Below are 72089 nucleotides of genomic sequence, written 5' to 3' on the forward strand. Positions count from 1 at the left end.
TCAAACAACAAAGCATCAAAAATGTGTAAAGCAAAAGCCTAAAAATGCTGGAAAGAGAAACAGCAAGGCACAGGAACAGACACATCGGTTACTACAGCTGTGAGTCCACCTACAGCACGAGACAGAACTAGACAGTCAGCAAGGTCAAAGAACCACCAACACCCTTATCCAAGAGGATGCGGGTGACGTGTAACTGAAGAACAACACGGTAACCATACCTGGTCCTAACCGCCCTCGGGAAGGCGGTTAACGGGAAGACGACAGGGAGATCCCCAGCTAGCTGGAACAACACACTTCTAAGTAATCCACAGTACAAAGAGGACCCTGCCAAGGACACCAAACATACATAGACCTAGGAGGCAACTAAGAGGAAGTCACAGCGTGCATTAGAATGCCTGATCTTCAGTCATAACTCCAAATCTTAAACTAGTAAAAACACAAACAAAACAAAAACAAACAAACAAAAACAAAAACAAAAAAACAAAAACCAGGAGAGGAACTGGAGATTAGTGTCCCCACTGTACTGATTTGACTGTCGGGTCTGAGGTTTCCATGGAGTTGTTAGCTTCTTCTCTGAAGACTCCATGGCCAAAGCCACATCTCACTACTCAACAGCTACTATTGTGTTGAGGCAGTCAACAGCATGTCAAGTCTCATGTCCATGGCTGGTCAGAAGACTATGCCCTTTGCAAATTCAGCTCTGGTACTTTTCTTGATGTGAACCCCAGTGGTCCCGGGGCACTAGCCACACAGCAGAACTTGTGCAGGAGGGTACTAAGTTCTGCACTGTTTCATAATTCTGTCACTGGGGGAAAGCCTGCCTACTCCATTATACTGAAGACACCTCTAGTGTCCCAGTCACTACTAGAGCTGGGTGGTCCTAGAGAAGACAGCTTTACAACTAACTAGGTGCCTTCCGTGCACACTTTGGAGCAGTGACTTCTAGGGAACTGGGTCTTCCCACCAGTGCAAGTCAAGCAGCCCAAATTCTGTTTGGAAGGAACAAGTGGGGATGAGTTAGGGGGTATGTGGAGAGCAGAGGTCAAGCTGAGCTTGCTTTCCCCACCTCACTTCTGCCACGGTCCCTCTGCTGCTGCCGGAGCTCCCAAAACTTCACAGCTCCATCCTTAGAACATGTGGTAAACCCCATGCTTCGAGGTCAGTACACACTGCAGATGGGCTAATACCAAATACCAAACTGCAGTGTAGAAGACCCTGAGTGCCCCAGAACACATGTATCTACCATGACCCCGTGCTCAGGCAGACCATGCTAAGACCCCATTTATAAATACAGCCTCCCAATACCCACGGCCCTGACCACCCAGCTAGCTCCATGAAAACAGGCTCAGCTCATCTGGCCAAGCCACCTAAGCATGTGCTGTCTCGTGTTCATTCCTGAGAGTGCTGACTCTAAGCACAGGGAGACTGGAGGTACCCTTTTCTGTTTTCTTCTTACAGGGCCCTGCTGAGTCAGGAAAAAACCCACAGCCTTTCATTTAAGTAGGCTCAACAGCTTACCTGGCTGAGGACATGCTTGTATCCAGTCAGCTCTCCACATTACTTTATCAACTGCTTTTTCCAGTGATTTGCAAAAGAGAATCTTAAGATGTGGAGAAAGCAAAGAACGAGCTAGTTCATTTCAAACTTCTCTGTGTGCCAAACAAGGTTTAATCCTTGTCTATTTCCTGACCATAAAGAGATCTTGGTTCTCTGGTTGGCCAAGCCAGCTGATCACCAGAACCAGCCAACCCACAGGGCTGTGATTATCACTGCAAATCACTCTAACTCTGTTGAGGTTAAAGCTTCATTATACTTCGTCGAGGTTAAGCTTGCTTCATTAAGTGGTAAGAGCAAACTAACTCTCTAAACTTCTGAAGCCAGTGCTGTACATGAAGAATGTAGACTGCAAATACCACGGTTCAGTATTTATTTGAATATCCTACTATGCTGCCCACGACATACAGAAGAGGAAGCACGCAGTGGGTCTCCTGGACATAAGCCCGCCTTATGTTAGGGTCATACCTAGCTGAATCCGAGGTGAGCAGCACAGAAGAAACTCTTGGAAATAACAGAAGATGGGTAATTAAAGGGAACTGTGTCATAGAAGCAGAAACAGAACGCCTAGATAGGCCCCGGTATACGTACATGCTGAGTGTGAGGGGACAGGCAGGTGGGAAGGGAGGCTCACAAACCTGGGGAAAGAACACCACTTAGACACACCAGAAGCTGGGTGTGGTGGTACACACTTACTTCCAGCACTCTGAAGGCAGATCTGAGTTCTAGGCCAACCCAGTGGTCTACATAGCTAGTTTCAGCAGGCCAATGATTCCTTGTCCCAACCCCAACCCCAACCCCAACCAAACCACCAAACCAAACCAAACAACCAAACCGACAACCAATCCAACCCCAACCCCAACCCAAACCACCAAACCAAACCAAGGCAACACAAGCAAACAGAAATGCTGGAGGGGGCTGGAGATGGCTCAGTGGTTAGGAGCACTTGTCGCTCTTTCAGAGGACACCTACGGGCTGCATACTTCAGTCATATCCTGTGGGTGGTCAGCTTAGGAGGGGCTGGATGACTTTAAAACCCAAACTGTATGCTGGGGGCTCCTGTGTACCTTCTTCATGTGCAGTGATGGGAAACAAACAGACCTTTAAAAAAATGCATTCTTGAAGAAAATTTTAATTTAAAAGAATCAAAAGAAAAATTGAACAGTGCCTAAATCTTTATTTTTCATAACCTACATTTTTTCAAATTAGACAGTTTTACACAAAAATGACACAAAAGGAAACTTAAATTACCAATAGTTTACATGTAAGCTTGATTCCAGTCTTAATGAAAAGTAGAACAGAAACAGAAACCCTCAGGCAAGCTTCCACGTTACACTCCCGTTCTGTGACTTGCAGCTGTTAGCGCTCCTGGAATCTTCGATTGTCTGTTGCTTTCCGTATAACAGGCTACAAAGCACACAAACCCACAACTACAGCTCACTGAAGGGGACACAAAGACAGGTATGCACCATCAGTCGCCTGCTGTGACACACTGGACCAGTTTTTCAATATCAACTGCAGAAACCCTAATACAGCAATAAGACTTTTTTTTCTTTTCTTTTTTTTGTCTTTTTTTTTTGTCTTTTTTTTTTTTTTTGCCACCCACTAGTGGCAACCAGTGATGCAATGACAGGAGGGATTCACAGAGACATCATGACACTGACTACAAGAGAGGAATCACTTGAAATTCATGTCTGGTGAAGTGGGGCCAGATTCCTAGTCTGTATTTCCATATGATAATTAGGCATCATCACACAATTTTACAAGTTAAAAATGTCATTTGTGACTGTGGTATCTCTGATTCTATACCTTGAGATACTGAAAGGAATGAGTAAACTTAAAAAGTAGATTATGAAAACCACATATCACACTTGCTGTATGTGACATAGCAAGAGTCTGCATGCACCCTCAACAGCTTCCTATTTTGATAACTTCCATTTTTTTCTGAGTGGAAAACCTCAAAGTGTTCAGGAAGTCTCTGTTCTGACATTTTACAGCTATTTGGCATATCACCTTTGCTTCCTGAAAATGAGTGCTATAAAAATCACATGTGAGCGAGGCTTTAGTTCCTGGTGCCAGGCTGTCACTGGCTAAGCGGTAATTACAGTGTCCCGACCTCGTGCGTCTGCACACCTGCCCTTGCGTGCGGCCACTGAGCTTTACACTTCCAGCCAGAGGCCAGCAACACCTACAGCTGCCTCTGCCACACAGGTTTCGTGCTGCAATGCTCAGCCTTGGGGAAAGGACTTCTCATTAAAAATCAAAGATCCTCTGTGAGAGCACCCTTGGGGATGAGGGATGCTGACCATAATCTGGCCCCTCTTCCAGCAGAGATGTGACGTGAAGGGCCTGAGGCCTCAGGCTCGCCTTTCCAGATAGACAGCATCTGCTAGTGTGGGTTCAAGAGGCCAGCTGTTTTCCTCCTCCTCTTCTTCTTTTTGTTTTTTTTTGTCAGTGATCTGACATCTATAAGGAAATTCGTCCTATGTTCCTCTCACAGGCGTCTGAAACATCAGCATTGTGTGTACTCCTATGTAACTGAATGACAGTTGCTCTGAAGGAAATGCTCACGGGCATCAGGCCATCTTTGCCTCTGGCAGGAAAAAAAATCACTTAACAGTATAATTTTAATTAGCACATTCTGGTTTTTTTTTGTTGTTGTTGTTTTGTTTTTTTTTACTTTCATTGGAAGATCCTGCCAGTCTCTGCTCTCTATACTTTCCTTCAAAACCCTCACACGTCACATATGATTAGTATGTACTTACATACTTTTTAAGAGTATGAAAACATCCAAAGGCTTTTAATAAGACTTTCCATTTCCCTTTTGCAGCAAAGAGGCAAAATCAGTTCAACACACCAGTATAAGGGGAAAAAGAAAAACCTTAACAAATTAAAATAATACTCAAACCACATTTAGTTTATCTACATCCAGCTCAACAGCAACATTTATAATATATCAATAATTTTTATCAGATTCTTCTCTGTAGGGTACCTTTCTCATATGTTCTGATTATTTACACTGTACAGGCAGAGCACACTCCCAAGTGCACAGATTTAACACAGTAGCGACTATTTGCATTTACAGGATTTTTCAACAATCTGAAAAAGATCAACTGTTGAAGATCTGTAGGTATGTTACAAAAACCACTGGAGTTCTTGTACAACAGTATGCGTTCTCAGCAAAACCAACACCAGGAGATCCGCATGGCAACTGAGTAACCGATCCACTCCCGCCAACCCAGGGGCAGGTCTCCGTGAGCTCTAAGCTGTCTTATACAAAAGTTAAGGCAAAGTCATTTTCAAGTTTAAATAAAATTCAAGTCTTTAAATATTGGATGGAAATCATTTTTTCTCTTAGAAAAAAAAAAAAAAGAAAAAAGAAACCAAAACAACCTTCAGTCTTGTTAAATAGCATTTTGTGGAATAAGCTGTATGGTTACATATAGCAGGAAATATTTTAATGTCTGCTGCTTAAAATACTTAAAGAAAAATTTTAGGCATTTTAAAACAAAATAATTTATCTGTAACTTTACTATGAACTTGCTAACTTGACTGCACTCTTGCTCTTCAGAAGTGCAGAGCTTCTAGAAACAATCAACAAGACCCTCGTCCTGGAGGTAAAAGAGCAAGGACTCTGTCCTCGCCAGGCAGAGGGGGACCACAGACAGCACTCTCTCATGGCTAGGTACTTTTAAATCCATGTGCCGATGCAGAGGTACAGGAAGACATCCACACAGAGCTGGCTAAGACAGGACTCTCCAGAGAGAGTGTGTGGGGGACACAGACAGAGCAGGCACTGGAGGATGGGAGCTAGGCAGCCCACTAACTCACAGGGACACACATCATGGTACAACTTCATGGTCTGATGTCAGTGGGCAGCAGTTTCTAATTTCATCTAGGTTCTATTCACAATGTGCTTTGAATTTATTTTACAGAGTAGCCACTTGGAACTGGAGTGAGAGGCTGGTTACTTGCTGGCAGGACATCAACTCAAAGGTTTCAGGTCTTTCTAGGGTGCTCTGTGCAGGTTCATTCTGCCCACTAGATCAAAAAAGATCCGCATGTACATCTGTATCTTGTTTTAAAGCTAGAGTTACCTGTTAGCTAAGGGTTTAGATGAACACACAGCTCCTATGCCAGTTTGTCAGTGCCCTGACACTGCCAGTCCCTTGCTCTGTGAGGCCCAGGCTGTTCCTGCAGTGCCATCAGCCCCCATCCGTCTGCTGGGACACCCTACCAATGTGTACTTGCAGACCAGCTTTTAAAAAAACAAAACAAAACAAAAAAAACAAACCGAAGTAGCAGAGTTCCCTTAATTTAGAAAAACTCATTATAGCTTTGCATTCAGAGCCACGTGGAGGCTTAATAAAAAATATCCATTTGTTCGGATAAATACATTTTCTATCCTGAAAAACATCAGACTTCTGTATCACCTCCAGTTAAGCACCAACCTAAAATAAGGTTTATATTATATAATTAAATCCTGAAAAATAGATTTTTTTTTCCAAGAGGGGGAAAATCCGACTCACAGAAGGAAGTAACTTGCAGGTATCCCACGGGCCCCACAGACACTGCAAGCTCCTAACCAGCGGCTCATTCCGTACTGAGTGGGAGAGCTTCGTTCGGTGAATACAGCTCTTCCAGACCCCTCCCAGGCATCCGGCTTTCACTGAGGAGACTTGGGAGGAGTGTTCTGTTCCTTGTTCAGGCGCTTGCCAGCAGCTGGAGGAGAGGGTCGGCGCCCAGGCTGCCTCCTCTGATCTTTGGGGACTCCAGGAGTGGACTTGAGGGCAGAGGGCTCTCTGTATCTCTCCACAGGCTCAGCAAGCTTCTTCTCCTCCTTCCCACAGGCGACAGTGTTTGGCTTTTGTTCTTTAGAGGGTTGCAATGGGGAGGAGGAAGCAGGCTCTTTACTCGTTCTCTGACAGATCTCTGCATAACTGGGCTTTCGCAATTCCTGGAAACATAGAATGTTGGATTATGCATACAAAATATCAGGGACGGACGCTCCTTCAGGGATGAAATTTATATAAGATAAAGCTTTTATTTTAAGTAAAATTTCATCTTCATGGGTATTTTTACTTTTAAGACATTCACAAAATTCAACAGCAACTTCCAGCATGTCCATGACAGTTAGTGATCAGCATCAAGGCTCCTGCCTCTGGAGCTTGTGGACACATGTGCAGCATCAAGAACTCACTCTGTGAGAAGATAGCTGTTGGTATACTTGTAGATCTGTGCTGGAATACGTCACAGAGTTTGGAATTACTTCAGAAGGAAGAAGAATTACTAAATAGGGATAATGTAACAATACTGCTTCCTGGAGGAGGCCTGAAGCACAAATGCATTTTCTTGATTTATGTTAGATTCTGGCTTTTTATTTGTTTGTTTAGATTCTATAAAGCAAAGTTTCTATTAAAATTAAATAATTTGAAAATACACATCCATTTTTTTCTAAGGTAACCATAGTTGTCTTGAAAAAATTAAGTTTTTTAAAGACTAAAAAAAATATAGATATCTTTGGTTTAAAAAAAATGTCACTGCTCCCTTTCCTTGCAGGACAGTTTCCCTCTGAAGACGGGAATACCTCTCTAGAACAGCTAACAGCCAAGAAGGCATAGCAATAAGATGGTGACCAAATTCTGACCAACACAAAGCCTTAAAGCATTCTTAAGAAACATACAGGACTACGAGGCTCAGGGGAAAAAAGACGCAACACCGCCCCCTCCTCATTTGATCTAAGTCAGGGGTAGCGCAGGTGCTGTGAGTACAGAGAGCAGGCGGGACAGTATGACACAGTGGTCAAGACATGAGCTGGCATCACTCCCATCCTCCTGCTTCCACATTCCTGAGTCTAACACGGAGCATTATTGCGTAGCCGTAGCTGGCCTGGAACTTACATAGACTTCTGGAATTCAATCTTCCCACTTCGGCCTCCCAAGTATAGAGATGCCAGATCACCAAGGACAGAAACTACTGCCTCACTGTGCATCCTTGGCTGGCTGAAACTTGCTATGTAGATTACAGGCCTCAAACTTGCAGTCATCTCTCTGCTCCATCTCCCAAGCATTGGAACTAAGGGCCTAAGCCGCCACAGCTGGCAGAGTCACTGGGATGTAAGCGGGGCCACAGGACACCGTGTTGTTCTTTTTAAGTCACTCAGCTTTATTCCATTCCTCGCCCTTTTTTCCTTTTATTCTTCTCTCATATATTACTTTCTGACCTCAATTTTCCCTCCCTCCACTCCTCCCAGTTCCCCCCTCCCAAAGGATGAAGCAGCTGTGGACCACCTATGCCCCTCCTCTAGAACCCAGTCTGTCTAAGCCTTTGAAGCAGACAGATTTTTGTTGTTGTTGTTGTTGTGTTTTTCTTGAGACAGGATTTCTCCATGTAGCCCTAGCTGTCCTCAAATTCACAAATCTACCTGCCTCTGCCCCCAGAGTACTTGGATTAAAGGTGTGTGGACCACCACTGCCCAGCTAATTCTTTTTCACATATACAGCACACACAATAAGTGCAAAAATTACCAAACTCTATATAGGACAGAGCTGGGACCTTGTTACTATCTGAAAGACCCCATACTGAAATAGAAGATCTCAGTGATCGGTATAGAGAAATTAAGGCACACACTAATGCAACCCCCCCCCCCCCCCCCCGTCAGAGGCAGGACACACACGGCATGCCTGAGTGCTATGGCGGGCGGGAAGACACTTACTGTTGCTGCTCCGTTCACCTGCACGGATTTACATGCAGTTGCAGTAGGAGTAGAAGGGAGTCTGTCCACACTGTGAGTTTCCCTCGGCTTTTCTGCCACCTTGGGGTCCCTGTGAAAATGCCATCTGGTTTAAGAATCATACTTAATATTACAGATCACTCATACTTGTACCAGGCAGAGGGGCTGGCAGAATACTGATACTCACTCGGGTAAATGGGCCGGGGAAGGGGAGCGTTCGAACGCTGTTGACGCAGCACAGGGCGCTGGCATGGAGGGCTCTCTGGGTCCCGCTACAGGAACAGTGTTTGTGCTTGCATCTGTGCTGAGGTTCTGAAAACAGTTAAGTAGTATTTAGCAGTTGTCAGATCTTTGCCCAAGAAGTTAAGGGTCTAACCACAGCAATCTCTAACCCATCTTTGGAGACTGCTTCCCAAGCCCTACTGATTGATTCTGAATGGTGTATCCTTCCTCCAAGCAAACAGAACAATGGCATGTTACCAACAACTGTCAAGTCACAGCACAAAGAAACAGAGACGCCTCCAGCAAACATAACTACATTGTGAGTCTGCTGCCCAGCACTCAGCTTCGTGCTCTCAGCAAATGCATTATAATTACCTGCAAGCTTGTCTTTTCAAGAAACAGCTCCCAAGCACACCTTACTCATCTGACATATCAGGGCTCCCCATAGCTGGGGTGGAGTTACCAAGTTATACTATGAGTCACACTTGTAACTAATATAAAACAAAGACTGACACAGCCACACCTATATAAATTTGAGTGCCCGGTGGTGGGATGTAGATACCCACAGGAGCTCTCACCTGAATCCACAAACCACCCTTGGAAGCAGGTGTACAAACTGCTTTACCCAATTTAGTAGGCAAGATCACTAAGCTAAGACCTAAGTGAATCAGACATTACCCCATCAACAACTTGCTCAGCACAGCCGTCGTAATTCATACAAGTGTACACATGGTATGTCATTAACCCAGTATGTGATTTTAGGACAAGCAACTGGCTACAAGTTTAAATACAAAAAGACGAAATTTACTAACTGCTTTTCTCTTCAAAGAAGGTAAAAGTTCAAAGGTAAAATAAAGTAGCTGGAATAAAGTCAATGGAACTGCAGCTTTGGGAGAATGGTACAATTTATACTTTGGCCTGGGGGCTGGGAGGAGGCTAAAGACACTGAGGCTATGCTGGCTTGAGAACCAGGTTTCTCAAGCAAAAGGAACCCAAACAGGGAAGCCTATGGCTTTCTATTTGCAAAAGCATGCTCACATCCTTCACCACGTGTTAAACACCAACTCTAACACAGATACATATGGCACTTTGCAAAGAGTCACAAATCCAGGCCAAGCATGAAGGTGCTAGGTGGCCTTATGTCCCAAGTCCTCTGTAGTTCCTGAAGATGTACTATCACTGGCAGCAGGTAGACTGTGTAACTTGGCCACAGAATCAAGAACAGCTTTTCAGAAAGCAGTAATTGTTTCTTTAAAAAAGCTTTTCACAGAAACTCAAGTACATTCAGAGCAGCAACTGTCTGTGAAGCTGGGAGGCCTGCTAGTACTCTTTTACTTATCACTAAGGGAGGAAGACATACTTGAACACAAGACTTCATGACTGTTGAAATGCATAATTTTCTGTTTTATAAGACAACTGGAAATTATTAGATGGATGTCAAGACATACAATGTCCAAGACATCCCAATTCTAACACGCAACCCTTACTAGAAAAGCAAATGTCCATGCTAAAAATAGTAGCAATTACCACTCCAATGAGACTCAACTTTTACCTGACCTTAGTCTCAAGTGACTGTAGCAAACTCATCTGCCCTAGTAACTACTAAAGCCACTACTGTGGCTCTAAACTCTGCAGTGGAGTGGTGTCTAAAGAAAAGACAGAGATGTGATCTGATGTACAGCCACAGTTTACCACACAGCAGAAGGGATGCCTGGAACCAGTTCCACTCTACAAGTCCCACATTGTGTGTCTGTCTGTCCACATGTGCCCCTAGCACTGAGCCATACTTTAGAAACTGGGCAAAAAGTAATTCCTCTACATGTCCCACAGTCTTCAAACACTGACCCTGGGCAGAGGGACAAATCCCATTTCCAACCTGCTAGCTAAGTGTCCTGCAGAAGTCGCTCTGGAAAGGAATCTCTAGTAGTGATGACGACTGCAGTCAAAGACCCCACTGTGACCCAGAGTTTACCTGGAGCCCAAGCTTCTTCCTACATGCACTATGTAGATTACAAGTCTTATTTCTGCTCTAACTCAGATTCCTGTGTCTCATTCTGTGTTTTGTGAAACAAAAAGGCTCTGAATGTCAACAACAAAGACGAATCTAGGCATCTGTAGAGCATAGACCTCCCCACCCCCACCCCCGCAACCTCAGCAGGCGGCAAGAAAAAGGATGGCTTGGCCTGGCTTCAACGACAAATGCCCATCACCGAAACCTCATACCTCTCCCTCCCAGTTATGCTTCCTCTCAATGTGTGTAAAGGACCTGGGTCAAGTCCTGGCACCAAATTAGTGCTTAGAAAACACCAGCAACTGTAACACTGAGCTTACTCTTTCTTTTGAAGATCCTATGATCAAGCTGGAAAGCCTGTTTTCAAATAAGTCCTCTGTCTTCAAATTGCCTGCAGCTCCAGGTAATGGGGGGAAGTTGGACAGCCCCAGTTCGAAGCTCGGTGATGGAGGCTTTGGTGGCGTTGGAGACTGCGTCTGACTGCTCTGCAACACAGCGACACCCCAAGGTCACACAAGTATGAAGTGACAAGGGTAGAAAGCAAGGAAAGAATCTTCTGACTTTCATATCCACCCAAAAATTTATAAATGTTGCACAAATAATTTCTAGGGTCCAAATAATTTGAAATTTAGGCCACCAGGATAAAATGTGAGCAGAATCTATAAAACAATGTCAGAGTTCAAATGTAAACAGTGGGCCAGTGAGAGGGCTCATGGGTCAACATGCCTGCTGCCAAGCCTGAGGACCTAGGTTTAATCCCTGGGACCCACACAGTAGAAAGAAAAAAAAAAACACTCATACGAGTTGTCCTCTGACCTTCATATATATATGTGAACTGTGTATATGCACATGTGCAAACACACAAACACACAATTACAAAACTTCAAAAGTAAGCAGTTAAAAGATATAATGCCTTGGGAGGCAGAGGCAGGCGGATTTCTGAGTTCGAGGCCAGCCTGGTCTACAGAGTGAGTTCCAGGACAGCCTGGGCTACAAAGAGAAACCATGTCTCAAAAAACAAAACAAAACAAACCAACCAAACAACAACAAAAAAAGATATAATGCATCTAAGGTGACAGAGGCTGTATTGGCAACCTTTTAGTTGAAGTCTGCCTGGGCTATGTGCCCTTACAATTGTTCTTTTAGTAGCCTTCTTGGCGAGCAGATCAAATGTGATCTCACAGAGCTTGTTTAAAAGTAACCCTTACCTCAAAGCAGTAACATTAGAATCCAGATAACATAAGAGAGAAGCCAGAAAATGTTTCCTGCTGAGAAAAAGGTGATGGTTCTCTACAAAAGGGAAGACATATACACATCCCCAGGTTGCTAAGATGTATGGTACAAACGAAGCCTCTGCTCGCAGTGCTGCAGAGGGAAGACAGGCTTGTGCTAGCTCAGCTGCTGCATCTAATATCCAAACAACTTGATGTTTCCTATTGGCCAAGGTTTCAGCATCCACTGAGTCTGTTCCCAGTGGTTAGCAGGGAAGCTCCTACTTAAAATCCCTTTATAGTTATCCACTGAGGACCTTTTCTGACAGCCACATATAGATTGAATTATTCACAAAAGTAAGCTCTTACCTGAACTGTTCATAGCACCTTTATTTACAAATTAAAGGAACGCACCATAAACCAGCTGGTCATCAGTATTCCTAAAAACTCCACAATCCTTTCTTAATTAGGCCAAAAACGCCAGTTTAAGGATATCACCTTAAAGTTCTTTGCAGTGTTCCTCCTCATCTTAGTCTTAATCCACTTAATTAATGCTCACGCTTGCTTACTATTAGATTTAAATATCTTATAATGATAAGCCTTTGGGGATAAGAGGTGGTTCTGTAAGGCTGCTTGCTCTGCAAACATGAGGACCCGAGTTTAAATCCATAGCACTCATGTAAAAAGATAAATGAAGCTGTATGTCTGGAAGCCCAGCATTGATGGGAAGAGACAGGATATCAAAGTAGCTCAGTGGCCAAACAGTCTACCTGCAATAGTGGTCTTCCAGTTCAATAAGAGACCGTCCAGAGACAATAAGGTTGAGAGTGATGGATACCTGAAGTCTCCTAGCTCTTATGTATTCGAGTGCATGGGTTCACACCTGTGTGTGACTGTGTGTGAGAGTACACACACATACACACAGACACCCACTTTATGTACTTACTGTAAACTTCTCTTCTCTTTTCTTCCGGTAGCCAAAGGAATTTTTCCTAGAAGAAAGCAGAAGACCTTTATTTTTCCCCTCACTTGAAAAGTTTGCCAAGCTTATGTTCTGTTCATGTACACAAAGCAACATGCATCAATTCAGTCCGTCTATAATATGCTTAATCTTTCAGGAATAAATTCGGATTCTAAATGTCAACTTTTAAAAGGACAGTCAGACCCAGGCATTGCAGCACATGCCTGAAGTTCTAGTACTGGGGTGGCTGAGACAGGAGGCTGACAAGCCTGTATCAAACAACAAGACGGTCACTGCCTTAAAATCCAATTGTTGAGAGGAAATCATTAAGTTAGATGTCCAGAAAGAAAACTATTCCTAGTAGCTACTTAGAATTTTTAAGATTTGAATGTTTAAATCCCTTCAGCTGGAATGACGATATAAACAAATATATATACATAAATTTATACACACATATATAAAATCTCACATTAAACTATATAGGAACTATATAGGTGAGCTATTTAAAACACGAGTAAAAAAAACTATGATTATCCCTTACTGCAAAAGCCACATAAGTACCCTTCAACCTTAAGAGGTCCCTAAAAACTAAGCTTGCCTTCCCATCAACAGCAGCCAGACCCTGGGCAGAAAGGCTGAAGTCTGCTCTGCAGCTCCACAGTCAGCCACTGCAGCAAGACTTATAGCATCCTACATGAGTTTGTGTGGCCTAACAAGCCATACACGACTCTCAATGTGTAATTTTACTTTTACTTGTTTATCTCTTCTATTATTTCAACTGAACAGACTCCCCAAAGGAGGTTTATTATATAAATGTAAAAGGATTTTTAATTTGATTATAGGAAAAATGGCATGCCTAAAGTATTTTTATTAGAATAATAATAAAACATTATTCTGTTCTATAGGCCCTCTGGCTACCCTTTAGGCTACAAACCTTTCTAACTCTGTAATGAAGCCAAGCTTTCTGCTGAGCTAGCCTAGTAGGAGCTAAACCCCTGAGGAGAGATGAGCTACTGTGCCATAAAAGTGAGCACAAGCGCCACCTGTAGGAATAGGTCCCTTGGTCCCACAGTGACTAGGCCTTTGGGCATGTGGGTCCACTGTGAGTACCTGTGTTATAGTTGCTGCCTCAAGATACCATAAAGGCTCATCACTGGGCTGGCTTCCCTCAGGTGCCTGTGTAGCAACACCAGTGTTGCCTGACACTTGTCTTACTGCCAGCATATGGCCTCCCACAAACTGTATTACTGCCTTCAGAGCACCTCAATAGCCTACTAGGAACCTACTGGTGCAGTAATCCTGTAACGGCAGGATATCCTGGACCACATTATCAGTGCCCATCCCTCACAAAGTGATTGCAGAGTGAAGACACAGGCACACGCTGCTGCCCACAGTGGATGGCTGTTGTAGCAGATACACAGGCAAGGAGACGGTCCCAAGCACCATTCAGTCTACAATGGGGATACTGGGAACTCACATGTTTTGGACCCCACAAGGGCAAGTTTCTGCTCTGTGAACTAAGAGAGCTTCTACTGACACAAAGTCAAGATCAGCACCTATCATTTGGAAACTATACTGACCTTGGCATGCACAAGGGTAGCAGATATATGACCGAAGCCTTGAAGATTCTATGGGAACCTCTTAGTGCCTCAGACCAAAAAAAAAAAAAAAGTTAATGGGAAACAAGCCCTCTGAAAAGCAGTAGAAGGAGATCTGTGAGCTCTGAGGAAGAGTAAGTCTTTCAGGAAGATGTAGATCACCCACCCCTCCTGCTTCTGAATACACTCTCTGGACAGGGGACATATGATGCAGTAAGAAGGAAACAACAGACTAGTCCTGGTTCCATCGGTCCACAGCTCAAGAACAAGGATTGAGAGCTACATCCATTCATGGTTCAACAGTGAACACGGTTCATGTTCACTGTGGTCAGCAAAGTGAACATATTAGTTTCTCTCAAGTTTAACTGGAAGTGTTAAATCCTTACTTAGGCACATAACTCTTTTGTTGAGAATATAGTAAGAGTCTCCATTATCTGTCTGGTAAAAGCATAAACCTGTTCCAGAAGCTACTTGGAAGTTCAAATACTGTTGGGAGACTAACAGTGACTAACAGTCGCAAAGGAAGTAGAGCATACTGGTTAATAAGATGTACTCCAGGCTCGGCCCTACCTCTATATTTCACTTTGTAAGATAGTGAGGATTCTGCAAACACTGCTTTTCCTCTGACAGAAGCTCTGCTAAGTTTTCATTAACAAGTGCTAGAAGAACATAGGAAATTTACCCTTCAGCTTACATCTTTTTACACTGTCCCTGTTGGATCCAGAAGCTCTGTTGACCAGGCTCCCTCCTCTAAAGAGTCTTGCCTTTAAGAACCCCCAAACATGACCCTTGGCTGCTACCTGATGTCACTAACTATGTTATTCAATGCTCCCCTCTTGATTTTTCAGTCTCCAATAACCCATTTGGTATAAAAAAAATAGCTGGTATAGCTTTTTTCCTTGATGGCTCACAGGCTATTGTTAGTTCTATTAAGTCATGGTGCCTGTGGCCTATCTCATAATAGCTTCAAGATGCTGCTACCATCACTCAAGACAGGAGTTGCTGCTTCCAAGTTCATCAAGGTAAACTCTCAAACTGCATTGAAAGCCAAGAGATAGTATCCTCCTGTTCCACGGTGTCCTTCATGGTTCTGAGCATTTACAGGTAGCAGCCCCAGCCACACGATACAACAATATTGAAACTAATTGTATAATGCCTTACAAGTATTTAAGTGAAAAGAGCCATATGTCTTTCTCTTTAAAATCTAGAAATGATTAAGCTGAGCGGAGCAGGCATGTCACAGCAGAGAGAAGCTGAACAGCTGTCTCACTATCAGTCAGCGAATACGTGAGCAACAGGAGAGCCAACTGGCCTTCTTGCTGATAAAGGACATTCCAGTGACCCAGACAAAAGACCAAACCAGCCACAACATTCCCTTTTTTTAATCCTCTGGGAGTTAAGAGAGGTAAGGAAGTTGTAGATGCTGACAGAGGCTGGCATGTGACACACAGGAAAGAAGTACCTCCTTTACACCAGAGCACAGGTGAAGTAGTAGGCTCTGAGGCAGAGGATGCAGAGAGGTAGCCAGAAGACCCAGCTACCATCCCACACAAGAGTGGTTCACCTAAGTCCAACAGTTTCCCATAGAAAGAAGATACAATCTAGGACACAGAAGCAACGGAAGTCAATGCCAAGCATTGAGGCCTCAATGGCCCAGCTGACTCTCCACCAGGGACTGATGTAGCTTGTGACTATGACAACATGGTTACTCAATGTTATAAGCAAGTACTGAAAATGTATTATAAAAAGTAAATGATTGCCGGGCAGTGGTGGCGCACGCCTTTAATCCCAGCACTTGGGAGGCAGAAGCAGGTGGATTTCTGAGTTCGAGGCCAGCCTGGTCTACCGAGTGAGTTCCAGTATAGCCAGGGCTACACAGAGAAACTCTGTCTTGAAAAACCAAAAAAAAAAAAAAAAAAAAAAACCCCAAAAAGTAAATGATTCCTTTCAGATTATTGTTTGTTGCCAATGCACCTGCTATCCAAAAGCTCTGATGGAAACACAGATTAATAACATGTTAAGAAAAAAAAAAAAAACCTTAACAACATGCATTCTGCAGTCATGGGTCAAAAAATAATTTTAACTTTTGGGCCTTAGTGTTCAACACACACACTTCATAGGAACTGGGTAGATGATGGTCAGTCAGAAAATGTTTGATGCCCAATCATCAAGACTTGAACTTGAGGGCTGGAGAGATGGCTCAGTGGTTAAGAGCACTGACTTAACCAAGTTCTTCCAGAGGTCCTGAGTTCAATTCCAAGCAACTCCATGGTGGCTCACAACCATCTGTAATGGGATCCAATGCCCTCTTCTGGTGTATGTGAAGGCAGCTACAGAGTACTCATATGAATAAATCTTTAAAAACAACAACAACAAAAACCTGAGTTTGAGCCACAGAACCCATATTTAAAAAAAACAAAAACAAAAAAATAAAAAGCCATGCAACGCGACTAGAGAAATGCTTTTAGTAAACTGCCTGTCATGCAAGCATGAGGACCCGAGTTTGAATCTCAGGACACATAAAAGCCAGATGCAATGGCTCTATCTATAACCCCAGTATACACAGGAACAACAGGCAGATCCCTGGAGCTCACTGGCCTGTAAAGTTTGCTAAACTGTCAGCTCCAGGTTTAGTCAGAGACAAAGGTGGAGAATGAGAGAAGATTATCTCTGGCCTCTACACGTATCACCCAAACAGGTATGTCTGTACACACATAAGAACATTAGAGACACCAGACTCTCCAAAATAAAAATGCCAAGTGGCTATGTTTACAATTCTGGTATTGGGGTATTTGAGACAAGGGAAACCCTGGTGTCAACCAGCCTGGCCAGTTAAATGAGAGAAATTGTCCCCAAAATGAAGGGACATAGAACTTAAGCAAGGTCCAAAGTTGATAAACATGATACACATGCAGCCTGCTTACTCCCCTCCCTGATACAGACACATAAAATAGGAAGCTACACTCAGACATAGCAATCCTCTGAAAGAGAAAGTCAACTGAACACCTTTGGAAAGGACCCAGCATCTCAGGTGCTGCTAAAACACCTGTGGTTGGTGAGAGGCGGTCAGAGGGCAACAGTGACAGGTGTGGGCTTCAGGGGAGGAAGTGACTTCAGAGCGCTGGAAACAGGGTGAAATCTGAGATCAGGGGACTTCAAGAGCCTCCTCCTAACTGTGACCTTATCCACCCTTCAATGGCTGAGGGAGCTGCTTCCTACAGATCAGCAAAAGTATGATTTCTTGAGATAGAGCTACTAATGACTCAGGTCTTCCAGTGGCATGGATGGACAACAAAAAGTTAAGACTATGACTGGGCGATGAGGCAGCAGCAGCAGGGGCGGAGATCTGTGAGTAAAATAAACATCAGCATGTGTTTTTAAAATAAAGAAAATAGACAGCACTGTCTAAGTCTTGGGCATCACACACCTATCCTAGCCTTCAGCACTCTGAATCACTCAGCACATTAAACAAAAACCCGTGTGGCTCACTTTGCCACGACACCTGCTACATTTCAGGTGTGCCTTTGGTCTGACTCTGTACCAAGAAAGAGGAATCAACAGTTTTGAGTTTCAATTGTCATTAATCATGCTGCATATTTATGTATGGGAAGCTTAAGACTTTTTTCCATTTAAACAGTTCAAAATAGGTAAAAAGAAAAAGCCTAGGTAGGCTGAGGTTTTTGCTCAGCACCTGTCAGAGGGAAATCCTGACAGGCTCTATCACATTAGCAACTGGCCTAGTTAACACCAGGTAAGGTGCAGACCCTGAGACCTACCTGTTTCTTTTCTAATCTCACGTCCTTAGAGGAAGTATAAACGGCAAGAGAAAAGACAGTGAGCAAGAAGGAAACTGCCTTAGAGGCTAAAGGGAGAAGGAAACAGAAGTAAAGTGTATGGAAAGCACCCTAGATAATGACAACAAACACTGAGACTCCAAGAACTACTTGCCCAAGAATGGAAATGATGTGGTAACAGGCACTGCTCTATGAGAGTAGCTTTTGTTTATAACTAAGTCTAGTAGAAATGGAATTTAAATGCTGGCGTGTGTGGGTACACAACTGACATCTGTCTACTGCACCTCAGTGGCAGCTCCACCCTAGCTTATTTAATTTTGTGGAGCACTAGGCATTGAACCCAGGACCTTGTTTATGCTAGGCATGCACTCTACAGCTGAGCTCCATGCCCAGCCCTCCTTACTACCAGCTGTAAAGAAAGCAAGGCCCAGAACCCACAGGACACACCTTGGACACATGCCCAAGTCTATCGAGGTCCGTGACCTAGAGGGCCGGGGCCAACTGCTAAGGTGAAACTGTACGCAGGAAGAGCAGGTTAGAAACTGTACAGCTCCTAAATACCAGCTTAGTTTTATGAAAGAAAATGTCATTCTTTTAAGAAAAAAAAAGAGAGTAAGCACTTAAGTCTATGCTCTAAAACTGACTATTCTGAGGAATTAAGGGAAACATTTTAGAGTTCTATTTGATTTTTCTGAAGTGTTTTACGATATTATTATAAAAATCTAAGTTGAAACTTAAAATATTAGTAGTTCATGATCGATATATGATACCTGTTTGACAAAATATGTGAGTGACTTACCTTCCTCTCCCTAAACCCGGAGAGGATTCAAGACTACTTGGCTCCACACGCCCCGTTCCAATCTCTCTCTTGGCATAAGCTGAAGGGTTTTGTATTCGTGTTCTAGTTTGCCCTGCTTGCCTCGTCTGTGGGCTCCGGACACCATTAATTAATCGATCTGCAGTGAAGTTAAATATTGAAGGACTTTCTAGCAGCCCCGGCCCTCTCTCTGTACTAGGAATCGCATGGCGCAGATGAGACTTACTAGGATTCCTGCAAATGAGATGTTTGTATATGCTGAGTTATAAAGCAATCAAGGAGTATAGAATGAACATGCTAATGTGAACTACGTATGTCAAGATCTGCTTCCTACTGAATAAACACACGGCAAATGCTGCCCCCAAAGCCTTCTCTGAAGAGAATCTCTTCCTTACTACTGGCATCCGTTTTAGGGTTTACTTTGGAATACAGTTTTACATTTCAGGTAGTCTCATCTCTAATGAGCATTACTAGTGGTTACACAGATCTCTCCAGACAACCTGGAGCACTGCAACATGAAGCTCATGAGCACTGAAAGCAACCTTAGAACTTGCCTGCTTCTAGGAGGGTATTGTCTGAGTGATGTCAGAGGAGACGTGGCAGGTTTGAAGGTCGGAGATGTAAACCCATTTATAAATCCAGTACTTGGAAAAGGAGTTACCTGGATTAACAAAACAAAAACAAACAAAAAACAAGCATGTAAAACCATGAGACATGAGACACTTCAACTGGATTTACACTGTTGTATCTTGCTTGGGTAAACATGCCAGAGGTGTTAATTCCATTTTATGCTTAAAAATAACTGCAGTGTAAGGGAAAACTTACATTATTACTAAAGGTAATGTCTATCAAGCATGCAAGCCATGACTATTGCTAAGAACTTTCTCCCTATCACATAATTAATCCTTATAATGACCAAATGAGAACAGCAAAAGGACACAACATGGAGTCCTGAATATAAGCACTGCCTGGTGACACCCAATTAAAATAAGTTACTACTTACTACTGCCAGCACAACTACCCCAATGTGGTAAGAGGTAGACAGATGACACTTTATTTTCAATAGCCTTAATAAAAAACTCAGCAAAGATCCCAACTTTAGGAATTCTCACATTCTTATTGCCCCTAACCATGTGTATGTCACCCCCACAGCTTTTAGCAAGGATATCTTCTCTCCAGCCCTGCCCCTTTTCACTTTTTACTTTCATGTAAAACTTGCTGTAAACAGCATCCTATATTTTAGACTATAAAATTTTTTCCAAATAATAATCTAAAGTGATACAGAACATATAAATACAATAATGTAGGTTAGGCCTTTAATCCTAGCACTTGGGAAGCAAAGGCAGGCAGATCTCTGAGTTCTGATTTCAAGCCCAGCCAAGTCTACAAAGAGAGTTCCAAACACCTAAGGCTACAGAGAAACCCCGTCTAAAATAAAATAAAATAAAATAAAATAAAATAAAATAAAATAAAATAAAATAAAACAAAAACAAAACAATTACAACAAATCAGAAGAAAATGACAACAGGCTATAATGGCTTTAAGATTTGAACTAAATGTACTTTTAAAAAGTATAAGAACTTAAATGCAGGATTTTAAGTACCACTCAACTGTTTTTTAAAATTGTGACAGATAAAATTAAGGTAAAACTCAATGTGAAGGGCTCAGTGGCTTCTGGACACAGGTTTCACCACTTCAGGTCAATCCTTGGATGCCAGAGGGATATCTTCTGAGAGTTATTCTTTGCCCTCTGACCCGTTCATGTATGTCCTAGCACGTGTCCAGCTATAGACAAAAAGACCCAAACACACACACACTTTTAAAAACAGTGTTGCCAGGCATGATACTGCATGCCTTTAATCCCAACACTTAGAAGGCAGAGGCAGAAAGCTCTCTCCATGGGTTCGAGGTGAGTTCAGCACTGTCTACACACACACACACACGCACACGCACACGCGCTTGAGTATACAAGCTGAAACCCATATACAAGATGGAAGGAAGCCGGGCGGTGGTGCACACCTTTAATCCCAGCACTTGGGAGGCAGAGGCAGGCAGATTTCTGAGTTCCAGGACAGCCTGGTCTACAGAGTAAGTTCCAGGACAGCCAGGGCTACACAGAGAAACCCTGTCTAGGGGAGAAAACAAAACAAAACAAAAAAACCAAGATGGAAGGAGAGAACCAACTTCACACTCATGCTGTGGAACATGGGCACAGAATCACCATAATCACCATCACCACCATCACCACCACCACCAAGAACAACAGATAGAAGGGCGAGGTCTCTAACTTTCTGCCTCTGGGGCATGCAATTTCAAATATTTTCCAAGTAAACACATTACTTTCCAAGGCACTTAGCTGCCTGGGGTCTTCCAGTTCCCACCTTGATTTTTCACTAAACTGAAAGTAATACTGGTCCCACACAGCTGAGAAAAGGAAGAGGAAAGGGAAGGAGAACCTAAGCAATTCTCTTCTGTGCAAACTGGAAACAGACACTCTGACTTAAAATAGCTATTAGAGCTAACATATCATTCCTTGGCTAAAAAATTACAGGGACAAAGAAAAACACTTAATACCTGTCAAGGAGGATCCACTACTTGACAAACTCCATAATCCATAAAAACTATACTGCTTAAAAAAGAAAAATCTCTCCCAGCTACACAAGAGATGGGGGATTAATATCTAGAATATTTGAAGAAATCTAAAATTAAACACCAAACCCTAAATCATCCGACTAATCAATGGGCCAATGAACTGGACACTACTCAGTTCTCAAGTAAAGCACAGACAGCCAAGTATATACTTGAAGAAGTCCTGAGCAGCCTCAGCATTCCCACCAGGGAAATGCAAAAACAGACTCTTTCTTAACCTGGGAGACAAAAGAAGACAAATGCTGGCGAAGGAAAAAGGAACTCTAATTAGCTGCTAGTATAGATGGTGTACCCAATTTACACTATGGAAACCAGTCTGAAAACCAGAACTACCACGTGACCCAGCTATATCACCCTTGGGTATTTACACGCCCATATTTATTGCTGCTTCCTTTGTAAGAGCCAGGAAACGGAACTATCCTATTATGTGACGCAAACCAAATTTAAAGCAGATAAATACTGTGTATTTATTTTCTTTAATATTTGGACCTAGACTTGAGAGGTGGTACGTAGATGCAGGAAAGAGACCATGAAACTAGGAGGAAGATCAAGAGAGGGGAGAGAGGGCTTTTAGAGAGAAAAGCAGAGGTAACACACTAACATTAAGCAGGGGAAACTCAGAGGAGAAAGTGGTAGTGGGGAGTAGGGGAGAAGAGAATTAATGGACACAAGTATAATAATACATATGTACCAAAATGCAATAATAAAACCCATTACACCTTGTTGGCTAACTTAAACATTAAGAAAAAAAAATTACATGCTACAAGAGCCACTTAACTCAGACCTAAGTTTTGGAGACTTTAAATATGGCAACACCACTCTGGTAGAGGTGACACACACCTTTAATTCCAGCAGAGGCAGGTAGATCTCTGAGTTCAAGGCCAGTATAGTCTATAGAGTGAGTTCCAGGACAGCCAAGGCTACAGAGAGAGACCCTGTCTCAAAAAAAAAAAAAAAAAAACCAAAATAAACAAGCAAACAAAATTGGTAAGACCAAAACATCAGTTTAAACTCATAATTTTACAAATATACACCTCAGAAAAGGGCCTAGATGAGAGGACCTGGATATAAAACAACAGAAAAGGCAACCAGATATGGAGTATGACGGAGTATGACAAGAGTATGCCACTGCAGGAAGAACTCAGAAAGGCATGCATGCCTCAGCACATGGTGAAGAGCACTACTGGGAAGAGGGTAAGGGACAGTTCCTCTACAGATCTCTTCTGATGCTTCTGGGAGATGCAACCACACAGCCAAGGGTCTGTCTGTGTTCACAGAAAGTGTGCTATTTTTAGCAGCATATTTCCTTCTCTTTAGAACTCACTCAAAAAGAGACGGTCTTTTGTCTCCCGTTGGCCTATATTATTTGTACAATATAAAGGGTTTCACTGTGCATTCTTCTCCACATATACAATGTACTCAATCACAGCCACCTTGCCATCCTAAACCTCTTCTTCCCCTCTCTACAAACTAGAATTTCTTCTATTTCCATACCTTTAAAGAAAGAAACAAACAAGCAAACCCAAACATCTTCGACCTTCATGTCCCATGTGTGAGAAAACCATGCAGCCCACTTGTCTGAGCCTAGCATTACTTTGCTTAATGTATTGATCCATCTTTTTTTTTCCTGCAAATGATGTAATGTAGTTCTTCTCTGTGATTGAATGTAAATATAATATATCTGCTTTTCCTTTCCCAGTCCTGCTCCTGGAACGATGACTATGAGGCTAATTAGTTATTAAATGCCTAGGCCATAAGCATTAGCTCATTTCCTGACTAGCTCTTACCTAACCATTTAACCATTCTGTCTACCCTTCTTTCCTCTTGTCTCTCCAGTGTCTCCCTCAACCCCTCTCCAAGTCCATCTACCTGATGGTCTGGCCCTCATCTCTCCCCAAGTCTCTCTTTTATCTCTTACCATTTCCCAGAATCTTCTCTTCTTGCCAGGGTCCCACCTCCTCTCTCCTGCTTCTTTACTGACAGGTGGCTTACACGAGATCCTCTTTACAGTTAGCACATGGTTCTCCTCTAGTCACTCACTGATAGGCACCTAAAGTGATTTCCAGATTCAGCCACTATGCATGTATAGCTCACAATGCAGATGAATGTGCAGATATCTCTATTGTCTGTGGATATTTATTCCACTGGATGTATGCCGTGGGTGGTAAAATTTTCATGGTGACTGAACTAATTTATATTCCCAGCAACAGTGTACAAGGAATCCCTTCCCCTGCACCCTCATCAGTGTGTCAGCATGCCATTTATCTTCTTGATGACAGATGGAATCTTTTCAGTTTTTAACTGTATTTACTTCATGGCTAAAAAAGTTGTACAACTTTTTCATTTATATATAAATTGGTCACATGTATTTATTTCTTCTTCAAGTTTTTATTATTGTGTGAGAGATATGGTTTACATGTTGGGGTATCATGCCACAGCACACATATGAAGGTCAGAGGAGATCATCACAAAATTTGTGCTGCCCAGCTTGTGCAAGTACTGAGACAGATCACTGGCCCATTGGCTCTGCTTTCAGAGCTGTCTGTCTGACCATCTTGCCATTTACTTATTTGTTCTTCTGATGTGTGATTTTTTTTTAGTTCGTTGTATATTTGGGTAGTAACCCTTTGTTGGATAAATCTGGTAACAGTTCCTTTCCAACACAGGCTGTCTCTACTAAGGCAATTGCTTCTTTGTTGGACAGAAACTTTTAAGCAGGACAGAATCCTGTTTGTCTATTGTTGCTGTCTTTACCTATGCCTATGTCTCCATGATTTTCCTCTGGTCATTTCAAAGTTTAGAGATAAGCATAAACATAAGTTTTCATTTTAGATATTGGTATATCAAACATTTTTTTACTGCAGTGTTCTAGAACTTGAGGGGAGTGTTATGAGCCTGAGAATCTCCTGTAGCTCCTGTCCTACACATGGCTAAAGAACTACCTTTAAAACATGGAATATGCTTTCATTTTTTTCTAAAAAACAGTATTTATTTATTTATTTATTTTTTAATGTGCATAGGTGTCAGGGTGCCAGATCCCCTAGAACTGAAGTTATAGACAGTTGTGAGCTGCCATGTGGTGGCTGAGAATTGAACTTGGGTCCTCTGAAAGACTTATTTCCAGCCCATTTTCATTTTTTAAGGAAATGAAGTGTTCTACATTACTTCCTACAAGATCCAGGTCAAAGTCCCTGTGTCTAAGCGCTCATGAAAGCAACTTACCACCACCCCTGTTCCAGGTGCCTGCTACACTCAGAATTAAAGCTGATCTTTAGCAACCTGGGTGCTTTTGTACACACAATCAATCCTCAGACTTTCCTTTCTTCGATCCTTCTCCAAAGTTCACATGAAACATGAACACCCGATTAAGGTACACAAAACGGCTCATCAATCCTTGCTGTAAGTTTAATGGTATTTTCTTTTTATATCTTCTTTTGCAGTATCAGCTCCTAGGCATACACATTTTTCTCATAGACATTTATCTTCATATTTCAGTATTTAACTGGACCTGCATTTTCAAGTCTGAACAACTCTGTCTCAAGTTCCCTCTTTCCTACATGTTCCCTGCTTGCCTGCCAACGAGTGGTACTGACTCTATGTGACAAGTGCCGGGCGGCACTGAGATACTTGTTCTCTGGTCTGGTCCACAGCCACACTCTGGATACTCTTCCAGAGTGAATAACTTCAATTCTGCTTTCTGACCACTTCCTCCTATGCATCCTACTCTTCACCTTTTATTGCATTTACATCAGTATCAACAAGACACAAACCTACAGACATAAATTCACCCACCTTTGCAACCTGGACTTCACTTTCAAGGATTTTAGCACACAAGGTTGATTTTCTCATCAAGGAACCTTTCTGCAATCTCACTACATCAATGAACCCATGTTTCCTACCATCTATGGCTCAAAGCTGCAGAAAAGTGACTATGCTCACTACAAACTTATAAATGAAAACCACGTATCTTAACAAAGGCCAAAAAAAGGAATCATGCTATCCAATCTACTATGGTGGGTATTCAAACTCTGCTGAGTTTTTTGTAAGACGTTCAGTATGTATCCTGTGAGGAATCTATTGAAATATGTCTTCCTCTATGACAGAACTCCTCATGTCAAGTCTCTCTCTGTTTAGGGCAGCAGCTGGAGCCTTTACTGCACTGTGTCTCATAGAAAAGAAATGCTAAGAGGGCAGGAGGCAAGGATCAGAGCCTCACAGGGCTTTGTTGCACAGGACTCCGTCTTATTGCCTAATTAAAATTTAAATCCACACCATAACACTGAGGTCTGGGTACTAGACAAGCTGTAGACACATAGTTCTCTGATTAGAAAAGGACTCAGGCTTTCAAAGTGTCTAGTGCAATACCTAAATATAAATCTGTTACGAAAATTTAAAACAGAAAGAAAAAGGCTTACCAAGGGTGGATCAAGATAACTATGTGTTGCTGACCATGTCTGGGGGGTGATCAGGCTGTACAGAGGGAACTGTTGCTGGGGGCTATACACTGGAGGTAAGTAAAATGATGTAGCATAACGCTGCTGTGTGTAAAGGTTCATGTCCAGAGGTCGAAATCCATTCTTTGGCAAAAATGTGTTTATCGCTATTGCCTTTGCTTTTATCCGCGCCTGTTTGGAGACATTCAAGATGTCAAATGTTCCAATCAGAACAGTTAAGAATACTAATCATATAATAAACAAGCCATAAGCAATGGTCTTACTTACCTTAATTGGCTTTCCTTGGAAAGTTCTGACTTCTTCTCGAAGGTATTTGTAAGCCTATGGGTAAAATTATCCAAAACACCATTCTGTTAATTTTGTAAGTTAACTTTACAGTTCAAAAATGACATATATAGTTGAATATAGTAGACAGGATCTAAAAAGAGTGATTTATGATCTTCTTTTGGTTACAGATAATTAAAAGTATCCTTATTACGGTACCTGTACCCCAAATTATTATAAAATATTTAAAGATAATTTTATAAGTATTAATAAATACCATAAGTGCTCTTGCTCTCTTGCACCTCCCTTCTCCTCTCCCCTTCTCCCCACCCTTTCCCCATTCCCTTCCGCCTCTCTCCACGTGCTCACTGCCAGCCTATACTTCTCTACACACTCTCTCTCTGTCTCTACTATGCTCTTAACTCCCCTCCCATGCCCTGAATAAACTCTATTCCATACTAAAATTAATTAATTAATTAACTAGATGCAAAAAGGAATTCTGCTTCCCTCCTATTAACCCCGATGAGAAACTGGGATTATGTAATGTAGGAAAGGAAGTGCTTGAAAGGAAAAACCAGGAGACTGGAATGTTTGTGCTGTTATCACTGTATAGGCCTATGTTCATCCGAACGTTAAATCTTTATCAAGCCCCACTTCATGCAGAAGCTCCTCGGTTTCACCTACGTTCACCAGGCAGGCCAAGGCCACGCAACACAGTGCCTCTGCCCTTCTGGCCTTGTAGGACTCTGTGCTTTTTCCTTCTGACCCTCTGTTTGTAGTGCTTAACATTTTATGCTTGGTATGTTTGTCCTAAATCAGACACCTCCTTTAGGAGCACAAAACTTCTCAATCTTTTGAAAGCACTCTGCCACACAATGGACACTCCCTCACCAGTCAGGGTTAGGTTCAAATTTCTCCACTTTGCAAACAAAAAATTTTCCCCAGATATGAGAGTAGATTTGATTTCCCATGACTGCTTACTCATGATACACTTAGAAGTAATGTGACCTTCTTTCAGTAGTGCTACAAAAACACACCTGTGGGCTCCTAGACCTCAGTTTTCTCTGGAATTAACATGGTGTTACTGTGTCCTAACTTCTGCTGTACATGGATAGAACATGATTGGCAGAAGGATACACTTACCTGCTGTGCATCAGCTTCTGTTTCAAAGGTAATAAACCAATTATCATTATAGGCAAATTCACAGTTTATAAATTTTGGTAAATTATCTCCTTTAAATAGTGCTTCTACTTCCTACAAAAAACAGAGAAGTTAGAAATTAGTCCTCGGTTACGCTGCTTTTTGTTCTCATCAAATTAGGAGGAAAATGTATCCTTTCATGCTCTGATGCAGCCTCTTTCAGAAATACTCAGGAAGCAGCCATAGACTCACATGCCACAGAGAAGGAAGTAATCACTGACAGCTTTCCCTACTCACAAGGAACTTGAACAAGGAACAATGAACAGTAGGGCCTACATGCCTTGCCTAGTGCATAAGAAACCCTATGTATGATCTCCCATACCACATAAACTGAGCATTGTGATACATGTTTGTAATCCCAGCACTCAAGCTAGGAGACCAAGGAAGCAAGTTGAAGGTTATCCTCAGCTATAAAGAGTCCTGTGCTACTCTTGGGTACATGATCCTTAAGAAAAGAGGATGGGGACATGGAGCGAGAGCGAAGGGGAGTGGAGAGAGAAGGAAGAGAAGGGGAAAGGAAGGAACCATTGTATTTTAACAGCAGGCTAATAAATACACAATTAAAGATATTAAAGATAGTTTGAAAATTAAAAATATTAGCTGAACTTTTGCTTCTGGCCAAGTTGAACTAGATTTATGGTGCCAAATGACATAAGTAACAAGATAAAACATGTGCTATATAAAGCTTTTTAGACACCCGTCATTAACAGGCTAGGAGAGCCTTCCCTAAGAGAACATACAGGGGCCAAGAGCACCCAAGCCTAGGGTTTCCAGGTCACAGGATGGGCAAGTCTCCAGAGCTGTGTGGAGGGTTCTTATTAGGTCATTTGCCAGAAACAAAACAACTAGAACGGTCAGGTAGAATAACCCTACAGCCAGCTTACTGGGCAACCAGAGTGGAAAATCCATCTTAACCCTGAGAATAGGAGGGCAAGCAAACAAGACTGTGCCCTGTATGAAGGCTGTTCTGAACCACTTTACAATGTGTCTCAGAATAGCCTTGAGCAGCCTTTCCTGCCTGAGTCTTGAGCAGTTGGGACTACATATACACACACCACCAAGGAACTTAGCTGAATCTCAAAATATTTATTAGAATTCAAAACTATCTGGAGTTTTTGGCACTCACTGAAGTAACAATCACATAAAGAAATAGAAAAGGCTGCCTATAATGAAAAGGATCAGTTAGATTAATCTTAAAACAATACAAATGACAGCAACACCAGAATAGTTATTGAATGTCCTTTTCAAATGCTCAGAAAGGAAAAGCCTGACAACAGTGAGAGGTCTGGAATAATAAATGTCAAATTGCTTAAACAAACGCAACAACTTTCCAAGAGTCAGAGAAAAACAGGCAGATTTTTTTCCCCAGCAGAAACAATGCAAACCAGAGGAGAACAGTGTGTTTAAAACACAGGAGTTGGGGTGTTAGAGGAAGAGCACTCACTACCAATCCTTCTACCTTACTAACTCCTCCCCCAAAACCAAACCAAACAAATAAAAAAGCCTTTAGTAAGCTCTAAATCAAGTTCTCTCAAACATACCAAAGATGAAAAAAATAGTTGTTTTTAGAACTAATGGATTTACACAAGATCTCTCAAAGGAATCAGGCAAAAGGAAAACACAGAACCTGACTGTGAAGAGCTAAATTCAGGCTTGTCCAATCATTAAGACATGCAACCAAGTGATTATCATCATCAAAGTTCATGCTTAAGAATCATGCAGTTGGCACTGGTTCCTTCCTGTCTGGGCCTGAGATAGTTAGCCTGTGAGTTGAGGGCATATAGCAAATTCATGACTCTGAATTTATTGTTAGTGTGTTTCCTATATTTTATTTAGAAATAGCTGAGAGGAGTTAACAGACAACAGTCCAGATTGCCTTACACGGATAGTTGGTTTTCAAAACATCAGAAGTCCACAGAATTGACGTTATAAACATTTCTGTATTAATGTTCATTTTGATTAGAGACCTGTCTGCTTCTGACAGCTTCCTGTCTTGGATTCTAAGAAGAAACTGAGCATCTTTGGAGTCACTCCAGTTGTGGTGAGACAGCCACTAGGCAAGAATTGCCTCTTTTCATCTACAGACAAATTACTGTATAGAAAAGGACACACTTGTGGAATAGTCGACTGATTATATCTGCCAAGACAGAGTAATCAGCCCTAATAATTCTGCATCACTAGGTCTGACAGACCTGGGCCAGAAGGCTAAAGATCGGATGCTCCAACGTTTTGTAGTATAGGGACTGACTGTCCAGGTGTTCATCGGTCTCTATAAATTGGCTAAGTTTTAGAAGCTATGCTTTGTGCTTCCCATAATTTCAGTTAATTCAGCCATTCTGGATTTCTGACGGGGTTAAAGACTTACAGTCTCATAGCCAATCCTGGCTATTTACTTTGAGAGAAAAGGTTTGAGAGGATGGTTTTCAGCTGACATTCATTCTAAAGCCAAGAAAAAAGCCAGGTTCAGAACTAAGTCTTTTAATTAGGAGAGATGACAGAGGTTCTTGTTAGTCAACAAAATGATGGACAGGGTATTAGGTCTATCTTGTACCTTACTGATACAAATTGGTATAGTTATGCTCTAATTGTACTTTGAGAGAAAAGTTTTATCTTAACAGGAAGGGTGATATCTAGGAGGAGCTAAGGGGGGAGGAGTAAGGAGAGGAGAAGAGGAGGAGCTAGGAGTGGGGGGGGAAACCATGGAGACAGATGTTCGCTTGTCTCTGCCAGTCAAAGACAGTTGGTATATCTAGGTTGAGTATTGGGTTACACTTCTGATTGTATGGGCATCTTGTTATTGAGCATTACCAAACTTATAAAGCCTTTGATTAACATTTTTTTTAAAAAAAAAAGGTTACTAATAAAAGAAAAAATTTATTTTGTAAAAAAAAATCCAATTGAACAATTTTATGCTTCTATCATGATGTCAGTAATCAGTAAATTCCTTTTTCTTCAGTTTCAAAAAAAAAAAGAATCATGCAGTTGACTTACAAAAGAAACATACACAAAAACTCATCATGTTTTAAGTAAGTTTACAGTTTTGTTTAGGATGGCATTCTTAGTTATCTCAGTCTGCACACAGCTGGGTGGGCTGCATGTGGAAATGTCTGAAAGCACTGAAACTGGTAAAGATTTGGGCCAGTCAGTGGTACATACCTACAGCACTAACATTCAGGAGCCTGAGGCAGGAGGCAGGAGTTAAAGGCCAGCCTGGACTATACATAGTGAGATCTTGCCTCTAGAAAAACAAAACTCAACCGACCAACAACCAAAAAAACCTTCTATCTAGTGAGGCAAAAACCAAAAATCCCCAAGCACAAACAAACCAGAAGAACAACAAACCAACAGATGCAAACAGAACAAGATGTAAAGTCATAAAGACCCACACCATGCAACCTCCCCACCCATTACATATCTAAACCTATTACATTTTTAATTTCAACTACTGAAATATACAAGCCCCATTATTTTTAAAAATTTAAATGTAAAAAGAAGTCTTGAGAACAAAAGATGTGATGGTTATTTCCTTCTACAAGTGAATCACATTGTATCTATCAGTGTGTATAGCCTGAGAAAAGGTGTTTCTAGATCTTTTCTTAAATAAGCCCTATCAAAAACAGATATATAAACAAATACCAACAACAACAACAAATCTCAGGAAAATGTCAAGTACCACAAGTCAAGGGACGACTTACTTCCACAGGGGTAGATTCCGATATTTCACGCAATATTACTATGCACCGGTTTTGATTTGGCCTTACTTTCTCTCCCTTCTCATCCACTTGGACTAAAGGTAAAGCTGTGGTGAAGGGGGAGGAAAAAAAATGGTAAAACACACATTACATGATTCTCCAATGGGATGTGAGCACTTGTTACCAAACATACCAGAGAAACTTGTACACATGATGAATTATTAAAATGTTCAAATCCAATCTGACATTTGTGACAGCTGTAGATCAAATAGATCAAATACTAAAAGCACTAGACATGGGGTTAATCATTTTCTCCTTTCTGCAGTGAAACTAACAACTTTAGTCAGTGGTATTGGGGGTAATACTTAAGAATAATTCCACAGGTTTAGTGTAGTATAGACAAATACAGCCAACTTGCTGATCTTTTAAACTAGATCCAACAGAACTAACTCAACTACTCCTCCCTGCCCCCCAGGTGTGTATTCTAAATGGCAATACTGAAAAGTAAACTACTGTCTTGGGAAATGTCATACAATCCTTCAAAGTCCTACCGATAATTATGTCTGCCAGTTCTTTAGCTTTTTGTAGGGACAGAAAAATGAGAAATCAATTAAGGGTGGCAAAATGGCTCAATCAGGTAAAGGTGCTAGCTGCTCAAGCCCAGTGACTCGAGTTCAATCCCTAAAACTCATAGAAAAAAAATCGAATTCCAGAAATTACCCTGACACCTCCATGTGCACACACTGTGGTACATACAACCACAAGTACCACACACACACACACACACGCACACACGCACGCACGCACGCACGCACGCACGCACGCACGCGCAAGCACAGACACACAAAAATAAATTTAAAAGTCTTTTAAATCCAATTAAGTTCTAAAGAAAGATAGAAATCTTTTAATATTACTACTAAGTGCACACAGAAGATTTTTGAAATGACTGTCTCATCAATGAATAGGGAGGGACAGGGCAACGTAGACACATATCTACAAAAACAGCTGGTTGGAAGAATTAAGACTTTATATTTCTCACACAGCAATATCTAATCACTCAAATGTTTGTAAGCAATGAGTGTGCTAGCATGTGTGGGGTAGAACATACCATGTTCTTTGTGAGAAAGTCACTACAGCTGGACTACACATATATCAGTCTCAAGGGAAGGAACAGGGAAAATTACTCACCTGAAATTTGTCGCTTGAGTACAAACAGTGAATTTTTATAATTTAAAAGGAAATGGAAACATCACAGCTAAGTATGTACAGAAAGCACCCACAAGGCCAGCAAAGCTCTGAGAGGAGCAGACGTATCATTAACCTCGTAGTTGTGATGTTTCTTCATCCATGTACCCATGTGTCAAAACTAACTTTAAATAATGGCATTCTACGTCAATCACATCTAAGATGAAGTTTTCTTTCTTTTAAGAAAATAAACTGGAAAAGGTAGTAAAGTCCCCCAAATCAAGCAGAATACAAATAAATCAGTTTTGACACAAAAGGTAACACTTTAAAGAGACTTGAATCTCCTGAAGTGCCTGTAGATTTAAACAGGATGTAGTATTTAAATATTCACTGTATGTGCTAAATTGTGGAGAAACAGCTTCATTCCCAGTATCTTTCTAAGGAAAAAGTGCAACTATTTCATCAAAGCTTATGCAACAAGTTGGAAAGAAATTCATTTAGTAGCTAAACCAATATATTTTACTTTATAAATGTTATTTTTGTTTTGGTTATCAATTTAACAGCTGTCTGTAAAGATCTTTGTGACCTTTCACTGTAGGTTCGGTCAGGGAGCCTGTGGAAGGAAAGGAGGCCAGAGAGTATCTAATTCCTCCCAAGTCCTACCTGAGAGCTGCTGGTGTAAAGGTTATAATAATGTAACAGATAATGCAAAGACAACCACCGTTCACTTTAGATCATTGTCTACTTACACCTTAGCACTTCCACAATCAAGTCCACGTCAGTACTGAGCTTCTTGATATGGTCAAGGTTAGCTACCGTTGTAATTGGCACATACTGATCACTGTCCATCTGGGATATAAGGTACATGTCACTAGCAAGATTCTCCCTGTTGAAAGAAAGCAAACTCTTTTAACTGACACTTCTTTAAAAGAACTTTCCCCTCTAATAATACCAGTTTTACAAGAGGCATGAGTGTGGTGTGGGATGGCTTTGAAGTGAGAGCTGAGTCTAAACTCCATTTGATATTTGCTCAATTGATACAATCAAAATTAGCCAAAAATGGATTAATTCTTTTAACACTTAGTTCTAGCCAGGTGTGGTGCACACACCTTTATCTCCCAGTTCTCAGGAAGGAGACACTGAGTTGGAGGCCAGCCTGGTCTACAGAGCAAGTTTCAGGATAGCCAAGACAGCACAGAGAGACCCTGTTTTAAAGAAAAACAAACAAACAAAAAAACCAGTTAACTCAAAACAAACCAAAAAGGGGTGCAGTTATAGTTCACCTTTTATTTTGGACAATGTTTGAGTAATTTATTAAAAAATGTACATAATTTTTTTTACAATAGGGAAATCTAGCTAAATGAATGAGAAAGCTATAAGAAATATGAAAGGCCAGGAGAAAGTCAGTCCCTAATTGTACCATAACATCTGGACACATGTTAAAGGTACTGCAAGTTTTGGCTTCCAGGCAACCAGAGTTATTAACAAGAAGGAAACAGGATTAGGCACCTTCAGCCAGGGAAGAAGGAAAACCATACACCAGCAAATAGGATACCATGTACTACTTCCTGACATGTGGGCCAAAGAAAATGTTTCCTGTGAATTCTCAGGGAAAAGACCATATGTGATACAACACACACAGTCTCAAAGACACCACAAAACAAAAACATAGTACTGGGTTTCACAGCCCTTCTTCAGTGAAGGCCACCTGAGGAGCCCTGCTCACCTGTCCCTCACCTCAGAAGTGACACTGGTAGCTATGGGAGAGCTACACCAAGGTTTGTAAATGGCAGGGGGTGGAGCTTCACAACCTCAACAAAAGTGTGTTTCATGTTTACACCATGCCATTGCTAAAACTCAGTATTTACTGTTATGATAAAAGGAAGAAGGGATGCCTGGATATTGTTTCTTTATCTTCAACAGGCCGTCTTGTCTTTGTGGGGACTTCATTCAGACATGGTGGTGTCCTCAGAGCTATAGGGAACTTCATTTGTTGCCAGTTACCTACCTTCACACTCAAACCCATCCATATATCTACTTTCATCACTAACTCGAAAGTTCAACACTTTCCAACAAGATGTCATTGAAGAAAAATTAAGACAAACATGTATCTAAATGTGAGCACAACATAAATAAAATAGCCCACTAAAGCAGTGTTTTGGCTATTCATCTGAAGGTCTATGGCATGTTGTGGATATGCAGAAATCCATAGTCAAACAACAGTCCAGAAAATCATCACCAAGGTGTATCTGAGGCAAACTCTGGGGGATCCCTGGCCTGAGAATCACCACTTCTCTACAGCACTTCTGATGAGTAGACAGGCATGTAATTAGGTATTTATAAACATATTACTATGAAAAATCACATTTGTAATAATAGTCAATGTGTAATCCAAGAGATATTAGGCATTAGAAAATATCACTAACAGCCTTACCTAGATAAGCAGAATTCCAATGTTTTTTTAAGTACTTCCCGAGGGTCTTCCTGGCTTTCTGGTTGAGACTCATTTCCTCCTACACAGAAGTAATAAACAACTCAGGAAAAAAATGGCTTAAAATTTACCAAGCAGGTAGGTAACTGAGTACAGCATTTCAGTGTTTTCACCTGCATATATGCACAATAATATGAAAAGTGCTATTTTACCTGCTAGAAAAAAGTAAACCATGAAAACACACTAGCTGAGAAGACAACGACGTTTCATTAGCCAAGTCTAGCAGTAACTGTCACCACCACAGTCGGCACACGCTTCCTTGGTATCTTGCCTTACTTCAGAAAAGATTTTCAGGTAACAAACAAGCACACTAACTCTAAATAAAAGTAATTACAAAAGAAAGAATCAAAACAAGGAAAAGATAAATACAAGCAAAATCAAACCACTCCAGATGGAAACATAAAGAAGAAAGCTGTAGATTGCTGATACATGGGCCATTTGTTCTTATAAGACTAGGTATGTTCTATAGGGGAGCTGTAAATTTACCTTCCCAGCTATCAAAGGGACAAATGAGAAACTATTTTATTAGAGTTCTCATCAGAAGACAATAAAGAAATCAGATTCTCAGGACATAAGAACTCCTTCTACACCTGAAGGGAACTTCAGGAACCTATGTTTGTGGGCACTGAAGGTTATTTATGTGTATATGGTCACAGACAGCAGCAGCAGGTGAGGCAATGGACTCTAGAAATGTGACATTTGGCTGAAAGACCCTGCCACCTGTACAGCTCAGGACATCTTTGGAACTAGTATTTAGTATCACTGATTTGAAGGCATTGAACACTAAAGAGTGTTTGTATATAAGTCAGCCAGGAGAACACAAAGGACACTTGTATTCTAAAAGTCAAGGTTAAAGACTATGAAAAAGCAGACAAGGTGGGGGAATTCAGAACAAATGTAGAGCGGACAGTTCATACCAAGCAGTCACTACCAAAAAGAAGCTGAATTGCAAAAATAACTAAGGAATAAAACACTCAAGACCATGAGACTTGAAAGTGAAATCAGGGCCTGTCAATCCCTGATCTGGAGACTATCCCAGGTTATCTCATTTAAAACTCACATTCCAATCTCCACATTGAAGAGACAATTACTTGATACTGGAATTGTGAATTCAGCCTAAAAGAAGCAAGGCCTCAGCTCTCAGGAGGCCAACATTCCACAATGACAGCTAAGGAAGCCATTGGCAGCATCCTGAGACTCAAGTGACTCAGAAGAAAACAGCCTGGGCACAGGGCCAAAGTAGCATGGTGCTGGCCCACATGGAGGGGCCGTCTGAACTGATGGGGGAAAGAGTGTTCATGAGGAGAGTACAGTGAAGTTCTAGACAGAGACCCTGAGAGGCAGTGTCAACAGACAGTCAAGAGGCTAGTACAACTGTGGAGTGAAGGAACTCAGTAAAAAAGGAAGTCACAGAACAAAGCATGTATGATTCAGATCAAGGAGGTTGTTCAGATTTTAATTTGAGTGTGACTGGTAACCAATTTGGGAGGGGGTGACATGGTACAGACAGACTGTGAAGTTGCAGCAGTATAATCAAGAGGCTAACACAATCATTAAGGGTAGACCATCATTCAAGACTCAAACCAGAGGGTGGCCAAAGCCAAGTAAGGAAGTAAGGAACTAAGGAAGATGAAGGCCTGCCATTTAGCTGAGGAGTGTGCCAATGCAGTAATAAAAAGCCAGTGGCCACAGAGATACATCTGGCCCATGAAGACTACCATGCAAGCATGAAAGTCTACCATGAAGTAGATGGGGATTGGGAGTGAGAGAAGAGAATAATTTAGTAGGATGAAGAAATCACAGAAGAAAAAAAAAGACACTGGGGACTGGGAGACAGCTCAGTTGGTATGTGCTTTTGTGCAGGCATGTGAGGACTTGAGTTCAACCTCCTGATCCATGTGAGCTGACTATGATGTTACAACATATTTGTAATCCCAACACTGGCTGGGAGTAGGGGTGGGGACAGAGACAGGGAGATCCTCGGAGCTGGCTAGCCAACTCCTCAGCCTAATCAATGAGGCCCAGATCCCACTGAGAGACCTGGTAGGTCTCATGAGGTATCCTAGAGTTTGGCTTCTAGCCACATGTATATTCATGTGTAAGACATATGCCCACACACAAACATGCCACAGAGAGGAAAAAACAAAACCCCAAAATCCTCATCCCCATAAACGGCCTGGCCAGAAAAGGGTCTTTAAAGAGCTGGATAAATGCAATTATCACACTTGTAAGAGCAACTTAAGGCTTAAACAAATTCAGGAGGGATGGTCAGGAGGCCAAAACATGGGCACAGTTAGTACAAAACAGTGTTCTGAAGGATCTTGATGGAAGAACATAGGTGTACAGAAGACACTGTGTAGGAATGATGGAGACTGGAGAGAAGGCTCAGTGGTTAAGGCGCTGGCTGCTCTTCCAGAGGTCCTGAATTCATTTCCCAGCAACCACATGGTGGCTCACAACCATCTATAATGAGATCTGATGCCCTCTTGTGGCATGCAGGTGTACATGCAGAGAGCTCACATACAAGTACTCATATACAAAAATAAATCTTAAAAAAAAAAGCAAAGCTCTTCTCCTTTCCTCCTCCTCTGCCATCATCTTCTCACAAGACTTTCAGAGTCAAGTGATTCCTGGCCAAGAAACAAAGGCAAAATGGTCCTATTCCTCAGCGGACTCGGATAAAAACTGGTAACAAAATCAGGTACAACTAGAAGACACTGGAGGAGAATAAAGCTGGGTCTGTAAGGATTCACACAGTGGCAAGACTGAGGGTTTATACTGAACTGTGCTCATCCATCAGTCCTAACAGATGGATTTCAACATTTTTAACCTGGAGACTTGCTCATGTCTAAATTAGGGTATTTGTTCAGTTATAAAATTTAGAACCTTTAGCTGGGCAGTGGTAACACACGCCTTTAATCCTAGCACTTGAGAGGCAGAGGCAGGTGGATTTCTGAGTTCAAGGCCAGCCTGGTAACAGAGTGAGTTCCAGGACAGCCAGGGCTACACAGAGAAACCCTGTCTCGAAAATAAAAATAAAGAAATAAAGAAATAAATGGAAGAAAGAAAGAAAGAAAGAAAGAAAGAAAGGAGAGAAAGAAGGAAAGAGAGAAAGAAAGAAGTAGAACCTTTATTTTAAAAAAAGCAGAATGATGGAAACTGATGTAGCAGTGCAGGAGGTTCGTGACCATGCAGATAGTCAGACAGGAAGTACAGCAGGGAAGCAAAGACTGCATGGTAAGACAGGAGAGCTCATGAGGACAGGTTATGGGACTGAGTGACACCAGTGAGACTCCATGTGACTTACCACCAGTAAGATGTAGATACAAAGACTGACGTTACTTTCTTTTTAAAAATAACAACATAAAAAAATAAGTAAGATAACTGAGCCAGTATTTTCCTAGGCATGAATGAGCACCACTCCTCAATCCTAACTAGAGAACTGCTAAGAAATCAATGGGACTTCAGCAGGCTGTCAAGGTCAGCAGCCGTCATGTTACGTTTCTTTGTCACCAAGTGTGCATTCCTGTCACATGATAAAAACGGCACTGTATCTTTGTGAATTTCTCTTTACTCCATAATATAAGCATAGTGATGGAAAATACATCAGAAGACTTCCAAACAGGAGTATCACAGAGCACATGGCTGTTCCTCCTCAAAACTGTTAAGATTATCAAAAACAAAGTTTAAACATTGTTAAGAGAGAGGACGATGACTAAGTATAAAGTGGTGTTCAAGACAGGGAAAAAGACATTTTGGTAGAACGTGTCAGTCCTCACTCAAGTTTGTGGTATATACATCACTGTGAGAAGAGAGCAGAAAAGGCTGGGTGTGAGAAGTGGGTCCTTCTGTGGGCAACTACTGCCAAGGTGAACAGCGTGCTCTGCAATTCTTAACAATGTGTCTTTCCCACTTCCTTCTTCCAGAAGCAAAAGAACTGTCTCTAATAGTCACTGTGAGGCCCTGAACAAGCCCTTGGAAGTAAAATTCAGTCACAGTGCCCAGTAGTTTCCAACTCTCCTGTCCACCTTGAACCTATAGAAAGTCCTCAGCTACACTTCTGGTTTCCTACTGTGGCTCTGGTTCTCTGCTGTGGGTGTCTATCCTCCTCTGTCTTACCCTGTGACCTTACTTTTCTGCCTAGAGTTGACAGTATTTCAGACCTGTTAGCTCCTCGCATGCTCAAGTGCCTACACAGACATATTCAGGGTTGCTCTGTCTTTAATGTGAATTTTAAAACACTCTTTAAGTGGGGTACCAGTATCACCACATCCAAGGCTCATGTAGCATAACAGGAGATGGAACGTGCTGCCAAACAGTGTCTTTGTTCGGCACATAACACAGCACTGTACTGACCTAACTGCAGCTGGGGTGACCTGTCCAACATCGAGTCTGTTATTGTTTCATTCATCATGAATGGCAGAAAGGCATAAAAGCCCACCCCTCGATGATACTAGGTGCTAGGGGAGGGGCTATATAAGCAACAGAGCACTGATAAGTTTAGAGCAAGCCAGTAACTAAGCCTCAATTTACATTTACAAAAGTGACCCTAATCCAACTCACTGGGTAAGACATTAGAGTCAGAGGGGTTGCTGGGAAGAAGAGGGTTTTTGAGGTGGAAAAGAGGAGTAATGAGGGTGAAACAGCGCAAACATCAGTACACTCATGTACTAAACTGTCAAAGAATAATAAAGAATAGCATCTTAAAAGAATAAAGATGCTTGAGACTGTGAGCCATTATGGAAATTCAAGCTGAAATCTCTGTGAGCTCTGCTAGCTATGGCATGCAGGGAGGCTGCCTGTGTTCCTGGGAAATGCTGACCCACTGCAGTGGACAGCTTCCACAGTTGCTCCTTCCTTAGCTTCTGCCCCACAGTGTTGGGGACTGAATGTAGTCCATATGTTAACACTTTACAAACTGATAGGTTTTGTAAATCACACCAGAAAAAAAAAAAAAACCTGGCGGTAAGGAACTGTTTTCCCATTACCCACAAGCATTTCACATTGACACACACCCTAGCTTGTTCAAGGAAGTCTTTTTTTTTTTTCTAAAACTAGCTTTAAATACCCCTTTTACAAAGAACAAACATTTGAATTTAGAATTTCCAGACATATTTTAACATATTATTTTACTTTTTGATACTATCTACTTTGTCTTTTGCATAGTTTCTGTTCCCAGTTTAAGATTTAGATGCAATCTAAACTTTAAGTTATTTTTAGTTCTGATCTCTTTCATTTTACTACATGATCCTCACCAACTGTATATACAGTGCCTGTTACTTTCTTTTTTGAAATCTACTTTACATGTCTAGCATTAGTCCCTCGTTTTGCTGTCAAAAAGTCAACTTCACCATTACTGCACTTTATAGCAATGTTTTGTCACTTCCCACTTATTAACCAGTTAGTGTTAGGTTAATAAGGAAGAGCTGATTAAATCAAATTGCTAAATGCTGGTGAACCCTTGCTTATATGGAGGTTTAAATCACTTAAATTCAAGATGGCTAATTCATATTTACTAAAAAACAATGTGGTTTGATTTTTTTTCTTTCCTTTATAAATTCTTACCTTATTCATTTGACTAGTTTAAAACAGACCTAGAGTTTTAACAACATATTTCCTACTTAAGTGACAATGCTCAATTTTGTTGTATTTGAGTCTTAAACTAAATGAGGTTATCTCACATAGCAGCTGACAGTGAGCAATGCAGACCGAAGAGACAGGCCTTGGTTTAAAACTGAGGTAATTGCAAAAATAAAAAAGGGAAAAACGTATCCAACAGGTTTGCTTCCCCAAATTTCTCTTTCTGTCACTCTGCACTAACAAAGGGGACACAGTTCAAATCTTTCTGGCTTCCAAGGCGTTTTTCCACTGCTGTATTCTACCTCTATGATGCCACATAATACCTTCTCCTCAATTCCAATACTAGTTCTCCATCTCTGGCCGTCTTGACATTTCATCCCATGAAAACCCTTGTGCTTCTCCTACTCAATGCCAATTGTCTCAGAAGCCACTTTATTCTCCAGCACACCTTCCCTCCAGGGTTTCACTTCTGTATCCACCAGTCTCAAGGAACAGTAAGGAGGCAATGAAAAGTATATTGTTTAAAGAAAGACCAAGCAAGAAACTAACATTTACAATGAAAATCGCAGACTCCAAGTGAAAACAAATTTATACAGCAGGCTTACCTGTATCGTTCTCAGGCAGCGGTTCATATTCTGAATGGTCCAGAGCCAGAGTGCTCATGTCTGTCTGCTCCGCCTCCTGTGCGTCTGGGAGCACTGCATTCTCACGACTTTTGTCGCCATCACCATTGGCATCCAATCCTAGGATTGCAGTTTTATCCCAAGAGGATGTGTTACAAGAATAACTTTCCCTTCAAGTAGTAAATTCCCTTACTACATTGGCATTACTCAAAGTTTTTAATTGGATTGTAAAAGCTCCCAAGGCTCTAAATCTATCACAAACTGGGACACAGATGTGAATGGAGAAGACAGATTAACATGCTGAGGAAGAAGGCAAAGGCTTAACAGCAGGCTGCGCCAGGTTCACTACTCACCCTGCTGGTCGCAGTCTGTAGGATGACCAGGAGCCTCTTCCCACGCGGCATTCACACCAACAGCAGCACTACTTGCTTCCAAATGTAACATATGAGTCCCCCATACTTTTGCATTAGGGTTTAGCTCTGAAACCTTAGTTGTTGGGACCTAGAAAAAAAAATTCACAAATATGTATTTTAATCCTAAACTCAACAAACGCTGTTTTGTAAGTTTATACAAAAAACAAACACTAATATTAAGACAGTTTAGGCTTAAAAGGCCAAACCTGGCTAGTCACACACACCTTTGGGGTTAAAGAGGCTCATAAAGAAACAAAGCTGATGCAGTCAGAATTCCAGCTAAGTCACCCTCAGTTTCTTCTAAGCCCAGGGCTTGCTACACAATGTAAATAACAGACTCCTTCAGTTCACTAAGTTCAGTCTCAAAATTGTCTAACCTGTGGCTTCCTGGATGATCTAACACAAATCTCAATTTATAGATTTACAAATTCAATACAATGTAAATGGAAACATCTTACTTATAAAGCTCTAAGCACTAAGCAAGACAGAAAACTAGAACTCTTCCTGGCAGCTAAGACTCCTGAAGCACCAGAGAAAGCTAGAGCATCACTAAGGCAGGAAAACACCTTACACTCTCAGCAGAGCTACTCGCTCCCATTCCTGAGAGCCTCCCTATCCTCTCGGCAGCTTGAGAACAACTAACTGCCCAGAGCTACTACAGAAGGCTGCAGATGGTGCTGACACTTCTGTCTAGGGTTCTCACCTGTGCTAACGCCACTGGGGAGTGAGTTCAACACCCTGCAGACAGCTGTGTGGTTATTTAATCTCAATAAACATCACCTGGAAATGACCTTTGCCAGTCTCACTTTTTAAAGTGAATTGGAATTTTTCAGGTTTTGGTAGTGGATAATTACATAGTGAAAGGGTAAAATCCAATGTGACACTCTTCAGTTCAGAACAGTTATTCAATTGTACAGAAGTTTGTCAAGGTTTTTAGACCTAGAGTCTGCTTAAATCTGCCTGATTTTTTTTTATTTACAGGTATTTTAATTTTAAAAAGAAAAAATTCAGATGATAATAATAACAACAACAATAATAGTGATGACATTACCGGCATATTTTGGTCCAGTTTGCTTAGCACATCCTTCCATTACCTTCTGGGATTGACAGTCTTTGTTCATACACTTTACAGCTTATAATATCTTCTCATTAAATGGATAGTCTCCATTTCTTTTTTTCCCCCATACAAAAAACAAAACAACAACAACAAAAAAAACCTAAAAATCTGTCTTTCTTCTACTTACATACCCTGAATATTACCTCAACCCAGTGAAAAATAAAACAACCCAGTAGTGGTTATTTCCCAAATACTAACTCCAATTTGCCACTGCACTCTTTCAACAAACTACTTGCCTTTTCAAGCACACCACCAGCCATGGTAGCCTGAAGTAGAGCCTCCTCATGAAGGGAGAAGGGATCCCAGTCCAGGGTGTACCTCAAACTAGTGTTCTAAGCTGGGAATAGGCAGGCCATGTTTCTCCAGGGTTCAGCATAGACAGTGCCCATTTCTGCACTCCATAACACATGAGGCACCATTAATGAGCTATCTCAAGGAAGCATGGAGATTTGTAATTATAAACAGGCAGATTGAATCCACACTGTCTCAGGCAAGGGGAGCTGCCAGAGAAAACTCCAAAACTGTTCTAACACTGCAATAGAAGACTGCTGAGTCAAACAGTATTCACATTCATTCTCTAAAACTGTCTCTGACCTTCTGCTACTTCCACTCACTGGGCAAAAACTAAAACACAATGCTCACAGACCAGATGCCTAAGCAAGTACCCATCTGAAATTCTTTACTTTGGTATTTCCAAAAAAGCCAGACTTTTCCTCCAAGTAAGTGTAAGCAATAAACACCGATTCTTCAATCACAATTAAATGTCCAATTCATCTCTGGCACCTGGGTTCTTTGCAAAAGGTTAGTGTCATCTCTTCTCTCTCACACACCTATCTAATAATATCTACATGCTCACAGATGTGGCTATGCAAGTACTGTGCTAAGTCATCAGAACACAAAGGTTGTTGCCTAAACACCCACAAGCTAAAAGGCATACTGAGATACTGTTACACACACACGAGTTTTAACAACTTTACTGAAGTATAGCTTGCATTTTTTTTTCCCCCAAGACAGGGTTTCTCTGTGTAGCCCTGGTGTCCTGGAACTCACTCTGTAGACCAGGCTGGCCTTGAACTCAGAAATCCGCCTGCCTCTGCCTCCCAAGTGCTGGAATTAAAGGCGTGCGCCACCACCGCCCCGCACGAAAAATATTTGCATTAAACAAAAGCCAATCTACTACTATTTATTTAAAAGATGGGTTTTGCTTGTAGATGTATGAAACTTGTAAAGGACCATCATCAAAAACCCTAGTTTTATCTGCCTGGATCAATGAGTCAGAATTTTTTTTCCTCTGAAAATTTATGGGTTGGTAAATTATTAAAACCAGAAGCAAGCTGAACTTAGCTGAAACACTGTGAGGTAATTGTACATAAAAAGTCAACACTGGTTCTCTTAGAAGGATGAGGCATGCCACCTGCGGGCTCTGATGCTCTGTACATTCTGTCTCACCAACAGGCTGTTCAACAGGACAGAACTAGGAGTGTTAGAGTGGGGAAGCAATGGGGAAACTAAAGTAGATGAGACAATAGAGCAAACAGTGGGATGCCAGAGGGAAGCCTGTATTCCTGGAGCTGCCCTGAGTTCTGAGCCATACCAATGCTTCCTCTGTCCCTTTATCAGCAAAGAGACATAGCTCCCAATATAGGGTTAGTTTTAAAATGTCTGTGACAAGACTTTGAAAATAAGTTTTAAAATGAAGGCAACACCATTAAACATGATAATACCAGAAATAAGTATGCTGCTTGGGCATTATCTCATAATTGAAAAGCCAGTTTTAAACAGCATATATCTTGCTTAAAACCACAAGGATATAGACAGTACTCAGTCTGTGTGTTGCATAAATGTACCAAACTACAACTGATAATCATCTACTAACTGTGTATACTTAAATAAAAGATTTAGAAACAATGTGGGCATACAGAAAAAGGAGGAGAGACAAGACTGACAGGCAGCCCATTCAATACATGCCTTGCTTGTTCCCATCTTACAACACTCTCCTTAACATCTAAGTGGGATCTAACTCCTTCCTATTACCAATAGTTTTTCTTACTGATTCCGTAAAAATCACTACAAATAAACTACTGGCTGAATCAAGAAAAAAAAAATCTATTTCAGGTCAGCCATTTGTGTCCATGGGTTTCATATCCACAAATTCAACAAGCTACAAATCAAAAATATTTGAGGAGGATGGAACCCTGAACCTCTAAGCACAAATTTTTCTTGCTATTCCCCAAACAAGATAGTGTATGGTATTAGCTATTTTAAATATTTTAGAAAGCCATAAAGTATGCAGAAGAATGATTTCAGTATCCATAGCCTCTTGGAACCAATCCTCTGCACATACAAAGGGATATATCCTTTTATTACTAATACTTTGGTACATTTGTATTATGAGCAACACTGGTTTCCTGTTGCTGAATAATAAATGTGTTTATTAAAGAATTTCTACAAAGATGCTCAAGTTAGCTAACTAGTATCAGCAGCAAAGCTTCTTCCAAACCATGGAGGTTGGGACATGAGTGATTTTTATCAAAACTAAGATTTAAGGTCCAGATAAGCAGCAAAATTTTCTGCCTTAGACACACTACAAAAAGAAAACACACTTGAAATGCATTTGTGTTCTGCAAATGTGACATGTTGTTGGTAACTTCAAATACTTGCTGAAACACATCACATTGCCCATGTGACAAGAACCTCTCTCAGAATGGTAAGGTACACTGAGCAAAACAGTATCCATAGGAAAAGGTTTGCACAATCCTGTGTAGGGGTTAATTAGTGGGGCATGCTTTAGCATCAACAGTTTACACAAAAACTCTGGCTTAAATATGTCAATTAATAATTCACATTTATTTTTCTTTCGGAAAAAGTTGAATTAATGCTTCATGCAGTCTTTAAAAAAGCATCCAGACTGTCCACAGCTTAGAATTAGCCATTTTCATAAACATAATCAAAAGGCAAAAACTACCAGAGCACAACACAACAAACACCAAGAAAACATACTTACTAACGGTCCGCCTCTATTTGGCCATCCCCAAACAACACCATCCTCTGACACTGGCAGCTGATAAGGGGTCTGTTCCAAGGGAAATGAAGTATTTTCTAAGTACTGTGGCTTGCTGTGTAGATCTTCATTAAAAATTTGAGCATCCTCTGTCTTGTTTTCTGTGGCTGTGTTAGCCCAGAGACAGTCCACTTGGTATCTGCCACACCCACCTTCTAGCCCTCCCATTGGGTAATAGGAAAATTCATTCAAAAAATTAGCATAGAACTCTTCGGGGATCCTGTGCCAATCCACTTCTGAGGGATTTTCAGATACATCCTCTATGGGTGATGCAATGTGGTCACCACTTGGCACTGCACATTCTTTGCTGTCAGCTGGGATGGCAGGAATTACCTGGGGAGCATTACCAGAACTAGCTGCAGGCAAATCCACTTGTATAGACTTGACATCAATCGAAGAGGAACACTCCTCAAAAGTGTCATGTAATACTGTTTTCTTAAAAGTCACCTCAGAGTTTCCCGAAAAATGTATCTTCTCACTTAAAGTGGATTCTTTAACTGTGGATTTGTTTTTTTTTCTTTTCCTCTTACATGGGCCTAACCAGCTAGTGCTGTTAGGATTAATACTGTCTTTAGCCAAACAAAGTTTCTCATTCTCCTGTTTGCATGTTAGCTTTTGTTTCCTCAATTCTGATGCATTATTACCAAAGGCATTAGAAACATCTTTAATTGATTCAGTGTTAATGAGACACAGGTCTGGGCTTCTGTCACTGTTAGCCCACTCCTTCTCTTCAGGTGACAATGAACTGTGGTTTAAAGGTGGTACAACTGTAACATCTGGGTTTTCATTCACCCCATCAGTTCTGCAACTATTTTCAATTTGATTAATTTCACAATCAGGATCTGCTGCTATGGCAGAACCAATACAAGTTACCATGTTCCCATTGGGCACGACCTTGCTAAGAACACTGGTTTCCCAATGAAAGATTGTTTTAGCACCTGACTTGGTATTTTCTGTATTCTTTTCACTGATCTCTCTATAATTAGCTTTCTGTGGTTCCTTTTCACCATTTACTAGTACACAGGGCCCACTAGATTGGTTGTGTAATACACCAACTAAACTCTGCACATGTTCTTTATCATCTGTTTTGTCATGTAGGACTGTTTCCCTTGCTTCAGGACCAGTACAGGTGAAAATAAATGCAGGGGGTGTTACTGTGCCCTGATGAGGTCTGGAGTGATCGTGAGACTTGTCACTTGGTATTCTTTGTGAAAGTCCAAGCTTCAGAATATCTGTCTTCTCGATCACGTCTTCTGTGTCTGGTTCACTTTTCACTTGAGTTAAACCATAAGTTTCTCTCTGAGCCTTGTCTGTCCTGTTACCACTATAGGCATCTGGTTGATACTGACTTTTCAACTCCCTCTTGCCATGGCTCTCAGTCTCTAAAATGCTCATTCTATCCTCATCCTGACCAATGGAACTATTTTCAGAACACAAGAGCAGCTCACCTCTGTTTGCCAGCTGGATACTTCCAGCTTCCAGATTGCCATCCCCCAAGTGTCGCTCCTCCATATGCAGTGGTCCCCGGTGGGGTACAGGATTGGGGCCATTAAGCTTGTTCAAGGCAACTTCTTTGAAATTAGTATGAACTGGGAGATACTCACTGTCCAAGTTCTCCGAAGCTAACTTTTCAGGACTTAAATTAGTCTTATCTATACCAAAGGAAAGGATCCCATCTGACCTGCTAACACTGATGTGGAAGTAATCATTACCTTCTAGTGGCTTTTTGTAGTCATGCTCTCTTTCCATTTTAGAGTTTAAACTTTGACAAGTGCTAACTGTTGCAGCTTCAAGTTCACCAATCCCACCAACATAGGAAATATCATTTGGTAAATTAACAAGTGAATCATCCATCTGACTTCCTATTCCTGAAGCACTGCTCTCTCTCTCTTCAGATGTAGCACATGTACATTGTAATGAGTCACTGCCTGTGTTAATAGTTAATTCAGGGAGTAGGCCAGTATTATGTAATGTACTATGTTCTGTGTGATCTTTAGGGAATTTGGCACGAACTTTTGCCCTTAGAGACTCAGCTTGCAGTTCACTGATGTATGCTTCATCAGATGCAGCATAGTCCACCAAAAGATCAGAACTACATTCACTTTTCTCACTAAAGGCTTCTTTTGTTTCCTGTGGGCTGAGGACATCTTGAGGTAAGAGCTTCTCCTGCTGCAGCTTTAGCTCTCCTGCCCTCTGTATGGCATCTGAGGCAACACATTCTTCCCTGTTATCTAAGAGCCAATCCTCTTGGAAAACTTGGTAAGTAACAGCTGAATGGCATTCTTCTGCAGCTGTTCCATACACGGGAGTGAACAGTCCCTCGTCCATATTCATACACTCCAGATCTACAGCACAAATACTATAAAATGTGTTCTCCCTTGAATTCTTACACAGTTTGTCACCAACACAAATACAGCTTTTATTTTGCAATTCTCCAGCAGACACATTAACAGAGTTACTCTCATTTAAACTACTGATTTGATCATTTAGCACTTTTTCTTTTTCTATTAAAGAGTTTTTGCAAGTGGCCAAGTAACACTGTAGACGGTCACTTACAAAAGTTTCCTCCTGCTGATCAGAAGACACGGGCACATGGGAGAAAGGCTGGCCATTTTCAGAACAAGCTTGTCTACCACTATTCATACCCAGTGGGTCACTGGCAATCTCAGAATTCTCTTCAATAGCAACAGTATCTAAATTCTTGTTAACCTCATCTAAGTTTTCAGACCCATAAAAGAACCCATATGTGGTAGAGGAACTAGAATTCAATGACTGCTTTGATCTATGATCCTGTTTGTGCCCGGACCTTGTAAAAACTCTAGTCCACACAGTAACACCAGCGGCTGCTCTGCTGGGTCCATTTTCAACATTAGGAAGCTCCTCACCTTCAAGGGTATCAAATAATGAAGATAAAGTTTTACTTATCTTGGTCTCCGGTTTCTTCTCTTCCACGCATTTTTGTAACAGGCCAATTTTCTCATTGTCACTGTCACTACTGAGTTCTTTGCTGAAGCAACAGCCCATATCGAAACTTCAAACCTCACATCACAATGCTCGTCCTTTTTTGTGCCTCTATAAATGTGTCTCACACTAACTTGCTGTAGTTCTGAGGCTAAGCCAACACCCCATACCAAAAATAGCTCCTTGCAAAGCAGTCACATGCTCCTGCCACTCAAATCCAAATCCTAATGACAACAGAGTCCTGCCTGACATTCATCAGACATCTTGTGCTGAAATCCAAATGGCACATGGATCTAAAGCTGCACAGCAGCGGGGGGTGGGGGGGGCGGAGCAGAGACATAGACACAGTTTTATCTTATTTTCATAAACTTAACTCTAAAAACAACTCAAGTTATTAGCACAGCCAGAAGAAATTTCAAACTTCTGGTCCTTTTTTGTCAGTGTTTCAGCATTACCTGGATTATAAGACAACAGCCACCAAAAGTTAGTTTGTAAAGTCCCTTTAAGGAACACAATACCAGAACCTTCTCTGTGCATTTACACCCATGAGACTGCTGAGCAACAGACTCCGTGAGCTAAGGGTGCTTGCAGTGCAAGTCTGAGCTCAATACCCAGATGCTACCTGACCTCCACATGCTCTATGTGACCCAGGGACTTGTGCACACACACGCACACACACGCACACACACGCACACACACACACACACACACACACACACACCCCACCACCAACAATACAAATTCTACTTCATACAGCTACTTAAAAGTTTAATCTCATTTTCTAGCTTTAAAAAATTTCTTAATGGTAAGGAATCTTGTTAATTTTGTCAGGCAAAACAATAGAAAGACAAAAGAGATCGTTTTGAAGTGTTGATGGGGAGATAAAACTGTCCAGAAACTGAAGTTCTGCTTCCACGACTGTCTAGAGTGTTATGTGGGCGGAACTGAAGCACGAGCAGCCGTGGGAGAGCTAGAGCAGTTGCTAGGGTTCATGGTGCCGACACTGGGGTGCAAATACTACTGTCTTTACTCTCCAGATATTCAAAGACTGGAATTAAGAAAAAAAACATGCACTGGTATTCTAAAATCACTACATACTGCCACAACATTTAACCTGTAAGACTCTGTGCTAAAAGCAGACAGCTGACATTTACAAACAAAACGCAAGTAACTGGCTATTCTCATGAGTGTGAGCCTACTTACTTATGCAGACACGTAGTAGTTAATCTAAACATTCACTCAGAAACAATGTCATCAAAAGGTATAGTTTGTCCATGGGGGCGGGGAAAAAAGTAAGGTCCTGGAAGTTAAATCATAGCCTTGTAAATGCCAAGCAAGCACTACCACCAAGATATATCTATCTCAAGATACTTTCTTTGCCTAAGTTCTCTGATCTTGTCATCTTTAGGTAGTTTTGAAAGATTATTTTTGATTGGGCCAATAAAACAGCATAGTGGATAAAAGCACTTGCTGCCAAGCCTGACAACCAATTTGATCCCTGGGTCCAACTTGTAAAAGAAAAGAAAAAAACTGATTCCCCTCAAGTTGCCTTCTGACCTTCCTACACCCACTATGATATAGGTACACATGTGTATGCATATATATACAGGGAATAATTAAATACAATAAATAAGGTCATTCTGACACAGTTCAAACTTTACTGACTTGTCTACAGAGTTACTGCTTAAGAATCAAATTCTCATATTACAATTAGAAAAGACATGGCACTCCCCAGAAAAGCAAGCACTAACACTGCCTGTCTTCACACACCTCTCTCAAACAGCATCTCTGCTCATTTATGGTGAAATACAACAGAACCACTACAACAGAAAATGCCTGAGGCCAAAGCAATCACTCTAAGAATCCTGGGGCCACTTGGCTACAGAGAAGGCAGTAGGATTTAGAATCTGAGACCCTTATTGGGCTTCTAACATTGACTGTTTCCTTCTGGAAGAATCTGTGGCTCTAACAGATAACCGTGTCAAATTCCAGTCATCAGATCTTGTTTCCTCCTTAAGAAGATTCCACCACAGAGACCCAGAGTGGCTATGTTTTCATTCAAAATACATTCAAAGCCATCCTGATCCCTTCCTGTGTTAGCCTCCTCTTGCTACCAATGTCAGGACCTTAGGCAGAAAGCAGCTGTATACGCTGTGTCCATCACTCTGCATCTCTCTGTCCACTGCAGTCTGGCTTCCACTTACAGTACCCTGGGATCTGCGCTTCGTGAGGGCATAACCGATGACCTGCTTTGCTCCAGTTCTGTCAAGTCAGTTGGTTCCTATTCGATTCTTTTCTATCTTAGCCTAACACTTTCGTTTCCTCATTCCCTCAGCTACTTTCTTTCCAGGTTCTGAACACTCCATTCCCATCATTTTTCCTTCCAGTACTTACAGAGACATTTAATGCAAATTTAATACTTCAACCCTCTTGCTTTAAAACCAGTAGTCAAAGTTACAAAATTTTAAAAGTCCCTCGTTTATTAGGGACAAAAAACAAGAGTATTTCTTCTATAGACACAACTATAGCTCCCTATTCTCCAAGTCTGTATTTATTTTGTTTATATAAGCTTTGGGAATACACTCCACATGCTGTGTTAGGACTAGCACTAACACTGTGTCCTGTCCTCATCTGTAAAAAACCTTTCCATAGAAAATGTCCCCTTGAGCCAGGCAGTAGTGGTGCACACCTTTAATCCTAGCACTTGAGAGGCAGAGGCAGGTGGATTTCTGAGTTCAAGGCCAGGCTGGTCTACAGAGTGAGTTCCAGGACAGCCAGAGCTATACAGAGAAACCCTGTCTCGGAAAACAAAAACAAAAAAAAGAAAATGTCTTCCCTATCTTTATCATCTAAACTCTGCCCTGTTGAATGAATACTCAAAAAAAGTTTCATTCAGCAAGTAGTAGGCCCATAGGCACAAAGGACACAGGAATGACACAGTCCATCTGGTTGGAGTAGTGGTGGATGTGCCATTGACAGAAGATTTGGGAGGCAGAGGCAGTCTGTAAGCTCAGACTGTTCTTGCTTTTCTTTTCTCCCTCCGTCCCTCCCTTCCTTCCTTCCTTCCTTTCAAAAACACAGAATAGCCATGAGAAACCAAAGCATGGTAGGGGAGCTAGGGATTAACTGTCCACCAAAATGCTCAGTTCACCACCATTACTTGGAAGATACGGCAGGATGATTGAGAGATCAAAGCCAGCATGGACCACACATACAGTAAGATCCAACTCACAAGAAAAGTTGTAGAAATACAAGACTGTAATGACTGCACAACTAAGTATCATCAAATTCTATACTTAAGCCCAATATAAATAATAATTAAATTCAAGTGTAGTGGATTACACACACACATCTCTGCACCCAAGGGAGGCCAGGGCAGAAAAGCCACAAGTTCAAGGCGGGCCTGGACTATGTAGTAAAATATTACCTCAGGAAAAAAAAAGTAATACTAAAGACATGGAAGAAGAGTAGGAGAATGATAACATTCAACAACAGCTAAGGGAAGTGTCGTGAAGGCGAAATGCCTGTAACTATAGTTTCAGGAGATCTGACACTCTCTCTGTCCTCCAAGGCCATGCATGGAGTATGGATAGACTAACATACACACATAAAATAAATAAATCTTTTTTTTTTTTTAAGTAGATGAGGGGTTAGGGAGATGGCTCAGCTGGTAAAAGTGCCATCCACCAAGACTGATGATCTGAGTTCAGCCTCTGGGACCCACATGATTGAAAGAACTAAGTCCTACAAGTTGTCGTTTGACCTCTATGTCTATGCTGTAACACACGTGCTAATTTCATAGATGCTATGTATTTCAGAGAACAGATCACTAATGTTTATTATACTGTAAAGTTCCTAAGAGTTATAAGATACTTAAAAGATAAGCTAAATTTGTAATACTATAGAGATATACTTCCTGCCTCCACATATACATGCAAAAAGCAAAATTTAAAACAATGGATTCCCACTCCCATATTCTTTTTTGAAAACAAACAAACAAACCAACCATGTCTCATGTATCTAAGACTGACCTCAAACATGCTCTGTATTAGAAATGAGCCTCACCCCTTGTTCTTGCCTCCCATGGTAGGAGGAGAAGCATGCACTACCACGCCCCATTCACACAGTCCTCGGAGCTCTCCTTACGTGTGAGGCAAATCCTCTACCAACTGAGCGAGATATTTAGCCAGTTTTCATATTCTTTTATTACTTAGGATTTGACTTGCATACTCTAAAAAAGTTATCAAAATGTAAAGCTAATCATACATACATATAACAGATAAACTTAAAACACTGTCATAAATACTTGAGAATAAATTAATATATCTGACACATTGTGAAAAAAAGTATTAACATTTAACACACTCAATGGTACAATGCCAAATGGATCCTCCTTTAAGAAACATCTACATTTTACTAATCTTTTTCACAATATATATTTGGGATAATGCCATATCTGATAGTCTTGACTGTGGCTGGGCAATCTGTGATAAATCTCAAAACTGAATTACCTGAGTCAAAGCTGGGAGGGAACTTGTTTGAGAAGTGGCTTGCGATATAGGACCATTCATCTGTAAAATTGGAAACATCAAAAACCCTATGATTTTAACATTAATAAAACATAACTTTAAACCATAGTAACTTAAGTAAAACCAACTCATTGAAAAAAATTCACAATTTTACATAGCAAGAAATCTATAGATAGAAAGAAAAAGAAATCTATAAATAATTATATTCAAAAGTACAGTGGTACCTTAAAATGTATAACTTCTGAAGTTCTAACTAAACAATACAAACAAAATCTCTGATAGCTTCAAACTGAGATAATTTTTTTATTGGATTTTTTTTAATTTATACTTCAATGTTATCCCCTTTTCCAGTCCCCCCCACCAAACCCCCTTCCCCCTATTTCTGTGAGGGTGTTCCCCCATCCACCCACCCCCACCTCCCTGCCCTGGCATTCCCCTACACTGGGGCATTGAGCCTTCACAGGACCAAGGGCCTCTCCTCCCATTGATGGCCGATAAGGCCATCTTCTGCTACACATGCAGCTGGAGCCACGGGTCCCTCCATGTGTACTATTTGGTTGGTGGTTTAGTCCCTGGGACCTCTGGGGGGTCTGGTTGGTTGATGTTGTTGTTGTTCTTCCTATGGGGTTGCAAACCCCTTCAGCTCCTTCAGTCCTTTCTCCAACTCCTCCATTGGGAAAACTGGGGTAATTTTAAAAAGCTGTTTTTCCCAACACCACTTAGAAGCTTTAAATATTATCATTTGACAGTATTAAAAAATTTAAAGATGTATTATTTTTATGTATATGTGCATGTGTGTATTTGCATTTGTGTGCAGGTACCCTCAGAGACCCCAGGATGGCCTGAAGCTGCAGTTACAAGAGGCTATGAGCTCCCCAGGGTGGATGCTGGAGACTGACCTCTGTAAGAGCAAGTAGTACTCTCAAACACTGAGCCATCTCTCTAGCCCAAGAGTAAAATTCAAAGGTGGCCAAAACAACAGAAAAAGTATAATAAAATCCCATCTCTTCACATATAATTCACTATGTTAATAAGATACTTAGTTCTTAAGGCTATTTATGTACATGAGTGTCTTGCCTACATGCATGTCTATATGCCTGGTACCCATGGAGGTCAGAAAGAAGGGTCAGGTTCCCTGGAACTGGAGTTAGAGATGGCTGTGACTCATAATATGGGAGCTAGAAATCAAACCTGGGTCCTCTGCAAGAGCAACAAGTGCTCTTAATTGCTGAGCCATGTCTCCAGGCCACATTTTCTTTCATTATTTTACTTATTTTTTGTGTGTGTTAGGTGTATATGTACACATTGTGGGTGGGTGGGTGGATGATACCAGTGTGCACATGGGAGTCAAAGAATAGCTTTGACAAATTTGTACTCTCCTTACACTGTGGAATACAGCAAATCAAATTTAGATTAGCAGGCTTGTGTGACAACTGCTTTTACTCACTTTGCTGACCCAAAGGCTCTAAGTATCTTAAGTTATGCCTTTGTTTTCTGTATCACCTAGTACTTGTAGTTTCTGCTAATAAAGATGTAGATATTTTTTCAAACAAATATAGTTCAGTCTGAAACAGCTTGCTATTTGATAGACTGCAGGAAAAAAAAAGAAACAGAAAAATTGAAACTAGAATTTCCTGTACTACTTTCTCCTCAAGTATACCATAAAATAGGCTGACTTTCCTTTGAAAATATGTCACAACGCCCTCATTCCAGAAGGAATTTGAAGGAATGTCATACAGAGATGCCAAAAAACATCTGAACAGGTCTAGCTAAGTTCCCAGCTAATAAAATCAGATTACAACATCTTTTGGATAATTTATGCTTCAATATAGCTATCCACTTCTCTTTTGTTATAAAACTTAGCACAGTCTTTCTCTCTGAAAACTTCTGTGTGCATCTCTTGCTGTGGAGATCTCAGCCAGGAACACTGAATGAGTAAGTTCTTTTCCTTCTGTTATCATTTGAAACACATGTTCTAAGAAACTTTATTAGTGTTACTATTAACCTCTTTTTAAGTCCAATGTAGAGTTCTTTATCAGAAATAGGAATGGCTGCCTATGGCCTGTGGCCTACAGACCTCCCTCTGGGCCTTCCCTCTAACAACACCTACCAGATGAGAGCTGTCCTTGCCCTCCTGGACTCGCTGTGCCTGCGGTTCAGCCACAACTTTAGCGTCCTGATCAGAAGTCATGGGCTCCACTGGAAAAGTATAATGCTAACCTCAGGACGCTAGAAGAGACAAAGTGTGAAAGTTAGCTTTGATTTGAGAAGCACCAGTTTTTGTTGTTTTATTTCTGAGATGGTCTAACTGTTCCAGGCCTAAGCTAGCCTGGAATTCATAGGAGCCCAGGTTGTATACAACTCACCACAATCATGCCACCTTGGCTTCCCCAATGCTGGGATCACAAGTATAAGCCATTCCACCCAGCATTATAATTGATTCTTAAAGTAAAATTACTAAGCCTGAGAATGCCTGAGTCTTTCAGAATATTTATTTGCCCTCTGGATTCCAAGTAGTTTAGAAACATTTGCCCAGAGCATGTTATTCACTGAGCACGCAGCAAGTTTCTCCTTCAAACCAACTGGGTAAAAGCAACATCAGAAACTTTAGAAGCCATGTGCAAACAAAGAAACGCTCAGGAATTCATCTTAAAACCTAAAATTAAGGGGTTTATAGTCAAGGCACACGAGGAATATTCATAGCTCAAGAGCAAAATAAAAAAAGAAAAAAAAATCAAACTAATTTCAAACCTGGCCAAAGAATGCAAGCACACACACACCCCTTCCCAATGGAAAATGACAAACACACATATCCAAATACCTCACTAATCATCAGGGAAAAGCTAATTAAAACCACAAAAAGACATCACCATGCACCTGTTCAAATGGCTATTAAAAAGATGGGCGACAAGTGTTGGCCTGGGTGTGGAGAATGGGAAATGCCACTGGAAGGACCTATGCGCCATTACTGAAAACAGTGGAGATTTCTCCAAATTTTAAAAATAGAACTACTACACTACATGATCCAGCAATTCCATTTTTTGGTATACATCCAAAGAAAATGCAATAAGCTCCTCATGAAGACAGCCCATGCTCACTACACTATCATGCACACTAGCCAAGACAGAAGGGAATGAGAGACTCGCCAATGGACAAAGGAGTAAGGGAGGGAGTGTGCACTTGCTCAGACTTAGAGCAAATCTTGTGATTTTCTGAACATAAGTGAACAGATAAACCTGAGAGATGTTGAGCTAAGGCAAATAAATCAAGCACTGGAAGTTGAATACTGTATGAATTTCCTTATAAACTCAGCACTAGGCAAGAAACTTCACATATATCTTATCTAACCTTAAAAAACGACTTAGAGACAACTGTCATGTCTATTATTGTGAGGATTCTTAATCATTCAGCTCTGGGCGGAAGGCATTTCTTCTTTAATGATTCACAGATAAGATAAAGAGTTAAAAGTAGGCCAGGTACCTTTCAGTTACTTCTGAAAACAATTGCCAGGAGGAGGAAAGGAGAGTGGGGAGGGAAGGAGAAGATAAAAGTAACTTGCTTTGTTTCACTAAGTACCCATACAGGTTTTTTCACTTATACTATTTTAATTAAATTAGCACACAAAGCAAGGGCTTCATCATACACCTTCACACACCTCATTAGACTTTGTCCTCGTGAGTCCCTTTCCCTCTGTCTTCTTCCATGTCCAGTACTTTCCAGCTGGGTTCTCTTTCTTTTCTCAGTCCCAAATTATGCTCTATTATTTGCATTCCATTTTCCTATTTCCCATCTCCCTAAGATCCCATCTCATGACTGCCATACACATACATATATGTATATAAACACGGAGAGGAGGAGAGGGAGGGAGAGGAAGGAAAGAATTGAAAATTTAAATGTAGGTTCCAAAAGAGAAACTGTGGACTTGTCTTTGAATGTGGTTTGATTTTCAGCTGCAAATATCTTGATTTCATGTGTAAAATTCTGTTATATACCCCATTTTCTAGGCCGGTTATCTATTGATGGCCATCTAGGCTGGCTCCATTACTTGACCATTAAGAAGAGTGCAGCAATAAACACAGATGAGCAAGTATTGTGTGCTGCCTTGGTGTACAGACCCATGTACAGTCAGGTTATACTACATTGTTATTTTGAGGAGTTTCATAAAGGATGTACGATTCACATATCCACTGGTCCTCTCCCCATAGCTTTGCCAGCATTTGGTGTCATCTGCTGTCTTTCTTTTATTTTCTTAATTGTATGTGTATGAGTGTTTTGCCTGTTGTCTGTCAGTACTTAGTGCCTGTTGACGCCAGAAGATGTCAGGTCCTCCAGAACTAGAGATACAGTTGTAAGCTGCCTTGGGTGCATTTTTCCAATAGCTAAGGATGTAAAGGGCCTTTTCATCTTTATAATGCTTCTCCCTATTCTCAAAAACCTGGTTCTAATTTCAAACACTCTTATTAAGAAAATTATTTGATAATCAAAGGCAATCTCACAAAAACATGGTAGCATAGATCTTTAATCCCAAAACTTGGGGGGCAGAAACAGGCGGATCTCTTTAGGAAGCCAGCCTGATTTACAAAGCAAGTTCCAGACCAGATAGGGCTGTATAATAAGATTCTGACTGAAAAAAGAAAAGAAACTTAAAAATAAGTAACAACTAATCTCAGGAGAGTAGTGTTAGAACACATGTGCTATCTGGGTGGAAAGGGTACACTAGGGAATGGAAAGATTTAAGATGGATGTAAGTGCCAGACGTAGTAGTCTTTGATCCAAGCACTTGGGAGGCAGAGACAGGCACATCTCTCTGCAATTTGAGGTCAGCCTGGTCTATAGCGTGAGCTCAAAGATAGCCAAGGCTACACAGAAAAACCATACCTTGAAAACAAACAAACAAACAAACAAAAAACAGCAAACAAAACAAAAAAGATGGAAATAAGGAAACAGGAGGGAGTTGAGGGGGGTGCCCTATGAAAAAGCTTTACAGATACTTGGTAAGCTAATTTAAAAATAAGAAGTTGAACTGAAGTAACCTGCATGGTAGATAATCTAACTCTCAGAAGGCACAGGTTATTAAATGAAGAGTTCAATGACTCCCCTCACCTCCCAAGTTTCTGTTCAGGAAGATCTGAGAATATCAAATAACATAGGCAATTGCCACAGTGGTTGACTGCCAACCAGGACTAGATGGCCTTATTGCTGACAACATCACATGATCTAGTTGCAGGTCATAGAGAAATGAATTGGAACTGAGATTAAAAAGCTTTCTCCCTAGGGCTAGCCTCCACAGTACCAGAATGGACACTTGAGAGGGGAAAACTCCCTTCTGTTTTCATTAAGCCTGGTCAGAGCCGGGACTGTGGAGGCAATAGACTTTATTTTGCTAAACACACACGATATGCCCATCATTTCTCTCTCTAAATAATTAGGCTTTTGCAAAAGCTGTCAACTTTGGCCTGAGAAACATCTGCTTCAGTGAGCAACAGTAACTGCAGACTCACAATGGTCAACGTGATCACAGTGACTGCTACACATTCAGCCAACAATGAGACATCCATAGTCATCTACTATAAGGCTCAGGGAACATCACAGAAGACAGTTTGAAGATTGTAAGAACCTAAAGAAAGGATAAAATGTCTTGGAAAGCTCTCTGCTAGGCACAACATGGCCGCTACACTCCTGAATCCACAGCAGCTGTGATGCTGGAACAAGATTTGGGCCTTCAACCTACAATGTGGGAGTGGGCACTCATGAGGCTCCATGACTCCCTAAGGGCTCAGTGTCAATCAGCATGTGAGCAGAGTAGTCCCATTCAAATCTGCTAGCCTCAAGCATGAGGAGAGGGGATGAGTCAACCTCTGGAGACTCTGATCTACTGCAGGGCCTGCTATGGCAGCAGAAGCTGAACACTGAAGTTGCAGAGGACTACAGCTGTATTTCATAAAACACACGAGTCCACTTGTATAGATTTCAGTGATGCTTGCTTCCCTGATTCTAGAGCACCCCTGAGTCAGGCTCAGGGTGTGCGATTTGAGGTATCTGGGGGAGGATGGGAGAACCTGCCCAGCTCACAGCCTACACAGTTATGTGTGGCCACCAGAGGCTCCTGGTACACAAAGCACAGATGCTACTGAAGTGAATGAAGACTGCAGTGACAAATATGACATTTGTCTAGCATGTGCTTGGCACCAACATGAATTGTAATAAAGAGTATCCAAGTTTAACTAACACCCCCACCACCACCTTGAAGAGTCCAATTTTGGAGAACTGAGAGGAAGAAAGTCACCCTGACAGGTCATTTACTATACTTTGAAGAGTATTTTGAGTTTAAGAGCTATTATGCCTCCCCTAACCCCACACATATTTATCTAATCCTTTTTAAAATTTTCATTGCTGAGTGAATTTTTAAAATCTCACTCTTCTTTCCTCTTTGATTTTAATGTTTCTCAGCCCCTTCTCCAGTCCACTCTTCTAACCTTTAACTGAAATCACTTTACTTTCACACTGCATGCCTGTTCCACAGCCATTATGGGTTTTAATTTTAACTGTGTTTCTGTACCTTATTCAGGTTTTGTTGTTGTTATTGCTAATACAGTCTTTATTTTGAGGACTGAGAAGGCTGCTTCAAATTGGGGAGACAGTCCAGTCAACAAAGTACTTAGCACTGAGTGTGAGGAACTGAGTTCGGATCCCTGGCACCCACATAAAAAGTTAGGTGCAGTAATGCATGCCAGTAATGACAGCATTGGGAAGGCAGCAACAGGAAAATGCTCTGCCTGAAGCTTGCTGGCTAGTTACTGTAGCTTAACCATTGAGAGGTTCAGTGAAAGACTGTCTCCAAAAAGGTAGATAAGCTTCCACACATATACATACAGATGTGCATACACATATGTGCATGTACACAAATACACACCACACAACAGCATACATGCACAAGCAAACAGCAGGCTGCTCAGTAAGACAAAGGAGATGAGGGATGCAGGGTTCAATTCCTGGCACTGTGTAAACTAGGTATGGTGGTACCAACTTGTACTACCTACTACATCTCAAGAGATGGAGGCAGAAGCATTTGAAATTCAAGGTCGACCTCAGCTTCTTTGCATTTGTGGTGCCTGAATGAGTATGAGTCTCAACATGAAAAAGGGCTATCACCAGCTTATCTGACACCAAGTCGGCTTTTTTTTTTTAAAGATAAACCTGGGATACCTTAATATGAGAGCAAGGAAACTATTTATGTTAAGTGTGGCTATACTGCAAGAACACTAAAGCCATAGCAGAAGTGGCAAAGGTCTTGAATGTATATAAAATATGGTATCTAAAAGTCCCTGAAAGCTAAAAACATCACCTCTATACTGTAAGGATATCAGTTCATTATCCTACAGATTATTAAGGGAAATAGTTATGTAGTCCACCTCCCCCAGATAAACCAATATTTCATAATGACAAAATAGTTCTCAAGAGAAGAAAAACCTCAGTAAATGAAGGATGAATGACTTTTAAAATATCAAGCTGTTAAGAATTTAGTGCTGAACATAGTGGCATATGACTTCAATTTCAGCATTCAGGAGTCTGAGGCCAGAGGATCAAGTTCCAAGCCAGTATGAACTGCACAGCAAGACCGTTGGAAATAACACAAACAACAATAATGGTGACATCTCACAGAAGGAGGAAGGTTATGATCATCAATATAGGATAAAAATGTAAATCAGATACTGACTGTGGCCATTTTTCAGTCTTGGCACTGAAACTGGAACTCTAGGCATTTTTTTTAATGTGGTAACAACAGTACCATCTAAGGCATTTTTGCAAAAATAAAATCAAACCAATAGATCTGACTCCCAATTTAAAGAGAATACTGAGGAAATTCATGCTAAGTAAGACAAAGCTATCAGTTAAATCCAAAATGTGAAACAAGAAATGGCCTCACTGGGCAGTGGTGGTGCACGCCTGTAATCCCAGCACTTGGGAGGCAGAGGCAGGCAGATTTCTGAATTCGAGGCCAGCCTGGTCTACAGAATGAGTTCCAGGACAGCCAGGGCTATACAGAGAAACCCTGTCTCGAAAAACAAAAACAAAAACAAAAAAAAAAAACCACAAACAAACAAGCAAAAAAAAGAAGTGGCCTCACTTCTATTATCAAATACAACACATTTTATAAGGGGAGAAATATACACAACTACAAAAGTTTTCACCAAAATAACCTAGTGTAATGTGAGAACTGTTTGGATTTTGGAGTCAGATTGAATTCAAAATTTCATTTTGGATACAGGAAAAAATTACATGGTTAAAAAGAACATTAAAGAATGACGGTGATTTCACTGAATTCAATCAAGGTGTTCTGGTTCTGTTCATTTCAAATGGCCTCCTCTAAGAGATACAAACCAAAATTCTTTATTCGTGGGACATGCTGACACACTCTAACACTCCTCAACCCTGCTACTTGGGAGGCCAACTTGGGAGAGTCATCTAAACCCACGAGCTCAAGACCAACTGTGACTACAGTAAGAATTTACTACATACACACACACACACACACACACACACACACGGAGAAAGAGACAGACCAACAGAGGGAGAGACACAAAGGGAGAAAGAGACAGACAGACAGACAGAAAGAGAGAGAGAAGGGGGGGAGGGGGGAGCACAGGAATTAAACTCATCTAGGCTGTGGTTTGAATATGAAATGTCCTCTGTCCCCCATAGTCTCATGTATTTGTAAACAGTTACTTCCCAGCTTGGTGGCACTGTTCTAAAAGGTTGTGTAACCCTCAAGAGAACATTGCTGGAGAAAACCTGTCACTGGGGGGATTGTCTTGGGATTTTATAGCTCAGCCCCACTTCCCGTTCCCTCTCTGCTTCCTGACCTTGGATGCATATGACTGATCCACTTCCTGGTCTTGCTATATATATATAGTGTTTTTCCTGCCAAGATGGAATGTATGGCCTCAAACTGAGAGCCAGAAGCCCCTCCCTTTCTTTAATTACTTACTAGGCAGTTTGTCACAGGAATGGGAAAGTAATAAATACAATCTGGAATTTTCTTTTTAAACATGCTAATAAAATCTAAGGAGGAAAAAAGAAACAAAACCACAAGGATGGCAGATCAATGGCTGCTGAAACCAGATAGTACAGGTCAGCTGAGTGAGGTTTATGAAACTGTCCTTTTTACTTTTGTATATTTAAATCTAATTAAGGAAACTAAACACACACATATGACTTGGATATATTACTGATACTCAACTGTCTCATTTATTTATACTTAAAATGTGTCCTGATGAAATCAAAGAAAATGTGTAAAACATTTTTATGAACATAACTGTACTGGCTTTAGACATAAAAGAAAATAAGACATTTAACTACAGAAAAGCAGAAATAGCACAATCAATCGCAACTACTTAAGAATTGACAAAACCCACAAAGTAAAAGAAAAAAGCATGATATAAAATGATAGACAGTAAAGTTGTAACTATATTTTTAAAATTCACATAATTTAGCAATTATTTTAAAAACAAAAGAAACTAGAAAGGAATAAGCCAAGAGATTAACAATGTGTGATTAAGGCTTCACTTCTTGCACACTGCACAGATACACACACGGTAGCAAGGATACAACTCAGCCCACTGGTGCTTCTTTCATTATCACTCAAACACAAATGGCTCACCACAGTCCGGGCCAAGTAAGTACTCTATCTACTCCACCATCGGCATTCCTACAATGACTTAAGTATAAAGTTTACTCAGATCTCTTCTCAGTCTCATGACTGGGACCAACCAGGTAAGGGATGCGAAACAAGGAAAGTACTAGATGCTACTATACAACCACAGGCTCCAAGAACTCCAACCTAATTTCTAAAAGTTTACTAAAAAGGAAAAGAAAGGTTAATGAGGGGCCAACAAGACGACTTCAGAGGGTGGAGGTGCTTGAGCTCAGGTCTGACAATTTCACTTGATCTGGGGCTCCTACAGAATGGCAGAAAAGAATACACTCCAGAAAGCTGTCCTCACTTCTTCACATGCACCCTGGCATGGGTCGGGGCCACACAGGCACATACGCATGCATGCATGCACGAGCTCACACAAGCGCGAGCACACGTGCGCGTGCGCACACACACACACACATGCAAGTACATACACACACAAAAATAAATTTTGTAAATTAAAAAAATAGTAAATGAATAATATTCAACTAGGTAAATAAACAGTTTTCCTGGTTAAGGAAAACAGGCTATTCACAACTGTACACCTGTCTTAAGTACTGTATGGATCCCTGGGGAATCAATTTTAAAAGCCAAATTGCTTTTACTTCTAATGTCCAAATGTATCTATAATTGTACATTTACACTGGCAACCAGCACAGGTGTACTCCTAAACACCTTACTGACTTCTTTGAAACTAAGTAAATTCACGGGGGGTTGGGGTGGGGGAGAATTGTCAAAGCAGCTCTAACAAAAAGTTATTAAAATACAACTCTAGCATTTTAGGGCTGGAAAGAAGGCTATTTCTTAGTGTTATTAATTAAGATAGGAACTGGCATGTCTCACTCATTTGCTCCATGTTGCTAGACCATATTCTCTCAGGGCTGGCAGCACCTTCTGACATACCTAAAATGTGTATTCTGGTCGGTCTCGGTCTCTCTCTCTCTCTCTCTCTCTCTCTCTCTCTCTCTCTCTCTCACACACACACACACACACACACACACACACACAGTGTAGAGTTTCTCATGGGAGGCAATTGTTTCTTTCTTTCAACTTGCACAGATCACATACAGAATTCATCTTCAATACTGGAAATATGTACAGAGCAAAAGACTGCTGTCTCCAGGAAGGCTGCTATTCTAGCTTTGTTTTTACAGATTTAGTATCTCTATAATAGCCTCTTCAATGAGTATTCTTATAGTAAATGTGTTACTCAAAGATACTGGCAGATGAAAGAAATGAACTCAACCTCAGTACAGTACTTGTTCAGTTGTTCACTGTACACTGGCACCCAGCACAGGTATACTACTAATCAGACACAGCCAATAAGCCTCAAGATTACTTTATATTTCCTTTTATGCATGCAAACCTGTGCTTCTACTGAAATGGCCAATGGTAGGATTCAAGTTGTTTGTGTTGGGGGAGGGGGTAATAAAATCACACCAGATACAACAATTTATTAGCAAAATCTGACTGGAAAGGTATCTATTCAAAAGAAATATACCAAATAAAATTGTATTTTTAAATGTTACACTAATAAAAATCTAATTTAGAACTTATGACTGCTTTTATGACACACTGTCAGGTCTCAAAGAAACCTGGGACAAATTCCACTTAGTACCTGTGGCTGCTCCTAGCACTTCTCATTCTATCCTACCCTACACCTCTCCAGTCCAGAGGCTGGACTTCCCTTTCCCCAGCTTTTGATTCCTGTAATAACTCAGTCATTTTGACTACAAATTCTCTTGGGCTCTTGGTCTACAGTGCCTCTCTTGGTCCACTGCCCCACTTCTCTCATGGTATGATGGTTTGTATATATTCAGACCAGAGAGTACCACTATTAGAAGGTGTGACCTTGTTGGAGGAGATGTGTCACTGTGGGGGTGGGAAATAAGACCCTCATCCTAGCTCCCTGGAAGCCAGCATTCTGCTAGCAGCCTTCAGAAGATGTAGAAGTCTCAGCTCTTCATGTCTGCCTGGATGCTGCCATGCTCCCACCTTGATGATAATGGACTGGAACCTCTGAACCTGTAAGCCAGCCCCAATTAAATGTCCTTAAAAGAGTTGGCTTGGTCATAGTGTCTGTTCACAGCAGGGAAACCCTAACACATGGCCTGGTTCAGTCTTGACCTTTCCAGATGCCTCTGGCTGTTCTCTCCCTCATAGCTACAATAAAACACTTCTCCTCAACTATACCTAGGAGCCATCATGTCCTCATTTTCATTCACAAAGTTCTACAGAGAACATTTATTTTAAAACATTCTTAGCTGGCATTCTTAATATAAAACAACCAACAAAAACAAAATTAAAAACAAAGACTGAGAATTTGGGTCATCTCATCGGGTAAGCCTCTGTGTAGGAAAGATGTCATATTACACATTAGTATTCTGACAAACTCCAACTCACCACTCCAGGATTGGTTTATAAGGAAACCTAAAGCACCACCATGTAGGATTTGGGAGTAGGAGTGAGTCCTATCTCTTATTTTGCATGTGGCTGTAATAGAATTTAAATGGCTCTGTAAGTTTGCTTCCAAAAAGCTACAGTATGTGGGCAACCACAGCCTGGCAAGATGTAGCCCTTCTCCCCTCACAACAACTTCCTGCTTTTACTCTGCATTGTGTTTCTCTTCCAATAAGCATGAGAAAGCTGTTTCTACAAATGCTTCAACACAATTTCACAAGAGTTTGAAAAGTCAGGCAGAAAAGGAGACAACCCCATTAGGATTATCTTCCTAAAATGCAGGCGTGGCGGATTCACATATCTTTCTTGGTCATTAAGGAAATACCACTATCAGGAAATGCCATACCTTACACTTGGAGTCTCTGCAAGGTTTAAGACAACACAACTATTTTATTTAACCTAAAGTAGGAAAGCATATACGAGAGGAAAAGGGTTTAATCAAAATGTTAAATAAACCTCATGTGAAAAGTCAATTGTCTCTCAAACCCAGCCTGCTTATAATACATTCTGATATTTGTTTATTGATGACTTTTTAAAAAAAAAAAAAAAATAACTGTTTCCTCGGTTTAATGTCCCAGGGTTTGCCATGTCTCACCTAGTGATCAGTATGCAACCATTTCCATTACTAATTCAACTGTGCCTGGCTTGTTTGTGTCTTCTTTCATTGTGGCTTTAAGCTCTGTCTGTTACTTGGTCCGGCTCATTTGTTGTCAATGTTGTTGCAATTCAATTAATGTATGTGCTTCTGTTTACTCAAGCCATCTCTTTAAGAAGATGAACATACAGTGGTGTATACCTGCAATCCCAGATACTAGGTGGTGGAGTATCCCAAATTAGTGGCTGGTCTGGACTACATAGCTAGACCGTGTCTCAAAGAAGTCCAACTAAATACATATAGAATTCAAAGAAGGAAAAGAATAACTTGTCAACATTTCACATGTATTACAACTATCCTCACAGTTATGAGCAGGGCTTCCTGACTCCAATCTTTTCTATTTATGCCCTACATTCATTACTTTTTCACTGGGCAGCTTTAACCAACTTTTTTTTTTTTTTTGAGTAGACATTTTCTTGAGACCACTGACAATTCTCACAAAAATCTTCAGTCATTTACATTTGAAAACAAAGAGTTCTGATGAACAAGAGAGTGACATTAGTACAGGCTTGTTTCACAGAATTCAGAATCAGTGGCTACAGAAGACCTTCAAGCTTCAAATGTCCTCTTATGGATATCTCTAGAGGAGTGCTAGAGGGGTGAGGAAGGAGTGGTGGGGAGGAAAACCCTCTTAGAGACAAAGGGGAGGGAGAGGGGGTGGGGATGGTTCATGAAAGTGAGACCTGAAAGGGGGATAACATTTGAAATATAAACAAATAAAATGATTAATAATAATAATTTTTAAAAAATTACCATGGAGAACTCGTCATCACTCAATTGTTAAACTGGGGGGGATCTCTATCCACCTCACCCTTTGTCTTCAAAGGCTGCACATCATCCATTCCAATGTATATGAACAATTAAGAGTCTCAATCAAAGATATACAAACAGTAAAGGTTGAAATTTTAAGCAAACTTCGAAGTGAGCATTTAAAGAAGGGTAAAGCTAGAGCTGAAAACAGCTTAAGAGACACTGCAACTGGCTCTGCTCGGAGGCATGCCTATTCTTAGGAATAAAGCTGAGACCTAAACCTGAGGTTTCTGACTCCTCAAAGCTGGTTTGGAAGTTCTAGCAAGAGAACACAGCTACTCAGAGACCCTCTACCAAAGACAGGTCCTGCTCTATTGCAAGTCATCTTCTTCAACTGAGCACACAACTTTCAGAGGAACACATGTGGAACAGTAAGGGTTCCATGTAGCCAGGTAGACTGGCCAATCAATCCTGGAAGCAATAGAGTGCCAATATCACTCAGACTGCCCTTATATACCTATTACAGTTTCTAGAACATCTGTCTTCACTTTTTCTATAACACATTAAGTGATTAGTTTCAAAAAACAACTTTAATACATCTGAGACAGACAGACAGTATTTTCACTTTTTTATCCCGGAAGATTATCCAAAAACTTAAATGTTCCAGTTTCTTAGAATGTTCAATCAAAACTTCACTTTGGAAAAAAAAAGATCCTTCTAATCTGTACTAATCAGTTGATAAAGGCAAACAAACCAAGAGCACCTTTAATGTGTAATGAAGGCTATGAAACCCACCAGGCCATGAAGACCTAGAGAAGGGAGCAGTTACTTGCTGATGACAAAGCAGATGGCAGTTACAGAAATGGCAACTCATATTCTTCATAGCCTAAATTACAGTCCTGACTATATGTCTTCAAGTCTTGTTACATGAACATGCAAATCGCCTTCTTTAAAAACTAAACGCCAAGCTGGGTGCACACCTGTAACCCTAGCACTCAGGAGGCAAAGGCTGATAAGTCTCTGAGTTTGAGGGCAGCCTGGTCTACAGAGAATTCCAGGACAGACAGGGCTACTAAGAAACTCTATATCAAAAAACCAAACCCAAACCAAACCACACAACACACTAAAATTAGCTAAGAGTGATAGAGGTTATACCTATAGTCCTACAGTCCCAGCTTCGTGGGAGGGACAGGATTATGTTGAGCCCTAGTGTCCAATGCCAGCATCAGTAACATTAGCATTATCTTGTGATGCCAATCAGCATCACAAGACTGAATAACTGAACAGACTGAATAACTCATTTAACAGCATTATAAATGATAAAACATGATAAAAAATGATCTTACTTTTATATATATGTATATGTGTACACACACACACATACACACACACACACACACACACACACACACGAATGAGGCCAGGCAGTAGGGGCGCACGCCTGTAATCCCAGCACTTGGGAGGCAGAGGCAGGCGGATTTCTAAGTTCAAGGCCAGCCTAGTCTACAGAGTGAGTTCCAGGACAGCCAGAGCTACACAGAAACCCTGTCTTGAAAAATAAACAAACAAACAAATAAATAAATGAAGCGTTATTTCTCCATTTAATATATTTGTATATACATAAAAGTATGTAGATAAAATAGGGCATCTATATATAATATTTCAGTGAAATGGAACTATTTCCTAGCAATTATAATCCTGTATTCCTGAAAAAAAAATCACACCTTGTAAGTGAAGGCCAGGTGCCTAAATATAGATTAGATATGATTTTTTTTTTTAAAAAAAAAAGGAAACATGAAAATAAATGGGTTTTTGTTCCTAGAAGTTTCTATATTAAAAGGATTTTGAAAAAAAGCCAAACAAGTAACTGGAGGCTCAACGGTTCTATATTAGTCCCCACCTAATAGTCTGAGTCCTATTCTGTCTTTCCCCATCATCAACATTTCTTGCTGTAACTGTTTCAAAAAGCCCGGGGCTGGAGAGATGGCTCAATCTTTAAGAGCACTTGCAGAGGGCCTGGGTTTAGTTTCAGCATCCACAAGTTCCAGGAAATCTGACACCTTCTTCTGGCGCCAAGAGTACCAGGCAAATGTTTGATGCACATACATATGCTCAAGAAAAAACACTCATACATACAAAAAGAAGTCATTTTTCGAAAAGTAACTCAATCTTGACTCAAAAGACAGAAGAGATGTGAGATGAGAGGTACAGGAGTGGAAAAAACTAAAAAAAGGAGCCAGGTCAACCCTGACTGGATGTTCTCATGACCTTGTTCCTGGGAGCCAGTCTCTCTAACATAACCTTTCACAGCCTGCTCCTTTCTCCAGCCTCACCAGCCATTAACAGTCTCTCCCCTGCAATACCACTGGATAGATCTCTCAACAGCACAGCAGAGCAGAGCACAGCAGAGCACAGCACAGTCTGCTCTGCCTTCTCCCCTCTGGCCTGGTGCTTCTGCTTCTGTAGCTACTCTTTCTTAACCACCCTGAAATGTTCTTCCTGTGTGCTAAGCAAAGTAAGAAGCTCTGTATCCCATGCAATTGAAAGGAACTGCAAAAGCAAATAGGTAGTTACAAAAATTAATTTGTGTATATTTAACTTGAACTTGTGTGTGTGTTCTTTCTTTTGATCTTTGCCCTAGACCCGGTTCTTCTATTGATGTTCTTCTTACATAAGCCACACATAACACATCACAGTTTCTTTAAAGCACATCTAGTACAGATGGAAAACGATCTAAATGTGCAATGTTTATAGAAGGATTATTCTCATGTGCATATTGTATATGGACACAACCTTTCATGTCACCCTCAAAAACACATCAGAAGCTACTTCCCTCAAGACATGGACTGCCAAACAGGTCAGGCTGACTGGGCAGTGAACCCCACAGATCCTCATCATAAGTCCCCAGAGCTGGACTTACCAGCACAACACCATACACCCAGGGGTTTTTCCTATTTATTTACTTCACCTTGTATGTATTAATGTTTTGCCCGTACGCTTCTATGTGTACCAAGTGCAAGCCTGCAGATCCCTGGAACTGACATTATGGATGGCATTATGTGGGTTCTGGGAATCGAACCCAATTCTTCCACAAGAGCAACAAGTGCTCTTAACTGCTGAGCCAACTCTTCACCAGTCCCCAACTCTTCTTCATGTATGTTCTAAGTTATCTCCCCAGACCCTCCACTACAAACATTTATAATTTCTTTTTTTAAAAGAACTTTTTAAAAAAGATTTATTTATTCATTTTTATGTATATGAATACACTGTAGCTGTCTTCAGACATACCAGAAAGAGGAATCAGGTATCATTACAGATGGTTGTGAGCCACTATGTAGTTGCTGGGAATTGAACTCAGAACCTCTGGAAGAGTGGTTGGTTCTTTTACCACTGAGCTATCTCTCCAGCCTCATTTATAATTTCTTAGTGAATGAAAACATTCAAAACTCTCTCTTGAATACTTTGATTTCTAAGATACAGTATCCCTTTACAGTAATTAAATTATGTAATTGCACTGATTGTCAATGTGTACAAGGTTATAAGGCTTTGGTAAAGAGGTAACTCACCAGGAGAAAGACACCTGCCAAGGACAAGTCTACCAGCCACAGTACAGAGCATCCCGCCATTGCCCAAGACTTCCCAGGAGGAGTACCAAATCTGGTGAATGCAATCAGGAATGATGTGGCTCTAGGGCTTCTGCCTCTTCTGGAGTCATGCCCCTGTGTTCACTTTCCACAAGGCTAGTTCACAACTGTATGCTAAATTTCAAGACAGCTATCTAACCAACAGTGAAATTTTTATGGTTTGGCAGACTCCTATAAATCATTGTTTAAAATACAGTAATTAACCCTACTGCTCTTTTAAAACATAAAACTCGATAACCCCTATTTGAAGGATATGCAAATGACCCAATTAAACACCTGCAACAAAAAACAAAAACCTGCAACTAGACTGTTGTAGCCTCTTTTCAGAAAAGGGTCATCAGTTTAAAATCTCTAGCCTGTCCTTGGGATGAAGTACGAATATAAGCAGCTCTTTGGATATTACTTTTTTTCCTCCCAAAAAAGCCTGAGTTAATTATTTTGTCTCTTACTAGCCCTTTCTACCCTGGAATATGGCATAGCAAATTATGATCATACCATCAACTCCATAATTTTGTCACAGGGAAGGACATCTGTACCAGCCTGCCTGCCTTGTTCACACTGTGCTCCTAACAGAACCTAATAGAGTAGAATCCCATTAAGTGTGTGTCTAGTAATTCTTCGTTGTGGCAATAAGTGTTGGAAGACTTGCCTAGCAATCAAAATAGAAAGCACAGGAAACGAGATAGTTCCAAGTAAACCTTCACTCCAGTTGATGGGTTTCATAATAGTTATAAGTTAGGGTAAAATTACTTTGAATAAATTTTCATCTTCATTTTAGTCTCTAGATTTAGTTTGTATGCATATGTGGGCACACAAGGATGCACTTGAGATCTAAGAGCTCAAAGAATGACATTAAAAATTAATTTAGTATTAAAACAACAAATCAGTAAAGAAGTCTCTTAATACTAAAGCAATTATTTATATGGGAGGAGCAAGTAAAAATACTGTTAGAAAATCTGCTCAAAGCTTATCTCACTGGAAAGATATTTAATATAAATGACCAAATACTCAAGCTAGAAACTTGCAAATACATTTTAGCCTTTCCTCAAATATGCTTCATTTCTATATTCTAATTGTCACTAAATTCTTCAGAAAATGAACTCTGAACCAAGTAAGTACTCCAAATTCTCAGGATTCCTTCACAATGATCATAGACTAAAAAGCCCAACTATAAAGTGTGTTCCGAAGTGTGATGAGCATTTGCCTGGGAACTGGACTCCTTCGCCACCAACACAACATCCACATTCCCCTGAGTGTTCTCACCAAGAGCACCGTGAGGACATCTTAGAACATGGGAGACAACACAGTACCTGGTGCATAATGTGCTTAAGATTCCTGAAGTGCTGAAATATCAAACTACAGACTTCAAATAGTAAGCATTACAATTACAGACACATTAAAGTTTTCCAAAAATAACAGTGTAAATGGTACTACTAAGACATAATGAATATCCTCTAACATGTACAGAAGTGATACAACATTTAAAAAAAGAACTGACGTTCTAAAATAAAACGAGAATCAAATCTTACTTTGGCTTAGTTCTGTAAAAGGTCTGTCTCCCAGCCGTCTCTATTTCACAAGTGGGTTACAACTCAAGGCAGTTAAAACAAAAAAACTCCCTTTTCAGTAGATAATATACATCACATAATAAATTTTGAACAGAGAATCTACATCAGTACTTGTAATAAGTACTTCCCTACCCAGTGAGAGGATCTGAGCTCAACTTTGACAACCAGTTTTGTTTTGATTTTTAAAAAGAAGCT

At 40.9% G+C, this 72089-nt stretch overlaps 1 protein-coding gene and 1 pseudogene across 3 annotated transcripts; one reads left to right on the plus strand and one right to left on the minus strand.

Moving 5' to 3' along the window:
- Window positions 1-2711: 2711 nt before the first annotated feature.
- On the minus strand, window positions 2712-55349 carry Larp4b (La ribonucleoprotein domain family member 4B). 3 transcript variants are annotated; one of them, XM_028769875.1, is made up of 17 exons: window positions 55231-55349; window positions 53103-53162; window positions 41393-41540; window positions 41022-41159; window positions 34780-34858; window positions 33095-33231; window positions 31164-31267; window positions 27412-27522; window positions 26272-26325; window positions 25966-26175; window positions 19456-19562; window positions 18884-19135; window positions 12678-12723; window positions 10841-11005; window positions 8475-8599; window positions 8270-8378; window positions 2712-6511 (listed from the first exon to the last, which is right to left on the minus strand). In XM_028769875.1, exons 1-17 carry the CDS (start codon window positions 55309-55311, stop codon window positions 6221-6223), a joined length of 2217 nt encoding a protein of 738 aa, XP_028625708.1. In that variant the 5' UTR covers window positions 55312-55349; the 3' UTR covers window positions 2712-6220. The 3 variants fall into 3 exon arrangements, with proteins under 3 accessions (XP_028625708.1, XP_028625710.1, XP_028625709.1); XM_028769877.1 differs by lacking the exon at window positions 18884-19135; XM_028769876.1 differs by lacking the exons at window positions 53103-53162; window positions 55231-55349 and adding an exon at window positions 42504-42579.
- On the plus strand, window positions 37431-37581 carry LOC114623157 (annotated as a pseudogene).
- Window positions 55350-72089: the final 16740 nt, after the last annotated feature.

Source organism: Grammomys surdaster, unplaced genomic scaffold (assembly GCF_004785775.1).
Source record: "Grammomys surdaster isolate TR1022 unplaced genomic scaffold, NIH_TR_1.0 194, whole genome shotgun sequence".
NCBI classification, from domain to species: domain Eukaryota; kingdom Metazoa; phylum Chordata; class Mammalia; order Rodentia; family Muridae; genus Grammomys; species Grammomys surdaster.

What these genes read in the sequence shown, in the direction of transcription:
- Larp4b (XM_028769875.1), bottom strand. Translation starts at nt 55,311, where the DNA reads ATGACTTCTGATCAGGACGCTAAAGTTGTGGCTGAACCGCAGGCACAG. An exon ending in CGGAATCTACCCCTGTGGAA is followed by an intron (nt 27,523 to 31,163) that starts GTAAGTCGTCCC and finishes TGTTTTTTGTAG; the next exon opens with GAAGTAGAAGCACTATTTAA. An exon ending in CAATACCCTCCTAGAAGCAG is followed by an intron (nt 19,136 to 19,455) that starts GCAAGTTCTAAG and finishes TCTCATTTGCAG; the next exon opens with GAATCCTAGTAAGTCTCATC.